The sequence below is a fragment of the Equus quagga genome, chromosome 13 (genome assembly GCF_021613505.1).
Source record: "Equus quagga isolate Etosha38 chromosome 13, UCLA_HA_Equagga_1.0, whole genome shotgun sequence".
Lineage (NCBI taxonomy): Eukaryota > Metazoa > Chordata > Mammalia > Perissodactyla > Equidae > Equus > Equus quagga.
The window spans coordinates 82302786-82372956 of NC_060279.1; the positions used below are offsets into that span (position 1 = coordinate 82302786).

The 70171-nt window shown below is 45.7% G+C and overlaps 5 protein-coding genes across 14 annotated transcripts in view; 4 read left to right on the forward strand and 1 right to left on the reverse strand.

The window, feature by feature from the left end:
• LOC124249893 (zinc finger protein 416-like) overlaps positions 1-1453 on the forward strand; it is a 12136-nt gene extending 10683 nt beyond the window's left edge. The window contains exon 4 of the mRNA XM_046681414.1: positions 1-1453. This exon is cut by the window's left edge and continues 2893 nt beyond it. The gene's annotated coding sequence lies outside the window, so the exon portion shown is untranslated.
• Positions 1454-9042: 7589 nt separating this feature from the next.
• On the forward strand, positions 9043-24193 carry ZNF550 (zinc finger protein 550). Of its 8 annotated transcripts, XR_006891488.1 has the most exons (7): positions 9043-9260; positions 11639-11765; positions 13997-14058; positions 16326-16476; positions 17788-19057; positions 19960-19996; positions 20604-20702. XR_006891488.1 is itself a non-coding variant. In XM_046681429.1 (5 exons), the coding sequence occupies exons 1-5, from the start codon at positions 9234-9236 to the stop codon at positions 18801-18803; spliced, it is 1383 nt and encodes a 460-aa protein (XP_046537385.1). In that variant the 5' UTR covers positions 9043-9233; the 3' UTR covers positions 18804-24193. The 8 variants fall into 8 exon arrangements, 4 of the variants coding, with proteins under 4 accessions (XP_046537385.1, XP_046537387.1, XP_046537388.1 ...); XR_006891485.1 differs by lacking the exon at positions 19960-19996 and having other exon boundaries at positions 17788-19548; positions 20604-24193; XR_006891487.1 differs by having other exon boundaries at positions 19960-24193.
• Positions 24194-34224: 10031 nt separating this feature from the next.
• On the forward strand, positions 34225-35172 carry LOC124249898 (vomeronasal type-1 receptor 1-like). The gene has a single exon (XM_046681434.1). The coding sequence runs from the start codon at positions 34225-34227 to the stop codon at positions 35170-35172; it is 948 nt and encodes a 315-aa protein (XP_046537390.1).
• Positions 35173-43655: 8483 nt separating this feature from the next.
• On the forward strand, positions 43656-52458 carry LOC124250254 (zinc finger protein 80-like). The gene is made up of 5 exons (XM_046682079.1): positions 43656-43849; positions 44597-44666; positions 44773-44899; positions 47275-47370; positions 51428-52458. Exons 1-5 carry the CDS (start codon positions 43656-43658, stop codon positions 52456-52458), a joined length of 1518 nt encoding a protein of 505 aa, XP_046538035.1.
• Positions 52459-58501: 6043 nt separating this feature from the next.
• LOC124249896 (zinc finger protein 773-like) overlaps positions 58502-70171 on the reverse strand; it is a 12369-nt gene continuing 699 nt past the window's right edge. Inside the window, exons 2-6 of one of the 3 annotated variants that reach the window (XM_046681428.1) lie at positions 69367-70171; positions 68764-68802; positions 66671-66797; positions 66116-66214; positions 58502-60535 (exon numbers count right to left, since the gene is read on the reverse strand). The exon at positions 69367-70171 is cut by the window's right edge and continues 249 nt beyond it. In XM_046681428.1, coding sequence (XP_046537384.1) covers positions 59442-60535; positions 66116-66214; positions 66671-66704 — 1227 coding nt within the window. In that variant the 5' untranslated portion in view covers positions 66705-66797; positions 68764-68802; positions 69367-70171 and the 3' untranslated portion in view covers positions 58502-59441. The remainder of the gene's footprint in view (positions 60536-66115; positions 66215-66670; positions 66798-68763; positions 68803-69366) is intronic. The other 2 variants (XM_046681426.1, XM_046681427.1) reach the window with 2 other exon arrangements.

Below are 70171 nucleotides of genomic sequence, written 5' to 3' on the forward strand. Positions count from 1 at the left end.
CAGGGACATGAGGACAGAGAATGGAGGGCCTGTTGTCCAGGAATGTGGCTTTTATGATCCAGCCAGTGGTCCTGTTGTCTGTTGTCCCAGATTGGAACAGCCTCCAGTGCTCGTGCCCTGATTCATGACTGTCCTTCCCCAGGAATAAGGAGAAATAGAGTGGAGACGGCTTAACAGTAGAGTGGAGTGGGTTAGTAAACCTTCTGGTTTCCAAAAAGAGTGAGAGATCTAGATTTTTTAATTTTGAACTATTTTTTAGAAACTTTATTGAGGCATAATTGACATTCAGTAATCTACACGTATTTAAGGTGTACAATTTGAAAAGATTTGTCTTACTTATAAACCCATAAAACCATCATAGTCACGGTAATGAGCACATGCGTGATTTTCCTTGTGCCCTTTTATAATCTTGTCCTTCCTAGGCCTACAGGAGTCCAATGATTTCCTTTCTTTAATAACAGATTAGTTTGCATTGCCTAGAATTTTACATGCATTGGATTATGAAGTGTTTACTCTTTTTTTCTGATATTTTTCACACTGCATAATTATTTTGAGATTCATCAATGTTGCTTGTATGAAGAGTTCACTCTTTATTGTTGAGTAGTGTTCTCTATGCATATGCCACTGTTGTTTATCCATTCATCTGTTAATGGGCAGCTGCATTGTTTCTAGTTTGCTGCTTTTAGAAATAAAGCTGCAGTGAACAGAGGCATCCAATTCTTTCTGTGGATATGTGTTTTATTTCTCTTGTGCCAATACTTCAGAGTATGTGAATGTTTCAATATTTGAGAAACTGCCACACTCTGATCTAAACTGGTTGTACCCATGTTCCCACCAATAGTACATGAGAGCTCCTGTCTCTCCACATTCTGCCAATACTTGGTATTCATTGGTCTTTTTAATTTTAGCTGTTTTAGTAGGGGTGTAATGGCATCTCACTGTGATTTTAAGTGCAGTTCTGTGATGCTTCATGACATTGGGCATTTTTTTGTGTGTTTGCCACTTGTATATCTTTTTTAATGACTTAATGCCATTTGCTTATTTTTCAATGGATGTTGGCTGATATTTTCCTTTTCATTAATAAATAAAAAGACATATGTATAACAAAGACATTTGTTGGAACTTCACTCATTCTTCAGCAGTGATATGTCATCTTTGCTAAATAGAAGTATTGTTTTTGAATACTATAAGAATATTTTCTCAATTTTTTGTGCTAATCACAGTATAAATTCAGTAAAATAAGCAAGGCTTGTTTTGTAGTGTTGGTCAGTTTCTGTGGTGTATATACTCGCATCCTGGCCAATTTTAAGTTGCCAAAATGATGTCACTAAACCTGGAGCTGGGAAGAGACATGCAATAGCACAGCATTGTATTCTGTTCCCACCACATGATGCAGTGGTCACGATAACCTCGGGAAGATATGTAAGAGTAAGACAGACTAAAATAATTTGGAAGTGACAACTTTTGAGTATTTACTACATTTACTTTAAAAATAGCTTCATGGAAGTATAATTGTCTTATAATAAATTGTGCATATTTAAAGTGTACAATTTGTGTTTTGATACATGCTTAAATCCCTGAAACCAAAAATTTCCTCTGTGCTTTTCAATCCATCCCTCCTAACATAAAATTGATAAAAGCACATCATCTGCCCTTTGTAATGGATATTTTCAAACATGTGCTTGAAAGGAATGTGTTATAAAGCTCCGTGGCCTCATCCCCAGTCCATTATCATTGATCAATTCATGGCCATTCTTGTTTCATCTGTCACCACACACATTACTGAATTGTTTTACTTAGAATCCCAACATCTTGTCATTCAAAGCCTAATCTCTTCAGAATGCATTTCCAAAACATAAGGACTCTTTCATAATCCTAATAACTTTTTCAAACAAAATATTTGAAGTGTCATAAAGTATATTGTCAGTGCTCAGGTTTTTTCGGTTTTCCCAAAAATATGATTATTCTTTAAGGCAATCAGACCCAAAATGAATCTCTATGACTTTTAGTAGATGTATCTGGTAAGTCTCTACTAACTTACAGATATCACTTCATTTTTAAATTCTTGGACCAGTCATTTGTTGAAGTTGCTTAGTCGTTTGTCCATCAGAATTTGCCATGTTCTGGATTTGGGTTTTTTTGCGTCTGTCTGAAGCTGTTTACCATGCTTGACCCTCCCATATTTCCTGTACACTGGATGGTAATGAGATGGATGATTGAGGTCTACTCCTGGTAGATAAATATGTAAGAGTGACACACCTGGAAACCCATGCAGTGTGACAGTGTGTTTTGCTAGAACACTGCAACTCAGCCTGGAAACAAAAGCATGTCAGTTACCATATGTTGCAGATGTCCCCAGGAGAGTGGGAGAGTGCATTTTCGTGTCTGGTAGTGTCACTGCAGCATATCCTAGAAACAAACATATCTCGAACCCTGTGCAACAGGTATGTGAAACTGACACCTCAACACAGCCTGTACACACATGTGCATTTACCACATCCACAACAGAAAACAAGTGTGACATACGTGGGACACCCAGCCAGCTTATGCAAAGCACACGAGGGACCTGTGAGACAGGTACAGGTACCGATACACCATAGGAGTTGTGGCCACATGAAAGCACCAATACCGCACAGAGATTTGTGAGACAGGCAGGTGATAAGGATGCCCCAGGGCCTGGTGTGTGGCTTGCATGCGCATACATGGAGACTGAATATGCACACAGACAATGGCCAGACCATGTATGAAAATAGAACTGTGACCCACATCCTCTGTAGTAATCAACCCACAATGCGCAGGACTTGGTGAGTAGTTGTTAGCTTCCTAAAATCTGCCCCCACTTCTGACTCAGGACCAACTAGAGCAAGCCAAATGTGTTCCCCTAGCCAATCACATAGGATGTGTTGCTGCTAGTTAGCCCGCCTCCAGCCTCCCCATGCTAACGGCCTCCGTCAGGGAGTTCCTGAAGCTGTCTCTTCTTTCATCATCAAATTTTCCCATATTGCTGTCTGCCTTTGAGTGTCTGCCAAAGCAAGCGACGGTGACTGTCTTGCTGTAGCAAACTGTGAATAAATAGCCTGTAGCTTTTGCTTGTGCTCATTTGTGATGGTTTTCATTTATTTCTGCAACATGCACACACATACAATCACACAGTCTCCATGTACTGAGTGTCACAATGTGGGGACTGTGTGGTTTGGAGAGAACCACTCTCCCCATCATTCTACAGGCTTGATGAAGCACTGATGGGGGTCAGAATAGGGTGCAGGTGCACACCTTGGCACAACCTGGAGGCTCACAGTTTGGATGATTGAATGTGAGTGCATGGGGACACGGGGTTGGGGGTAGAAGCCATCCAGAGGCCCAGCAGCAGACTTCACTCAGAAATTGCTTCCCCAGTTAGAGGCATCTCAGCTACAATTCCATTATGTCCAGAGGCCACGTGGCCCTCCCTCAGTAGGCCAACATAGAAATTCTTCAGGAGGCCTCAGTGATTCAGTGGTACTCTCTACAGCTTTCCCAGTGACTGAGCAATAGGTTCTAATCTCATGCAACAATCCAAGCCTACTGGCACCCTCTGACTCTTCAGGCATTGGTGACCTTAAAGAACATCACTGTGTCCTTCACCTGGGAGAAATAAGGGGATTTGGACCTGCCCCAGAGGACACTGTAGCAGGATATGATGGAGAACTGTGAACTCCTGGCGTTCCTTGGTAAGACCTCACCTCTCTGCCATGTGGACAACCCAAGGCTTCCTTCCTGTTTCCACCTTTTGCTCATGGGTGGCTGGTAAGCACCGCCTCTCGAGCCTTCCTGTGTCTACCCACAGCCCCTGCTGTTTTCTGTGTTCTAGTCTCACATCCTTTTGCCTGGTCTTCCTGTGTCTGCATCAGGAAACATCAGACAAGAAATATGCCTTCTGAACACAATCTTAACCCGAGGGCCCAGCAACTCTGTCCTCAGTTGGAGGTCCTTATTCCGTAATCCACAAGAGAGAGGCTGACTAGCTCAGCCTGGTTAAGGCAATTATCCCCAAAGCCCAGTTAGCAGGGCCGTGGGTGATGGGCTGTTCTCAGAAAAGCGGCTGAGTCAGGCAGACCTCCAGGTGGTATTTGCCATCAGCGCCTTCCGGGGATCTTCCTAAACAACACAACCTCGGTAAAAATGCTCCTGGTGTCTACATGATCTTCCCTGTTTCCTGAAGCCCAGGCCACACCCCTCTGCTGGAGAGTGCCCAGAAACGTCTTCACATGGCGTGGATGATCTCCCTGAGAAAGACGATCCTTTCTCCCTGCTCTTTTCTGCCTGAATGATTTCAAGAGGAAGTCTCTGTTCAGCACTTGGTCATTGATGCTGCCCTGGCTGTGGATAATTTCTCTTTTTAATGAGAGAACAGCTTTAGACTCACAGCATTCAGCAGGCAGTGTGAGCTCGCTGGGACTTGATTTTATTATTTCAATTTCATTGCTGTGTTTTGAGGGCAGTTCTCCATTTGCAGCCAATCAAACTGATTTTCCAATTTACCAGAGCAATGAACAATTCCCTTTTAGAATAAATCTATTTAAGGTAAATAAAAAGCAGATCCATTTAAATTGGAACCAGTAATATCAATGGCCACAGCTAATGTTTCCTGACACTGAGTACATGTTGGGTCTGTTCCAGGCACTGTTGATGGCCATTCATTTAAGACTCATGACATCTCTGTCCTCTCAATGTCAGGAAAATACAGCCAAATGCAGTAAGTTCCTCATCAAGCTCAACTTACTCACTTTAGAAGATGCCCCTCCCTTGTGAGATGCCATCCTTTCCCTTCTTTGGTGGTAAAAGTTCTTTCTTTTATGAAATGTGGGTGAGAGGAAATGATAGTTGATGTCTATGAGATGTTCTTTTTGGAGCAAATTTCTGTGTGGGCTTTCTAGTTTTAAAATTCTTTTTAGTGGTTCATGAAATGCTGACATCTGGGTATCACCAAATCATCCCCTTTCATAGGCTCTTCCCCCTATTAACTTCTCTCACTCATACCACCCCCCACACCTGCCTTCATGGCCCACTTCCGCTAAGGCTTCTGACTTCACACAGCAGCTGCACATCATTTCCTTCTTTGTGTAGCACCCAGGAGCCCAGCTCCTGAGGCCCACTGATGGTGTTGAATTCCAGCTCCGCTGCTTGTGAGCTGTGTGACCCTGTGCAAGTTAATGAACCTCTTTGCGTGTCCATTTCCTCCTTGGTAAAATGGATAACACGGTATCTACTGCTCAGGACTGTATTAGGATAAATTGGTTAATGTATGAAAAGTGCATAGGACAGCGCCTGGTGCTCCCTAACTATGGGCCTGTTGATGGTTATGATCCCTGCTGCAGTCATCATCATCATTGTCATCATCATCATCATTTTACCAGGACTTGGCCCCTTCCAGAGCAGTATTGCGTAGCTTTGTGATTATGCAGCACAGATGCCAGAGACGGCCAACCTGGGTCTCCAGCTTGGATCAACTGCTCATCAGTTCCCCGCCTTTCAGCAGTTACGTTGATCTCCCTGAGCCTCGGTTTCACCCTGTGGAAAATGGTGCCTGTCAGCCACCTGCTTCATAGGAGGCTGTGAGGAAAACTCAAAATAGAATCCTTTAGTGCAAGGCCTACAGGAAGAGATTCCTAACACTTTACTGTGAAGATACATACCACGTTTCTGAATAAGGAGACCAAAGTGTGTGTTCACAAGGGCAGCCAGAAGCTGAGTATATGTGTGCCACTGCAGGCTTCAGACTGCAAGGGCACCCCTGCCTCTGGACTTCTGTGGGAAGCTCCTCAGTGTGGCCTCCCTGCTTCTCTCTCACATCAAGTTCCAGTGTGGGTCAGCTTGGAGCTCTGGACCAGTTATTCAGGGACCCAGGTGCCTTCTAATGTCCCCATCTAGCTTTGTGTTTGCTCTGGCATCATCCAGGTTGCATAGGGGAAATGAAAGGGGAGGGCAGAAGTCACACCCATTTGCACACAAACATCACTTCCACTCACATTCCATTGACAGGAAGTAGGCGTTGGGCCACACCAGGGTGCTCAGGTCTGGGAAATGTGGTTCAGCTGTGTTCCTGAGGAGATGAGAAAATGGGCTTGCTTTACAATCCCATTGGACATTGGGAATATGAACCCCTCCTTCCAGAAGGTGTTTTCTAATTAACCTAATTTATTGGATCTGAAATATCCTGTGTACCAGCTACTTTTAAAAAATACTCAACCTACTCTTGAAAAATAGAGTGATAATCATTCCTGTGTCATTGGGTTACTTGAGGATGTAATGAGATAATGCAGAGAAGTGCATAGTGTTGTGCCTTATTCATAAGAAATGGCTCAGCAAAAGTAAACTATTAGTATTATCCATGTAGTAATATTAATCATAATGAAAAATAGTAATATCGTATGTTTTCTCATAGACTGTCTTCCCGACTCAGGAAAAAAGGGATATTTCTTCCCCTTGAAATTACTATCTCTTTTATACTCTGCATCCCATCCTTTCCCACATTCTCCATTCATTTATTCATCCTCCTCTTTGTCCTTCAGACTCTCAGAGGCATTTCCTTGTATTATGTCTCCATGGCCTTTGTGTACTCAAAATACTAACATGATATTTAGACTTGTCTATCTCACAGCTGACTGCAGAGGCAGCTGGAGGCTTCGCTGCCATGTGTGGCCTCTTCCCACTAGTCATCCTTCAGGCTGCTCAGCCAGCCAATAAGTGTCCGTGGCCAGCACCAAATCAGATCCTGAGTCTGTTCCAAGTGCTCCCCCATCTCCTCTACCCAATGTCTCCCCTTGAATGTCTCAAACGCACCCTGAGCTCATCATAACAGAAATTCAACATCTTGCCTATTACTCCATATTCCCAATTTCAGTGAATAGTCTTGCCATCCAAACAAGTTTGAAATCCAGATTCACCCTTTGGCCATAATACTCCACACAGTGCTGAGAAATTATGTCTGGATCACATAAGCCCGCTCTGATGTCTGGGTGTCTCTCTCCTGTGATTGGGTCATAATGTTACTAGTATTTTCTATCCAATATCAATCTGCCATGCATCTTTTATCTATTGTGTTAGCACTCAATGATGATCATTGGGTAGTTGATTATTTTATGAGCTGTTGAAACATTTGTATCCTACTTCTATTGCTATTTCTGCATTTATTAGCTAAAAATCCTTTATAAGGAAGAATTTTCCATAATCTCCTGTTACCTCAGAATACAGTCTGTACAGAAAAGAGAAGAAACAGCTTGATACCTTCATTCTATTTAGCAATTTTCAGAATAATTATTTGGATCACTAACCTCATCCTCAAACAATAAGCAAATGTTTATCTCAGGGATAAGACACCCCCTTTGCACACATGATCAGACCATGATCATGCCAGCCACTGTCATAGTAGGAAAAAGCATTTGGTAAATGGCTCTTCTTTTCAGATAAGTCTAAGATTCTAAAATGAATTGTATCTATCTTAGTCTTTTTGGGCTGCTATAAGAAAATACCATAGACTGGGTGGCTTATAAACATCACAAATTTATTTCTCACAGTTCCAGAGGCTGGAAGTCCAAGATCAGGTCTCTGGAAGATTCGATGTCTGGTGAGAACCCATTTCCTGGTTCACAGACAGCCTTCTCTCTGTGTCCTCACATGGTAGGAAGGGCAAAGGAACTTCCTGGGGCTTCTTTTATAAGGGCACTAATTCCATTCATAAGGGCTCTGGTATCTAATCACCTTCCAAAGGTCTCATCTCCTATTACTATCATATTAGGCATTAGATTTTCAACATATGAATTGAGGGGAAAACAAGCATTGGGACCATAGCAGTATCGATGTCAAGAAATTGAGTTAGAAATATTATATGGAAAAAAACAATGGGCCTTGCTGGGGTTGGAACATAAACACTGAGATGTATCTGTGCAGGAAGAATGTGTGTGTGTGTATGCAACGGGGCGGGGGGTGGGGGGGACAGGCAGAATGCCACATTGTCTACTTCCTTTTGGGCCTCCTGACATCCCTCATCCATTTCCCCCGTCATGACCCTGGCTGAACTCTTCTCTTCTGTGTCCCTTGATTGCACATACTGAAGCCTACAAAATTGACTCGGAAGCTTTGATCTACATATAGTTAAAGAGTAATAAGATAATATTTGTTGGTTGAAAATATTATTGAAACTATAAACTATTGAAAGCACGTATTTCGTGACTGAATGACATTGCAGTGTGTGCATTCAGGTTTTTCTTTGGGTTCCTGTTCTGCTGAATGGAGTCTATAACATATTTTCTCCCTTTTTTAAGTAATATATTTTTAAAAAATAGAAGGGCAGAATAAATATAAAGACACTTGGATAATATAAGCTTAAAATTATAATTTATGTCAGACTTTCCTCATTTATGTAAATTAAATCCACTGTATATATCCCACACAGAATTTTGAAGAACTTCACAAGTTTATTTAAAAATTTATAGAAAACAAAGTTTTCTCTATCGTTCCCCTGTTTCAGGGACATCCAATATCTTCCTCCCCAACATCTCAGTAACAGCCCTCTGTAACGTCTTTTCTCTCTTGACCCTGAGCCAACATACAAAACTCACAAAATTGGCTCTAAAGCTTCAATCTGCGTGTATTTGAAGAGCAACAAGGTGGTTATTAGTTCGCAGCTATGACTCCTACTTTGTATCTGAATGACATATCTTGTTACTCCCTCATATTGTGACTGGCACTTGCACCATTGGGAACGTCTGAAATAACAAGATGGAGAAAACACTGCTGAGAAATCTGGGCGCGTCCCCTTTAGGAACATCCGATGCCTCTCTTCCTCCGATGGAGCCTCTGCACTCCCTTTCGCAGGGCGCCTCTCCGGGCCTCTGCGCCCTCGGCTCCTGGAAGGAGCAGAGCGTCCCTTGCCTGGTGGGATGCAGAATAAAAACTACATTGCCCAGAAGGCTGTACTCCGCGGGACAGCTGTCTGTGCCCGACCGTTGTCGAACCGGAAAGGGGCGTGGCTGGCCCGTATTGACAGAGGCGGCGCGGGGATGGACGTTTGTTTGTGCCGGGGCGGGGGTCTGTCCACACCCGCGGTGAGCCCCGCGCCGCTTGTTTGGACGGAAGGCGGAAAGACTGAGAGGAGGACGCACCTCGGCCCCTTTGTAGGACTTGGGGGAGGGTCGGCTGAGCCCGCGGGACGCTCCCTGCCCCCGGCGCGGCCCTGCTCTCCCCACGGTCCAATGGCGCCGCCGCTGGACCCCGTGCAGGTTAGTGGACGGTGCCCCAGGCCCCTCGCCCGCTGGGACCCCACCCGCGTGGCCACGGCGCCCGACGTGCGGGATGGCGGCGTCCTGTGACCCTTCGCCTTGCCGTCTCCCGGCCGTCGTTTCTCTGAGCCTCAGGATTGGGGGCTGTCGGCTCCAGGGTCCGAATCCAGGTCAGGGGCTACCGGGGGACGGTCCCATTTCTTCAGCCAATAGAATGCTGTGTGGAAGGGAGAGATGTGGCTTCTGGAACCCACTCCGCCCCACGACCCCGCGCCGTGCGCGTGGAACGACCTGCAGGGAGGAGCGAGGGGGCAGAATCTGGAGACTTCCCTGTGGGTTCTGGCCGCGCCCCTTCCCGAGGCTGTGACTAGGAGCAAGTGCCCCTGCTGCCCTTAGCTTCTATTTTCTTGGTTATAAAATAGAAATATTAACGGTGCTTTTTCCTGAGTTGAGGGAACTGGAAAGTGTGTATGGGTTTGTGTCTCCCACTGCCCAGCACAGTCCAGGGAGCATCGCTCCGGCGCTGTTTCCAGAGATGTCTCCTGGGCCTGTGTTGATTTTACAGGTTCACCCAGCAGGAGTCTGACTCTCGGCCCTCCCTGGCCTCTGGCCTCTACAGGGATCCGGCTTGGGTTGGGGAGAGGCAGGAGCAGCGTTTTGGGATTGCTGCAATGTGAGGGCTGAAACGGTGGCGGGACAGTCTGGGAGCCATAAAGGCCAAGGAACTTATCTTTCAGTTTACAGCAGGTAGAACTGGCTTCCCACTGACAATAGTGAATCTATTTCCCTTTTTAAGACGTTCAGTTATACTAGAAAAGTGAGTCCATTCAAGTGGTCAGTGATGATCGTGTGCAGGAGTGTGGTAACTCTCCAGCAGTCATCCCGAGTAGCCTCATGGTAGCCCTGATCACTGTTGGGGATTGTCTTATTGGTTAATTTCCCGTCCAGGTGAAGGTCCCTCCCTCACTTTATTGCAGACTCACTCCAGTGTCCCCTCCTTAAAAAGGTCTCCGTTGCCCCATCTAAAGTGGTCTGTCATCTCTTTAATCTCCTTGCTCCATTTTCTTTCCTTTGGAATGTTCAGGGCCCTCTGACAATGTCTTGCTCATTTATTTAGTTGTTTGCGTAGGATCCCTTTCCAGTCCCAGAATGTGTCTCTTGCTGCTCTATGCCAAGACCTAGAATGGTCTGGGCTTGTAAAAGGCACTCAATAAATGGTTGAATGAATGGGCCTCCCCTTTAGGGGCTCTCATCACACTCATAATAAATACTCACACCCTCCCCTCACCCCCCACCCCCGGCCGCGGCCCACAGGGCTCCACTAGATCTGCGCCTGCCTCTCCCTCCATGCTTCTTCTGTTCTTCCCTTGCTCACTGCACCCAGCCATACTTCCAGAACTTGCCAAACTTCTTCCCATTTTGCAGGCTTTGCCCTCGCACTTCTCTTTGCCTGGGTCCCTGTCCTCAGGTCTCTGTAGGGCTGTCTCCGGGCCCCCTTACTGTGTGTCGGTCACCTCTTAGGATCATCTTTTCCGCTGTTTTAGCTCTAGCTAAGGTACCGCGGCCCCCACCTGCCCATCTTCTGGTAGCTCTGTGCCACCTTTTGCCAGATGTTCAAATCCTGCCTCTGCCCCTTAAATGTGAGATTGTGGGTGACTTTCTAGAGCTGCCTGAGCCCCAGGCTGCTGGCTGTGACATGGAGGTGATGATGGCATTTACCTCATGGACTGTGGGAGGATTTTTAGTAGAAGTCACAAATGACATTGAACACTTACTGGGACCAGGCGCCCCAGTACTTGCCATGGGAAGACTTTCTCTTTAGTTCTCAGAACTGCCTGGGGAAGTGGCAATGATCATTGTATTGATGTGGAATCGAGGCATAGAGAAACACTGTGATGTCCTCCCCATGGTACACAGCTGGCAAGAGGCAGATTCAGGAGTCCTGATTCAAACCCTGGGAGTCTGGCTCCACAGCAAGATCTTTAGTCACTTTACCTCAGTCTGTGAAGCCCTCAGCCCCGGGCGGGCACGCGGCGAGGACCAGGGAGGCTCAGCTGCTGCTGTTTTCATTGTTGGAGTTGTCATCATGATCATTTTCCCCATTGCTCTGACATCCCAGAGCACTTACCATCTGCTCCCACAGCCCTCACAGGAACACCACTGTCTCTTATCTCCAGTGGCCTCCCCCATGGGAGGCTTTTCTCTCAGCCACACAATTGCATTGTGTCCAAAGGCCACGTCCAAAACTGAACTCACCCCTCAGAAGGCCTTGGTGATTTGGGCCTGGGTCTCTCTGCACCTTCACCAGTGACTAAGTAACAGGCTTTTATCTCATCCAGCAGCACAAGGCCAACATCACTACCTGTTTGACTTTCCAGGTGTTGGTGACCTTCAAGGATGTGGCGGTGACCTTTACCCAGGAAGAGTGGGGACAGCTTGACCTGCATCAGAGGACCCTGTACCAGGAGGTGATGCTGGAGACCTGCAGGCTCCTGGTCTCACTGGGTAAGGGCTTACCTGTCACCCCTGTGGGGGACCTCAGCCTCCTTGATTCCTGGCTGGTCAAGGAGGTCACAGGAGCCACCGTCCCTCCTCCTCACAGCCCCTGCAGTTTTCTTGTCCCTTCTCCTGCCTGGTCTCCCTGTGTCTGCATCAGGGATCGTTGGGACAGAAACAAGGTCCTTCTGAACACAAACCCTCACCCAGCTCCCAGGACACTGGGGCCTCAGTCTGAGGTCCTTATTCTGGATTCCACAGAAGGGGAGCTGACTGACTCAACCAGTCTGGGTCAAGTGTCCCCACAGCCCAGTTGGCTGGGCCTTGGGTGATGGGCTGTTCTCAGAAGAAAGGGTGAGTCAGGCAGACCTCCAGGTGGCATTTGTCATCAGTGTGCCTCAGAGATCTTCCTGAACAACACCATCTTGGTAAAAAGGCCCCTGGTGTCTACGTGATCCTCACATGTTTCCTGTAGCCTGGGCCACAATCCTCCATTGGTATAGATGATTTTAGAGGGTGCACAGGGATGTCATCAAATGCCACAGGTGGACACTCTGAGAAAGCCGATCCTTTTCCCTTCTCTATCTGACATGCTGATTGTTGTCAAGAGAAAGTCTCAGATCAGCGCTGAGTCTTTCATGTCTCCCAGTGGTGGCTAATTTCTCTCTTCAGCAGAGGGAGCAGCCTCCAGCTCACAGCCCTGAGCAGGCCGCATGAGCTCACTGGGACGTTAATGGCATTATTTTGATTTCATTGTTGTGTTTTGATGGTAACCTTCTATTTGTGGGAAGTGAGAGTGACTTTCTCATTTACGAGAGCAAAACAGGGTTCCCTTTTAGAATAAAATACTTAGGAAAAATAAAATGTGGGTCAGTTTATGATGGCAGACTGTGCTCTGCAGACCCATCACTCTGAGTTCAGGTGGGAAAGCAGACATCAATTCTTAGATGAACTGTGATGAGTTGCAGAAAGAAAAAATAAGAGTATTTAGGAATATATAACCAGGGGTCATAATCTATTGTGGGTACTTTGAAAATGGCTCCTTAAGAAGTGACGCTGGAGCTGAGACTTGAAGGCTGAGTAAGAGCTAGCTGGGAGCAGCAGTGGAGGCGGAGTTCCAGATGGAGGGACCAGCAGAAGAGGCCCTGAGGTGACGGGGAGCTCTCCTCCTGGCAGAGCCAGAGGAACGTCTGATTCATGTTTTCTCCCGCCCCGTCTCTGAGCTCGGTGCCAGGCACGAAGCACACATAGGGAACGTTCCTGAGAGGTGTCTGCACGAATCCTGGGCTGTGGATCAGAGTCTGCCAGTTGAGACTTCTGTGGGTCCTGGTATTTCAGTCATTGGTCTTATATACAGAACTCTCCTATGTTTTACTCCCCCCATCCATTGAGATGTATTTGGCTGCCTCCAACAGAAGACCAGCTCAAACTGGCTTCCCCCAAAGGAACTTTACCACCTCACCTAATGAGAAGCCCCAAGGCAGTGGTGGATGTAGCAGTGCAGTTACATCATCAGTGATGTGAAGGTTCTCTCTGCTCTCTGTGGACCAGGCTTCTGCCTTTTCCTCAGCCTGGCTCCCTGGGGGATGTAGGATGCTGCTGCAGTGGCAGAGGCAGTAGGCCCCCTTGTTCAGTCCTCCCCTCCTGCATGAGAATAAAAGCTTTCTCTTCAGAATGAGAATCCAGCTCAGGTTACCTGCCTACCTCAGATTACCAGTGATCAAGGATGCCATTCACTGATTTATTTCCACCAACAGTTTTTGCTAGTAATTTCTCTCTGGGCATCAGTTCCCTGGGGTGATTTCAGAAATACTGATGCCGAGGCCTCACCCCAAGAAATTTTGTTTTATTGGGTTTAAGGTTGGAATCAGACATCCCTAGGTGGTTCTGAAGGATGTTTGAGAACCAGTGACTTAGATTAATTACAAAACACCTGGAAGGAGGGCCTCAACTTCCTGGCGTCCCAGGGCTGTGTGTGAAGTGGTATGCACCTGAACAGTGTTGGCTTCCACTGATAAAATTCAAGGGCAATGGTGTTGCACAGACAGCACTACACTCTGCAGCTGTTGCAGCCCGAGTGGGATTTGTGCCCTTGGTGTCCAGGTCACAAATCAGCATTTTCTTTTCTTTGGGAGCAGATTTATGCATGGTCTTGTTCCTGTCATGAAACCCCAGATGAATGAAAAGGTTTTTTTCTTCTCATCAAAACACTTGTGTCCTCTTTCTTTCTCCATCAACAGGGCATCCAGTTCCCACACCAGAGTTTTTCCCCCTGCTGGAGCACAGGCAGGAGCTATGGACGGTGAGGACAGGCCTCTCACGTAGCCCCTGCCCAGGTAGGAGCTTTCAGACCCTCAGGGGACCACTGCCTCAGAATTTGGGGACCTCCTTGTTGTGACCTCCTGGGGGCCTGGATGTTTCTCTCACACACTAGAGTGTGCACCAGCAGGTCAGCTCTGAACCACAGTTATTCAGGGACTCAGGTGCCTTCTATCGTCAACAGGTAGCTTTAAGATTGCTCTGGCATAAGGCAGCTGGCGGAGGGGAGACGAGAGAGGAAGGGACAGAGACACACCCGGGTGCACACATACTCACTTCCACATAGTCCACTGACACAAGCTAGGTGTTTGGCCCCACCTGGGACCTCAGGCCTGGGGATGTGGTTTAACTGTGTACCCAAGAAGGGCCCATGGGCTTGGCTTGTATTATCTCAGTCAGTCCTGCTGTACTCAGCCTACCTTCAGAAAATCAGAGAGAGAATAATTTCTGTGTGATTGGTTGTTTGAGGATGTAATGAGATAGCGCAGCAGACAGCTCAGTACAGTGCCTGGCCTATAGTAAGGGTCAACAGAAGTCAGCTTAGTCGTATCCACGTAATTATCTTAATTATAATGAAAGATAGTAATATCACATGTTTCCTTCTGGACTCAGAGGAGAGGGAGCCTTTCCTCCCCTTGAAATTACTCTCTACACTACACTCTGTATCCCACTCTTTCCTGCCATCTCCATCCATTCATCCATCCTCCTGTTTGTCCATCAGACACTCAAGGGCAGCTCCTTGCGCCGTATCTTCCTGCCCCTTCTGCCCTGAAAAACACCCACATGACGTTCGGCCTTTTCTGCCCACATCCATGCTGCTGAGTGTAGCTGGAGTCATCCACCCAGTGAGCTGGATCACTGCTGAGTCCCAGGCTCTCTTCTCTCTGGGTCCTTCTCGCTTCTCAGCCAGCCTGGGAGTGTCTTTGGGCAGCCCCACCGCCCACACTCTGTTCCAAATGCCATCCCCACTGCCCCCAATCCCATGGCTCCACTTAAGTGTCTCAGAGGCACCTCAAGCTCCTCAGCCTTAGAAGACACTTGTGACGCCCCCTCCTCCCATCCCCAGTTCAGAGAATGTTCTGCCATCCAAGCAGGCTAGAAGACTGGAAACCCCTCAGACGGCACCTCAGCACCCCTGCCTCCATCAGACCCAGCATCCATCCATCTCAAGGCCTTCCATTTGATATTCTCCACATTTCCTGAAACCATTACCTCCCCCACTTTCATTGGCTCATCACCAACACCCTAGTCCAAGCTCTCATCAAAAGATGAGATGATGCCAGATACTCCCACCAGGTCTTTCCACATCTCTTCTGTGCCTCTGCAGCCACTCAGACATGTTCCAAATCATCACCTCTTCCTCAGTCACTGTATCTCAGCATGAAATCAACTTCACGTTAAAAATAAAGGCTACGTACTTTTGCTTCTTGCTCCTGAACCCTTCGAGACTCATTCATGTCTGTCCCACACCTGTGGCTTCCCTTGTCATCTGTGGAAGACCTTTACCTCTGATCATTGCCAGTGCTGCCTCCTTCATTCCTTCGGCCCTCTGGGGAACTTGCTTCTTCACTTATTTTCTGCCTTGTCTGTATCTTCATCCTTTCTCTACTCAGCCTAAAAATGGGCTCCAGTTGCTTACACTTGGAAAAAGAAAACAAACACAAATGCTTTCTGTCAGTCATAGACCACAACTAGCGTTGACTCTACTTATAAAGCTGAGTTCCTTGAGGGAGTTGTCTCATTTTGGGAAAAGATGTATACACCTGAATTCCATACCTATTGTTTAAAATCTCCTAATTTTTTAATATAAGAAGTACAATGATGTGCACAAATCTTAAGGGTTCAGCTTAAATTTTTACATATGTATAAACTGAAATATTCTCCACCCCAGTCAAGATTTAGAATATTTCCAGGACCTGGGGCCAGCCCCGTGGCCTACTGGTTAAGTTTGGCATGCTCGGCTTCAGCGGGCTGGGTTCAGTTCCTGGGAGCAGACCTACACCACTCATCTGCAGCCATCATCATGCTGTGGCAGTGACCCACATACAACATAGAGGAGGACTGGCACACGTGTTAGCTCAGGGCGAATCTTCCTCAAGCAAAAAGAGGGAGATTGGCAACAGATGTTAGCTCAGCGCAAATCATCCTCAGAAAAAAAAAAAAATTTCCAGGGCCTTTCAGGCTCCTGGTGCCCCATCCTTTTATGGTGGGGAGGGGTGTCTTGAACAACAGAATTTATTTTTCTCACAGCTCTGGAGGCTGCAAGTCCAAGATCAAGGTGTCAGAAGCATTGGGTTCTACCAAGGCCTCTCAGCTTGGCTTCTACAACAAGATGGTTTCTTCTTGCTGATGTCATTGCGGTCATCCCAACTGCCCAGTGGAACGATGAGAATAATAACATGTTAGTCAGAGGTCTCCAGAGAATCAGAACCAATAAGATGTGTATATATGTAGAGATTTATTTTAAGGAATTGATTGTGAGGGCTAAGCGATTTTGAAGTCTGAAAGGCAGGCCAGTAAGCTGGGGCAGTTGATGTTGCTACCTTGAGTCTGAAGAAAGTCTAGAGGCAGAATTCCTTCCCTTCCAGGGGATCTCAGTCTTTTCTCTTGAGGCCATCAAATGACTGGATGAGGCCTACCCACATATGAAGGGTAATCTGCTTTGCTCAAAGTCCACAGATTTAAATGTTAATCACATCTAAAAAGGACCTCACAGCGACATCTAGAATGGTATTTGACCACACAGCTCAGCACAGTAGCATAGCCAAGTTGACATATAAAATTAACCATCACAAATGATAGGGATAATGAGGCACAATTTAGTAAACACTCAGGCTATATCAAGAATCATGTAGAGTGCTTTACAGGCATTTTCTCATTAAACCCTTGTGAGAGCCTGAGAAACTGAGCATCTCCCAGTCTCTCAAATGAGGAGTTATGACTTGAAGAAGAAGGTAATTCCCCCAGGATCAGCTCACCTGATAGAGGCAGGGCTGGAACCGATGCATTCTGGCTCCAGACCCTCATTCTGAACCATCACGCTGATGCCTCTCCACAGAGCAGAACCTTCTCTTGTACTGTTGGGCCCTGTGACCCTCATTCCCTCCTCCTCTGTGGTCTTCATCCCCTTCCTCTTACTGCAAACACCTCTTCAGTGTGGGCTTCCCCAGGCATCGGGTGCCCTTTCTTCCTTTAGTTCCTAAGCACTCTCCACTGGTGAATCTGTCCATGCTTACTCCTTATATTTCAGTCCAGCCCCATCCTCTCTTTTCCTCTTTCTGGCAAGTTTGACTTCTCCATCAGGACCCAGCTCATGGGACACCCATCTGGGAACGTGACCTCTTTTTCTTCACAGTCTTGTTGGGTGCTGCTTCCGTATGCTCTCATAGCACCAAGACATCAGTTCTTGGGGCAAATGCCCCCAGACAGTGTTATTAAAACTGCCCTCTCTCCCCTACTCTGGGCTGTGAGGAGGGGTCTCAACTCCACATCCATGTCCTCTGGTCCAGCCTGCCCTGCAGATTTTCCCTTTAATAGTATCAAAGTTAGAAGGACCACAAAAAGTAATTGGAAACCTAGGTTATGAAGATGTAAAAGCACAGCCAATGTCAGAGGTGCTATTTTCTTCCTCATTTGCCCCTGAGGTGTTGCTTTTGTTTCTCCTATATTTGCATCACTAAAAGTGCCCCTTCGTGTATTGGATTCTCTTCAGGTGACACAACAAAACTTCAGACCAGAGAGCCAAGCACATCTCAGCTGGTTTTGCCTGAGGGAGACTTGCTCCAGGGAAGCCTGACTGAGGGATCTTCAAGGGACTCCAGGTTGGGACAAGCCAGGGATGAGGAAGGGCTTCTGGAAATGCAGAAAGGTCAATGGAGGCCAGCAACAGAGCCCCACAAAGAGACCCATCCTGGGGAAATAAGCCTTGAAGATAGTCATTTGGGGACACATGATAGTCTGCATTCCAGGGTGTTACAGGAGAGAGTCCCTCAGGGAGATGTCCTCCATGAACGTGACCCACAGGGACCAGAAAAAGGCCCCACGATTCATGCTGGAAGTAACCTGTACAAATGCAAGCAATGTGGGAAAGGGTTTAACAGGAAGTGGTACCTTGTTCGACATCAGCGGGTTCACACTGGCATGAAGCCCTATGAATGCAATGCGTGTGGGAAGGCCTTTAGCCAGAGCTCAACCCTCATTCGGCACTACCTCATTCACACCGGGGAAAAACCATACCAGTGCATGGAGTGTGGGAAGGCCTTCAAACGCAGGTCCTACCTCCTGCAGCACCGTCCAATTCACACTGGGGAGAGGCCCTACGAGTGCAGTCAGTGTGGGAAGGCCTTCACCCACCGCTCTACTTTCATTCGGCACAGTAGGACCCACACTGGAGAAAAACCCTTTGAGTGCAAAGACTGTGAGAAATCATTTAGCAATAGGGCACACCTAATTCAACATTCCATCATCCACACTGGAGAGAAGCCCTATGAGTGCAGTGAGTGCAGAAAGGCCTTCAGATGCAGCTCAGAACTCATGCAGCACCAGCGGGTTCACACTGGGGAAAAGCCCTATGAGTGCACCCAGTGTGGCAAGGCCTTTCACCGGAGCACCTACCTCCTTCAGCACTCTGTCATCCACACTGGGGAGACACCGTACAAGTGCCTCGAGTGTGGGAAGGCCTTCAAACGCAGGTCACACCTCCTGCAGCACCAGCGGGTTCACAATTGAGAGCCTGCGAGCACCTGACTGTGGTAAGGCCTTCACCCACTGCTCGTCTTGTCTTGCAGAAGGGGATCCACACTGGAGGAGAAAACCCATTCCGTGCAAAGAATGTTGGAAAGGTTTTTTTGGTCAGCTCTTCAGACACATGAGTAGTCACATTGGAGAGAAGCCCTGTAATGCAGTGAATGTAAGAAGCCTTCAGCTGCTGCTCCGCCCTCCCTCGCCATCAAAGGATTTGTACCAGAGAGAAATGTGCGAAGGTGTGTCACCAGTGTGTCCATCTCTGTCAACATCAGAGAACATACAGGCAAGACATTCTGAATATAACTACTGAGGACAGTCTTTAGCCAGAAGAAAAAATCTTACTTGCCATCTGAGAATTCATAATGAAGAGGAACACGTAATTGTCATGGTTGTGAGAAAACCTTCCGTGACAGCTCTTATCATGTGGGGTCATACTGGGACTAGAAGTAGCTCGGGCTTTCCCGTACCTGTGAGAAAGCGTAGAGGAGGCTGGCCCAGCAGCTCCTGTGCACTTACCGCCACCTTCAGCCACAGGTCCCCCTTTGGTTTATGCTTAGAAAGCCATCTCAGGATTATTTCAGAAAGAAAAGTAAAAAGGAGAAGGAGGAGATGGAGACGGAGACTATAAACGGAAAGACAAATGCCTTCACAAACCCTTTCGGACTCCCTGCCGGGCCTCTTGCAGTGTCTCATCAGTTCTAATTTTCGGTGGGGGAATATTTGAGAGGTAAAGGATCTCAGCCCTTCTACTTGTTTCTTATATGTATTCACTGCTGTCTTGTCAGGGAGGCTGGACAGTGAGGGCAGCTCTACAAATGTTTGTGGGGAGCCTTTCTTCCAAACATCTCCACCCATGAGGAGCATAATTCTTTGTGGGAAACGTGAAGGCTTGAGTCATGAGATACTTGAACTTGTTAGATGTTAGAAAACTGAAATAACATCACCTAACACTTATCTTCTATTTTATATCTAAGGAGAGAAGTCACATACAGATTGCCATGTTAAAATGTGCACCCCTTACAACTGGTTAAGGCTTTGAGTTTTAGACGTAAACTCTGCTCGTGTGGTATTAAATGCCCAACATACTCTCACTTTTTCTTGATTCCATTCTACTTGTTTATTTCCTTTCTTTTCTCAGACAGCATGGTGATAATCTTGTACTTGTGAGGCCTCAGGTGAGTCCTAATTCTTTCCTCTTCCTGGTGTTTCCCAGGTTCTTTAATCCCGTGTGGAGGACTGGGCATTTCCACACCCCCTCTGCTGTTTTCTAGGGGTTGACTTACAACTAAAACCAGTAAAATGAAACACAGAGCTGAGGTAAATTCATGATAAACTCAGAAAAAAAAAGTCAGAGGATTCTCATTGTCTGATCTTATAAACGTTTGTGTAGAGTTTTGTTACAAAATAAAGTGCCAGGGATTTTAGCAGGAGACTCTGGATGTGTACATGCCAGTGTCCGGTTTGTCTGGTTTTCACACTTGCCACCATGGTCTTATTCTCTTGGTGCTGGCATTGGATGTGTTCATTTGAAATTCGTCCAGAGGGATTTTCTTTGAGACTAGTTGTGAAGTTACACAAGATAATCAGTATTAACTCAGGTGAAAAAATTTATTGTACAGAAAAATATACATTTCGTCACTAGAGTCTTCCTTGGAGCCTTTTAAAAGACCTCATACAAGCTTCACACTTGCAGAGTGGGTATGTGCCTTTTTTGTGGTGCATATACTGTGACTGCACTTCTTGATGAGTTAATAAGAACTCTATTTTTCTGTTTGTTTTCAGGATAGTGTGCAGTTTCCTGTTTTTTGGGAAAGAGAGTTGACTCATGAAGACCCCAGCCTCCTGCCTCCTCTCTCTCTCGAGGGTGGTATATTGTAGTTGTGGCTGTAATTGTGACTGAGCCACTGGGTTCAAGAGTTGGAGAAACTCCTCCAGAAACATCTTGGCTCTCATCAAAGGGTTCTTTCCATGCCTGGAACCCGGGCTCCAGTTTGTCCTAAAGCAGGAGTGATGTGTTTTCCGCTGGATGAAGGAAACCCCAGGGATTGTTCCCTCAACTCCGAGCTCTTTCCATCCAGTCTTCACTTACGTATTCAGTGTGGTGACCTACAATATATTTGCTGCTCTGGTCAGCAAATCTCGTGAGACCTCCATCCTTCATCTACGTGAACACTCACTGTGCTGTGGGCACACTGGGCAGGGAGGCACTCATGTGACTGACATGGGTCCTGCCCTTGAGCAGGGAGGGAGCTCACTGTCGAGTGTAGGTGAGCAGAGTACGCTGAACTCTAGAGAGACAGAAGGAAGCTGAGCACACGGCTTTGCTGGATTCTTAAATCACCTTGAAGATTCTGTCTCCAAAATCAGATTCTTCCCTATTCTTGAGAGCACTCAGGGTGCTGAACCTGAAGGGAGGGCAGTGAGTGACTGAAGTTAGGATGAGTAGCAGAGAGATGCAAAGGGAGAAGAAAGTTAAGGTGACATTTATTCAGTGCTCCAAGAAATAATTTTTGTCTGTCATATGTGGGTCTGGTACTTTAATAGATCTGTGAGATGCACATACACAAAACATAAAAGTGATTTTGCCCACAGAGAACTTACATTCTGACTGAAGGAAACAGCCAATTAACAATGGCCCTAAGTTATGAAGTTGCATAGTATGTCAGAAGGAGATGGATTCTATGGAAAAGTGAAAACAGCAGGTCCCGGGTGAGGAAAATCACAGCGGCAGGGATGAATTACAACATTACCAGACTTCACATTAGGACTGACGAGGATGCGGCTATTTTAGCACACACTGTAGAGGTGAGAGAAGACAGTTCATTTCCTCCTTTCTAACGTGTACGTATTTTCTTGTCATAGAGCACTAAAGAGTCCCTGTGAAGTAATGTTGAAGGACAGTGGAGATACCAATTTTTCTTTTGTCTCTGATCTTTGAGGAAATAACATGATATATAAGGCATGTGCTGTATAATTTTTTGGCAGACTTTTTAGATGTTTAAGGAAAATCCATTCTGTACTTTATTCAAAAAGAAATGCCAAGAATTGGTGATTTAGCATCAAATTATGTTTTATGCATCTTCTGAGTTGATTGTATGATAGATAGCATTTTCTATGAAGTGATGAAATACACGTATTGATTTTTCATTTTTATATTTTTCATATAGTTTGAAACTTACAGAAGTTGCAAGAATATTACAAGATATTCTTGTATAAATTTTACCCAGATTTAACAATTGTTTTGCACCTTTTCATTTATCATTCTCTCCCCCCACATACGTGTGTGTGTGTGTGTATTTCTAAGCAATTGGAGTTAAATTTCAAAATACTTTTCCTCTGTACTAGTGAATACTTCAGTGCATGTTTCCTAAGGGCACATTTTATATTATTGGAGTAGTATCATAATCAGGAAATTCAGCGTTGGTAATTACTATTCTTTCATCAACAGTCCATATTCAGATGTCATCATTCACGCTAATATTGTCCCTTAGTATTCCCATGGTTCCTGACCAAATCTAGAACTGCATATTGCATGTAGTTATCATCACCCCTTACACTCCTTTAATGAAGCAGTTCATCAGCCTTTCATGAAGGTCCTTGGACTTGACAGTTTTCACAAAGACAGCTCATTTATTTTGTAAAATCTGTTTCTTTGATGTTTCCTAATGATATTTTTCTTTTGCATTGTTTTACAATGAAATCATAGAAGTGACATTATGTCTTTCACAGCACATCATATCAGGAGGCACACGATGTCCATGTTTACCAATTATTAACTTTAGTGACTCCTGTAGGTTTGTGTTCTTGACTTCAAAATTACTGTTTCCCTTTATATTTAGTAAATAATTATTCAGAAAATATTCGAAACCGTGTCAATGTACCGATCCGCAGCAATACTTCCTCCCTTGGTTTAAGCCACCACTCATGATTTTCAGATTCCAACAGTCTTCCACATTTATTTGTTGTCATTCGACCTTGGAAGTAAGCTTTCCCAAAGAAATGTCTTTTCATTAATTTGTATCAGTGTGGGCCAACGGATCCTTAAGTGTTTAAGTGGGTTATAACCGACCACTGTCATTTATTTTGATGCTCAAATTTTCCTAGATTGACTCCATGAGAGTTCCTTCAAGCTGGCTTCTTTGTCCCCTTTCCATATCGCCATCACATTTTAGGCACTTCTTTGTGGTACAAAAGATACTCCAGTTTCATCTTGTAACTTTCCTTGCCCTGCCAGAAATCAGTCTTTTCTCCAAGTAGTTTTTCTTCTTTGTGGTAGAGAAAGGTATTGAGAAATCAAGAGCTGGGTATTGGAAGATACTTAAGGACACGGGTGAACCATTGCTTCCAGGCTGCTTCTGACTACACTGAATCTGCCTTCATAAACACTACCTGTGTCATGGCAAACTAAAAACCATTAACGTTTAGGAAATGATTTAAACTTTTTAAAAGTAAAATGTCTATTCAGAGGAATACACAGATATACTCAGGAGAATACGTAAGTACAATCTGATGACTGACAAATGCCTTTATCCATGAAACAACTTCCCAAACTATACAACGATTCCATGATGCCAGAAAATGCCCACTTGCCTGATTCAGTAAATCTCAGAGCTCATCACTTTTCTGATTTTTTTCAGTGCAGTTGTTTGCCTGTTGTCTCATTGGTATCTAAGTTTTACCTGCCCTGAGTTTTATAGAAGTATTTAATTGGAAATATTAAACATATCAAGATTTTTACTTTTTCTGGATTTTTAAAATAATTATCCAGGCATAACAAAATTATGCTCCTAGGATTTTTTAATATTAGTTTTAGCTTTACATTTATTCTTAGAGCAGCTCAAGTCTGTCGGTCTACGTGGTGTTTTCTATGAATCCAAATAAATGGGACTATTTGGTGCTAGTTACCATCCTAGGATATCACTTTGTGATATCCAGTGACTAAGAACACCCCACCCTCACAGAGCTTGTAGTGGAGCCAAAGTAGGGAATTATGTATACAATATGCAAAGATTACTTAATATACACATGCTGTATTCCTCAGTGAAGAAGTTCAAGGTCCCTTGTGAGTGTATAGTGTATGAAAACCATCAAATTTGTGAACGTAAGTAAAATGTCACCATTTTATACATAAGTAAAATATTTAGTGTTACACAGGGCCTTTTAATAGTTTTAATATTTTTTTCTAAACCTAGATGGATGAGGATGCATCTATCAGGGAAAATCATCTGGAATGGCCCATGTCGGGAATGCACATGCAGCCTTAGTGAACAAAGAAAACTCCCCAAAACTCTAGTGTTTGCAGTTGATTACTGTACATCAGACAAGAATTCTAACCTTTGTCCCAACAATAGTGCAGGTCAATGAAGGGCTTCAGTAACGTGTGAAACATCACCTTTCCTTTTTAGATGTCATTTAGTGCATATATAAGTAAATGTGTTTTATGTTAATAAATCTCCATTTGACTTCTAATTTTAGTTAAAATATTCTGGTTTAATGGTTCTAAAACCTAACATGTTTCCAATTTTCAACCATCAACTTTTGTTTTAAACAAAAGGCAAAATTTCAAAGGAACTTAAGCAGTCTTCACTTCCTCACATTTTAACAGGCGTTAAAATGGCTATAATCACCAAGACTAAAAATAACAAATGTTGGAGAGGGTGTGGAGAAAAGGGAACCCTCATACACTGCTGGTAGGAATGCAAACTGGTGCAGCCACTGTGGAAAACAGTATGGAGAGTCCTCCAAAAACTAAAAATAGAACTACCATATGACCCAGCTATCCCGCTACTGGGTATCTACCCAAACAACTTGAAATCAACAATCCAAAGTAACATATGCACCCCTATGTTTGTTGCAGCACTGTTCACAATAGCCTAGACATGGAAATAATCCAAGTGCCCATCAACCGATGAATGGATAAAGAAGTTGTGGTGTATATATACAATGGAATACTACTAAGCCATAAAAAAGACAAAATCATCCCATTTGCAATAACATGGAAGGACCTGGAGGGAATTATGCTAAGAGAAATAAGCCAGATTGAGAAAGAAACACCAGATGCTTTCACTCATATGTGGAATATGAACAAACATGTGGACAAAGAAAACAGTTCAGTGGTTACCAGGGGAAGGGGGATGGGGGGTTAGTACAGGGAGTGAAGGGGAGCACTTATGTGGTGACAGACAAGAAATATCGTCCAACTGAAATCTCACATAAACTATTATGAACTCAATTTAAAAAAAGAGAGAAAGGGTGATGTTTAATCAAGCTCTGAAAACTGGAACACGAGTGGCTATGGATGTTCCACTGATCCTTCCACAAAGAGGGGCCAGGTCTTAAAGGCCCTCTGTCAATTCAAAAACAGCATATTAAATAAATACAAAATAAATGAGAGGGAAAAAATCAGGTTGTATAGTCTTCCAACTTTTCTCTTCTTTTTCAAAGCTCTTTCGGCCATCCTTGGTCCTTTGCAAAGACATATAAATTTTAGAAGCCACTGTTAATTTCTATGAAAAAAAGTCTACCAGGATTTTGATATGGATTGCATTTTGTCTATAGACTGAATTTGAGAGAATAACATCTTAATATGATGTGTTCTTGTAACCGCAGGATTAGGAATAGAATTTGCAACCCCAAAATACACTTCTTTTGCATAAGGGCTATTTTGAGCTAATAATTTAAAAAAAAAAAAAAAAAAAAGCAGACAGGAAAAGTTTGAAAATCTAGTAGAAGTTACCCTTTTGTGAGGGAGATTTACATTTATAAGAGAAATCTCCGTTTGTAAAGGTGCCACTCTCTCTGTGCCAGGAAGAGGAGGGTGACTCTAAATCTCTAGAAACTCTTTAGAAACTCTTATCAATGAAGAAGGCAATGACTTAAACCTCCCTAACAACTTCACCCATGTTTACTGCACTTTTCCCCATAACCTCTCATAACTGACCTATCTTAACAACAAGATGCTGAAGCTGTTTTTCAGGGTCAATGAGTCAAAATTTTGATCTGCCAATTGAAACTCATCATGCCAGCACTTCCACATACCAGCAGGCTTTCTCTTATCACTTGAATCTAACCCCATACTTTGGATGGGGGAGATTGATTTGAGAGCCTGGCCTTCTGTCTCCTTACAGATCAATCTCACAATAAAGCTATATTCCTTTCTCAAAAGTTAATGCCTTAAAAAAAAAAAAAAGCTGATGCCATGATAATTGGCTTTTTTAATGCACATCAAGTAGAAGAAGGCCATCTTTGTGTGGCCCATCCATAAATGTGGTATATTTCTCCTTTTATTTAGGTCTGGAAGAGCCTAGCTCTAAGCCCAGATCCTATGTGTGATCTTTCAAGCTGTAGAGGAGGAAGATAAATCCTCTACTCTCTGGGTCCTTCTGGCTGGGCTACAAATTAAATTGACATGAGACAGAATGGCAGGAGAAAATCAAACAAAGTTTTATAACATATATACATGGGAGAAACCCAGGAAAACTTGGTAACTCTGCCAGAATGGCTGAAGCTGCCACCTTAAATAGCATCTTCAGCTAAAGACAAAGGAGGATGTTGGGGGTGGTAGGGAGTCAGCTACGGGAGATCACCAGAAAAGCACAGTAAACAAGAGTAAGGTTATCGTGCAGATTTAAGTCCTTGTCTTACACAGTGATAAGAGTTTCAAGAGATAAGGTCATAACCCTCTTCCTGTTAGAGAGAGGGAGACATCTTTACAAATGAAGATTTCCCTCACAAATGTAAATGTCTCTTACAAAGGGTAACTTCTACTTGGTTTTCAGAGCTTCTCCCTGTCTGCAGTTTCTTAAAAGTAACTAGCCCCAAACAATCTTGATGCCAAAGAGACACAGTTTGGGGTGGCCAATTCTAATCCCCTACAAGGCCCAACTACAGGTGATGAGAAACACTTTACCAGGCAGGCCTTAAGGGGGAAAGCTGCTCTTGCCACAGCAGACTTGGTGCACATTCAATGAATTTCAGGCTCTGGAGGGAGTTGCAGTCAGGGATCATTCCTCCTACCCCCTGCCATGCTGCCACACATGTCTGCTTTCCTAGCATAGACACCTCCATTCAGAGGCCTTCTTATAGGTGGGAAGACAGGTGGGACTCCACTGAGATACTGTTCAGGCACCTTTACTGAGTCCTCCTTATCAGGGGAGGTTTGAAGACACTTTCTCCACTCTGACTTAGTACTCAGCACTCCTAGCCCTTACCCCCTTCCTCCTCCTGTCCACTGGGTCCGTTAAACAGCAGGAGTCTTTTGTTCAGGGCTCCCTGCAGTGAGATTCCCCTGTCCTCACCTGACCCTCATCCACTGCAGTTCTGTGGGGAGAATGGGACACTAAGGAATCAAGCACCTCTTTCTCTTTTTGGACTCTTGTTTACACTCTCACAGTAAGTGAATAAAGGCTTACTTGTCACTTTTTGTTTTTCTCGGCGTCCTATTTGACCATCTTTAGGAGGTTATAAATCTTATTTATCTCTAAAGATTTATATATCCAATACTATTATAGACTGCAATGTTTCTTAAATTTTATTCCCATTTTTGGTTGTTCATTGCTATCACATAGAGTAGCATTTAATAGTTCTAGTAGTTTCATTTTATTTTTTGGCTTTTAGGTCTTTGTAGATCCCATAGGATTTTCTCCATAGACCTTCACGTCCTCTGTTAATAAATACAGTTTTACTTCTTTGTTTCTAAATTGGACATCTCTTTTTCTCGTCATTGCCCTGGCTAACACCTCTAGTGAAGTAGTCTCCTCTAAAAGGGATTGCTTTAGCAGCATCTCACAAATTTTGAAATACTGTGTATTTATTTTGAGTAAGATAGTTAATCGACCTGGACTGGAAAACTTCAGCCACATCTCTAGGGACTCCTGGGTGTCTGGCTTTAACTCTGTTGAGATAGTGCAGTGGGATTTATTATGTGTTGTTTAAAGTCCAAAAATCCCATGGGAACACCCAAGGCCAGATTGTTTACTGATGGTTTTCTAAACGTCATAATTGATTTGGCATCCTGATTTCACTGTTAAACGAAGGGCATAAAGTCCCTTCTGGGAATTCTGATTGGAGTTGTCCTTGATCTGAAGATGAATCATGTCCATATGCAAATCAGGATTCTGAAGATTTGTGCCTGGGTGACCTGCACTATCATGTTTTGCTACATCGTGTCCTGTACATTTAACTAGCAGCCTCACATTCCAATGCTCTGTGTAGACTGCTGAGTCTCTTCGGTTATCCAAACTGTTGAAATTTTTGCAGTCTGTGGTACAGATAGGATACTTCATATGAACTTAAAGTCTTTTTTAAATAGTTATGGGAAGGTGGTGTTGGGGAGAATGAAAAATGAGGAGAGGGAGTGCGCGAGGAACCACACAACAATATCACAGAAGCACTATTTATTGTCTTTTTCCATCAACAACAGAGTAAGTTCCAGGATTTCTATCAATACTCTGTGCACTGATATATTCCATATGCCTAGAAATGTGCCTAAAACACATAAACTCCACAATAAATATTTGTTAAAATGCTGGACAAATATCACAACACATATTTCCTGTCTATTTTTCCAATTCTGAATACACTTTCTAACTCTACCCACGCTTCTTTTCCTTCAAGTTCACTACCCACAGTGCTCTCAGGAATGGGGAGGAATCATATTTTGGAAACAAAGCCTTCAAACTAAGAATCCCCGACAGACATTTGATCAGCTCCCTTCTCTCTCTTATTAGAGAACACAGTATTCTTTTAGCATTCCAGTGGAATGTTATTGTTTCAAACATAGATTCTTCCCATCTGCTTCTGCCACTCCTGATGGATATCTCATTAAGCACTTTTCATAGCTTTCAGCGGTTTGCACAATCCCAAATGTTTTTCAGAGATAATCCCCGGTCCCCATGCAGACACTGTCACTGCACTTACAGGTGAAATGATGATCACTTCCCAACAGGGAGTTGAGATCATGGAACCCAAACCTTTATCTCAGGCTCATCTGTCCCATTTAGACACTTGCACAGGTGCTGCCACAGCAGTCCCTGTCCTGGGAGCAAAGCCACACTTGGTAAAGAGCTCTTCTTTTCAGGTAAGTTTCAGATTCTTAGAAAATATTTATCTCTGGAAATTCAGGATTCACTATTTTTTGAAAAATTGGCTTTCTGAGTTGAGGGGAAAAAAACCTTAAGTAGATGATAAAGATAGATAGACAGACAGCCAAAGAGATAAATCCAAACACATACAAACAGGAAATGCATTTGCTGAGGAAACCAGAGGCTTGTTGTTACTCTTGTCAACCTGCTTCAGGGCTGCCTGACATCTCCCCTCTCCCCTCAGTTACATTGTTTGGAAACTTTTGTCACTTGCTTCTCACTAAACACAGTGACCATAATAGTTCACTCTAAAGGCCCCAAGATTCAGCATATTTCAAGTAATAACAGAGAACATGAGCTCCTTTTCTGAGTAGACACCCCATGTCTGCGGGATATCAGTTCCTGGTGTGGGATGTGTTTTGTTTTGAGCAGGGGCAGGCTGTGCTACACGGCGACTTTAGCAATGTGTCTCTAAACTTCCCTCATAAGTGGAGGGTTGTTAACCACACCTCTCATTTAGACCAGTCTGTCACGTACAGAAATGAAAATATTGTGTAAAGATGAATATGGCAAAAAGACTGGGGGGGTATGGGAAAAAGAATAATTTAGGACTTTAAATCTCAAAACATAAACATTATCCAGACATTTAAACAAATTTTAAAGTGCCTCAGTTGTCACCTTCTCACACTAATCTGATGTCTGTCTACCCTCCAGGGGGCTGCGCTTCTCGACTCACACCTGTGTCTGCATCTGTATCGATCTAGCCACTCTCTCTCCTAGTTTTAGTGTGATTTCACCCCAAACACATGTCCCATTCATAAGACAATTCTTTTTCAAGCAAAAAAATAAAAATTCTGACCAGACACCCTGTAAGAAGAGCAGGTCCACCCTCCAATCTCTGGGAGCAGGAGCAGGAGGCCCTTAACTTACATCCTCCCTATGTCTCCCCAGAACCCTTATGGGCAAGGGAAATTGAGAGTCATTACTGCTTTGGAATCCCTGCGGGTCCCCAAGGGCTGGAGTGACCCACAGCCTCAGCGATGTCGTTGTTGTCAGGTTCTCTGTTTGCTGCAGGCATTTTAAATTCCCACAGTAGCTTCTACTGACACATTCTGTTGTTTCCCTTCATCTTGCAACTCCTCTTGAAGTTGATTCCTGGTTCTTTCCTTTATCCCTTCTCTTATTCTGCTTCACTGTCCTTATTTCATAACCTATGTTGATTACTCCAGTGACTCCCTGTATTTCCCATTTCAACCTTAAATACCTTATAAAATTACACTTTTCATGTGAGTATGTTTAATAAATCCATGTGTGATACAGGATTCACTTTGACACACTATCTCCCTCCTCCCTCGCATCCTCCTCAGTCCTCAGAACTGTATTGTCCATTGGTGAGGATCTTTCCACATTTTCATTTGTATGGACATAATCAGCAAGATCTCTGAGAATACCCCTCTGGTTGACCGCGGCTGCATGAATTCCGTCTGTGCATTCTCTTCCCAAACGTCCTGAGCCATGTCCACAGCACGCACACGCTCACTGCCAGTGGGGTCAGAGCTTCCCACTCCCCCTCAATGTCCCCACAGTCTGATATATGTGTTTATTCGGTTTTCCTCCCCAAAATGTTAATGACTTGAATTATGTATAGTATTTATTATGATGAAAGCAACTGCAGTAAGATTGAAAAAAAGTTATCTTGCTTCTTTTAATCCAAAATAAATTGCTCTGAAAAAAATACACCTTTTAGATTCTGAAAAAGAAAAAAATGCTATTGAGGTAAAGGGTGTGAGTCAAACTGGTTAAGTTTAAAGAAAGATATGATATTTCTGTGCACCTGAAAAATGTTTAAAATATATCCTAATTTCCTGGCTACCTTAATGAACTCCAACTCTTAAATCATACTTGAGTAATTATGTCTTATGACAGGTATGAAAAATGAAATTTTGTATCAGAGAAGTATGCTCCATAATAATATTTTGGCAAACTGATATATGTTAGAGTTGAAAATAATATAACATCCTTTTCAATTTCATTGGTATTTTTTCTGATCACTTGCAAAACAAAGATATTTTATAAGCACATGAATGAGTCTGTTGAGTACTGTCTGTTCATATCCATTGTCATCATTTGGTTTTGGTTTTAATACTGTAACTAGTATTGTTACTTAGGTTATTGCTATAGCTTCCTCTTACACGTCTTATCCAATTAAATACTTTTGTGTATTATTTAATATAATATCTACTAATCTTCTTATTTCATTATTAAAAATAAAAGTGCCATTGTTTTGGACCATGTACTGTGATGATTTCCCCAACCCCAAATTATAAAAATATACTCTAATATTTTTACCTCGGAGATTTGTCATTCCTTACATTTTAGATTCAGTATGTCATTTAGCTGTAATTGTGAAATGTTGAAATACCTCTGCTTCTACCTCCAAATAAGTTAATACCATATAATAAGTAGATAATTTTCCTAGAAGTTTATTACATTTATTAGGAAGAATACATGCATTCACATATGTGTGTGTTTGTTTATTATGCTTCTTGTTTTGTGCCATTGACTTCTCTACTTTTTGCATTTTCAGCATAAAGCTTTCCCTAGTACCCATTATCTTCATTCTCCTTTAGTTTTTTTTATTCTTATAATTACTTGAGAAATGTTAGAAATATTACCATTTAGACAGGAATCATGTTAAATAAGATATACCTACATTGTAATAATATCTTTATGAATATGATCTTGGGCTCTAGTTTCTCTCTATTAATTCTTTCTGATGCTCATATTTTAATTGAGTTTTAAATTTTGCTTCTATTTTTCCTTAAAATTACCTAATTGGGGTGTAATTTTGCCAAATTTTAATACATAGCTTTATTTTTTTTTTTAATATCAATACCAATGGATTTTACCAAGGAATGATTCTGGGTACGACTTTAACATATCTTTGCAGGTGTTTTGCCCTCTATATATCCCTTGGATTTTTTTAATTGGCATTTTTATAGAGATAATTGATGACTCACATGCAGTTGTCAGAAATAATATAGAGTTGGGGCCAGCCCCGTGGCCAAGTGGTTAAGTTCCCGTGCTCTGCTTCGGCAGCCCAGGGTTTCACCGGTTCAGATCTTGGGCATGGACATGGCGCCGTTCATCAGGTCATGCTGAGGCGGCATCCCACATGCCACAACTAGAAGGACCCACAACAACAATAAAATATATACAACTATATACTGGGGGGATTTGGGGAGAAAAAGCAGAAAGGAAAAAAAAGAAGATTGGCAACAATTGTTAGCTCAGGTGCCAATCTTTAAGAAAATAAAACAAAGAAATAATAGAGATTCTGCATACACTTTACTCAGTTTCCTCCAGTGGTAACATTTTGCATGACTGATAATATGCATGAATCTGATTCACTTTTCACTATTTTAACCTTATTTTATAGTTATAATTCACTATTATCTTATTTGACTACTTTCATTCAGTTGGGAGTGTGTGTGTGTACCCTTCTGTGTTTTAAAGCCATTAGAAGGCTTTCTCTTTGTCTGGATAGGCCACAAGCCAACACACAGAAAGGTCATTTTTTCTTTCATTTTGCCTTTCATTTTATGGATTTTTAAATTTCACTTTGATTTGATATAGTTTAAAATTATGTAAAATATTTAAATTTGTTAAAGTCAAAGCTATAACACGGGAAAATTTCATAAACTTTCATTTCTGTCCCTCTACCCCATTAACACTCTGTTCATTTATTTAAAATTTTCTACTTGCTTTAAAAATATAGCATACTTTGTACATTGTTCTAGACTACACCTTTTTCACTTAAGAATATATCCTGGAGAAAACTCCACAGAGTTTCTTCAGCTGTAATTCAACATATGTGCTCCTGAAATCCCCCAAGATACACAAAATCCAAAATAACAACACAGAGCTTATTGGGCCACTCAGAGATGTCATGAGTGAAACATTAAAAAGAAGATAGAAGCCTAGTAAATATGGCAACAGTTTTAAACATTTTAAATACTAAAGAAATAAGTAAATACTGTAATAAGTATGACACTTTGCCTTAAAAAGCTGAAATTTTCCTGTAGAAGTGGCAGTCAGAAGGATTACAGTTTATGAATGATTGTGAAGTTGGGGAAGGAGGGTTATGTAGAATCAGGCGGGTGGGGGGTGGGGGACATGGGTGAAGGGAGTCAAATGGTACAAACTTCCACTTGTAAAATAAATGTCATGGGAATGTAATGTACAGCATGGTGACTATACGCAATAATACTGTACTGCTTATTTGAAAGTAGTAAGAGTAAATCTTAAAAGTTCTCATCACAAGAAAAAAAATTTGTTAACTATGTGTAGTGATAGATGTTAACTAGACTCACTGTGGTTATTATTTCACAATAAATACAAATATGAATCATTATGTTGTACATCTGAAACTAATATAGTGTTGTATGTCAATCATACCTCAATTTTTTAAAATTACATAAATATAATCAGCTGGAAAGTTGCAACACCAGATGTGGATATAAGAGGCTATAAGACACAGCGAAGTGAGGTGCCTCGTATGTCTGAGTTGTGTCCTAGTATGTACCTGTGTGTTCCTGCATAGCTCGCATCAGAGTGCAGTTTACGGCATTCATCTAGTATTTCTTCCGGATGAAAAACACACGTAAGCAAACAAAATCTGCTTTATGCTCAAGGTGTTTCCCAATTTCTCAACCGTGTTGGAAAAAACTTTGACAACACACTGCTTGGCTCAGTGCACAGAGATCTCCCCTCTCCTCGTCTCTCTAGCTGTTGAGGCCTGTGTGCAGCTGTCCCTCATTCATCCACCCAGATCCTCAGAGATGGTTACGGCTATTTCTTTTGTTTGTTTCTTTTGCTCACTTGGCAGTTTTCTTTCTTTCTTCATTTTTGTTTTAACAGATTTTATTCTTATTAAAATATGTTCAGCATACAACATTGTGTAAATTTAAGGTGTACCACTTGTCAATTTGATATATTTATGTATTGTAATATGATTGTCATTTCAGTGATAATTCGCAACTGTATCACATTACATAATTATCCTTTCTTTTTAGTGATTTAAATAAGTTCTAGTCTCTTAGCAAATTTGACGGTTATCTGAGGCTATTTCTAATGCAGTTCTTCAGTGAACTGCCATTACAAAAAAAGTCTAAAATGTTAATACCTGCTTAAAGTGAGAAAATATGGTTTAGGTTAAGTGCTGAAAAGTACTCTCCATAGTGATGGCAAGACATTTATTTTGGGTTTTTTTCTCATTCTTCTGACTTCAGTTAAAATCAACACCCATAGATATTGATGCAATGGGTTCTGGCAAATTGGAATTGGGGATTATCTTCCTCACTCAGACTGCAGTTGGGATCCTTGGAAATTCATCCCTCCTTTGTCTTTACAGTTTTACTCTGCTCACTGGACACAAGGTGAGACCTACAGACCTGATTCTCAACCAATTGGTCTTCGCCAACTCCTTGGTCCTTTTCTCCAAAGGGATACCTCAAACTATGGTGGCTTTTGGATTAAAATATTTCCTGGATAATGCTGCATGTAAACTTGTCTTTTATTATCACAGAATGGGCACAGGAGTTTCCTTCAGTACTATCTGTCTTCTTAATGGTGTCCAGGCCATCAAGCTCAACCCTAGTATTTGTAGATGGATGAATCTCAAGCTAAGATCCCGAAATTTCATTGGCTTCTGCTGTTTCCTGTGCTGGATCCTGCATCTCTTGGTGAATTCATGTATGCCTATAATAGTGAACGGCCCATTAAAATGCAAAAACCTTAGTGTGGAAAACAATTGTGGATACTGTTCCTGGACAATGCCAGGGAGATTTAGCTCATTATATACTGTCATATATTTTTCCCCCGACTTTATGAGTTTGGTCTTCATGGTGTGGGCCAGTGGCTCCATGGTCTTCATCCTGCTCAGGCACAAAAAGCGAGTCCAACATATTCATAGCAACAGAGTCCCTCCCAGACTTTCCCATGAGGCCAGGGCCACATATGCTATCCTAATCCTGGTGAGTTCCTTTGTTACATTTTATTCAATCTATGCTATTTTGACTCTTTGGATGACACTGGTTACAAACCCAGGCCAGTGGATGGTAAACATCTCTGTGCTCATAGCCTCATGTTTTCCAGCATTCAGCCCTTTTGTGCTCATGATCACTGACACCAGAATCTCAGTTCTGCTTTGCCTGAAGGTCAAGAACAAATCGTTTTCCTCATCTAGTTACAGTGCCATGAATCTGTAATCTTTACGGCATTTAGTCATTCACTTTGACATTTGTTAACGTTTGGTTAACTATCATGTTCAAGGAAATTACAATGTCACAGCAAATAAGGCCAGTAATATTCCATGGATCTTACAATAGAGGTAAAAATGAACATCACGTACTTAAGTATACAAAGATTACTTACTCTAATGGTGTTAGGATCCTCAGAAGAGACGTTCAGGGAATTTTGAAATAGTGTAAAGGAAGGAAATTTCTAAGGTTAGGGAATTAGGGTAAATCTCTCACTTTGGGTCTTACGAAGATACATGGAAGGTTTTTAAAAAATATATTTTTGAAAATAATTGGGTCAAGTTCTTTCTGACAAAGGGAAAATCACATGGAAGGATCCTATGCAGCCTAAAGTAATTTGGAGGATCCTGAGTCTTTCTTCCTCCTCCCCTTCTTGACACAATAGTGTCCCTTTCCTCACAAGTCGCATCAAAGCTGTGATAGTCAGCCAGAGCTCAGCCCACAGGTGAAAGGCTCAAGGGAAAGATCAGGGAAATGAGGGGTGACATGAAGGAATAGAGTCAATTGTGGGAGGGGATCAGAGGTAAACATGGAATCAAGTGTTGACATCTTTTTTTGGGGGGGGGGAAGATTAGCCCTGAGCTAACTGCTGCCAATCCTCCTCTTTTTGCTGAGGAAGACTGGCCCTGAGCTAACATCCATGCCCATCTTCCTCTACTTTATATGTGGGACGCCTACCACAGTATGGCGTGCCAAGCGGTGCCATGTCTGTACCTGGGATTCGAACTGGCAAACACCAGGCCGCCGAGAAGTGGAATGTGCCAACTTAACTGCTGCACCACCGGGCTGGCCCCGACATTTCTTTTATCAATAGCTGTCCTTGGCCAACAACAGCCCAGTATATCACCCATGTGGGTGTCTTTAGCTTTGTATCTGGAAAAGGAAGCACAGTGGGATTATGAATGATGAAGCCATAAAGGGGGAAATCTAGGCAAAAAACTGTATCATCTCATAGGTTTAGGAATTATTGTGCTGCCTAGACACTAGTGCTGGGTCCCTGAGAAAGGAAAGGGCAGAAGGAGGACATGTCGGGGAGGAAGGCGAATACTCAGAATGTCTCACACTCTCTCTACTGACCTTCAGAACTCAGGCTCTTTTCTAATTCTCTTGTATGGCGACACTTCACAACTGATGACTGCACTTGGAGGTCTGCTCAACAATGAGACATTTGGCAATGGATCCCTGGCTCAGTCAGTGAAAACCACTTTTTTGTGGCCTTGAAGATCCTTTCCAAGCCTGGGAAAATCAGTTCTTTCCCACTCAGCATATTCCTAATGCTAGGAACTCAAGTCCCAAACAGGAAATGGAATCCTCATCTATAGAAGCAGTTGTCCTGATATGAGTTCATCCTGCTTGTCTGTGACTTCACCTTATAAAACGATCTCTCTATCTCCAGGAGACCTCTGTCTAGGATGGGATCCTGCTGCTTCCAAAAGTAAGATTTTCTTCCTTCCTTTACCTGGGATGGAGATTGTGTTCTCTACCCTGTGCTTTCTCTTGGACTTGCAAACATCCTTCGAGTGATCACAGGCTGCAAGTTAATAATCCACAAAATGCTTTCCTATTTAGAAGCACCCACACAGCCTTATATTACCGCACTAACAGCGACAACGATTTTGAGGTGCTTCCTGGTACTGTTTTAAAAGCTCTCTGTATTTTCATTCCCTTAATCCTCACTCTTACTTTGTGATTCTCTGAGAGCAGGGTACTTAAACTGTGTCATTTCAAAATCACCTAGAGAACTTGGTACGAATACAAGTGCTCCTACTTCAGTGAGGTAGGGGCTTCTGTGGTCCTATTTCTCCAGGGATTCTGATGCACCCCCAAAGTCTGAGAACACCTGCACTAGAAGGAAATGCCAAAATTAAGGACCTACCTAGTTAAGACGCAACCATTTGATATCTGGCAATCCTACCTAGGAGAAAAATAATAATGAGAGAAGAGTAAGCTGCCACTTAGCACAAATCTGTCCATCCAGCTGCCTGAGCAGAAGGAGTACCATGATGTAACGACTTGTTAAATTCAAAACATCCACACCTCAAGTCCGTAAGGATGAACTGTTTTCAGTTTGGCTATTTGGGATAATGAAGCAATCCAAATAAAAATAAGAGTGAAATAACCGCCATTTCGGCATCAATGTTACTATAAAAGAATTGGAGACTCCTTAGATAAATTGCCTATATGTTGTAAATAATATGAGAGATAAGGTGATTTACATGATGGAATTATTTACAGGTTTAAAAAATAACAAAATTTGTTACTCTGAAGCAAAGTAGTTTTAATTACATAAAATATGCTTTAAAAAGTTGTATGTCACACTCCATGTTAGTTACAATTATAGTGAAAAAGCATGACCCGATTTCATGAAGGGAGGTAAAAAAAGGAAACTAGCAAAATTGAAGAGAACTCTGCTAATTTGGTGTGATTTTAGTTGGATTTTTTTCTTTTTAAAGAATGACTCTTTTTATTGGGCATACATATTAATAATAAGGAAAAGATTGTCTTTTATATAGAAGTGCCATTTGGGAGAGTACTAACATTGCAATTTGTGTTTCATCTATTCTGATTTTACAAATTATTAAGTGTTTGCATCTTCCCTAATCCTTTTGCTATTACCAAAAAGCTTATTTTGCTAAGGATTTGAGATCCATCCCAGACATAAAGTCACACAGCAGAGAACATGGTGTCCCACGCTGACCAGGTACTGGCCAGGGGGACAGGCACACCCCCCCCACACACACACACACAAAAGAGGTTCACCATCACATTCTAACCTTCCTCTAAAATCGCAGAGCTTGGTCCATATCGGGACACATTTAAACAAGTTTTCCTGACCTCTTTTGCTCATCTTTTTATGGAAAAGAAACAACATCCCTGATACATTTCACATGATTAATATTTTAGGTCATGACCAAATGTGTTGGTTGCGTTTTACAGAAGCAGAACCTGGCACGGGTTCTGTGATTTACACGTGATTTACTGAGGGGAAATTATCAGGAGAAATCTAAGGTCTGCAAATGAGGCAAGAGAAGAGCTAAACAAGGATGTGGTCTCATGAGGAATCCACCTCACCATGATCCCACATGGAGCTCTGGAGTGTAAATGGCACCACACAGTGGTCCCACCTTGAAACAAAGGAGCGGTCCTTTTGTTACTCTAGGTCAGGCAGTCCTCAAGTATTCCCCAGCTAAACTGCTTTCTGTGTTTACTTTTTCTAAAACATTGGACTTACCTGCAATAGCAAGAATCCATATATGAGACATTTTACTTTGTGTTATTTCTGAACATTAATTTCTTATTCTGTTGGGGAGTCTGTATTGTACTGCTAGGGGCATTCTAAAAATCAGTCCATCAATGAATAAAAATACTGATATATTTTACAAAAAAAAAATCAGAGTTCTATATTGAAATGCCTACAGTCTGTCTCACTTGGATATTTGATAAATTCTAAAACAAAATCATGTTCAAAAGTGAGATCCTAATATTTCCTCCTAACCTCCTCTGCCGGTACCACCACCATCCCTTTCCCATCTCGGTTAATGACAAATCCATCCTTCCAGCTGGGACAAACACCTTGAGTCATCCTTGACTACTGTAGTGTGACAGACAGGCTGACTGGGAGTGGAGAAGCCAAGTTCTGACCTGAGGACATGGAGCTGTGTAACTACAATCAAGTGCAGCTTCTCAGTAACAAAGATGCTATACAATGAGAACACAAGGCACCTTCTTGGAGTGAATTTTTATTGAATAAATGTTCATGGATTGCATGAGGTAATTGGTAACATTGTGCATAATCTTGCTAGTAGACTAAAACTGGTGGGGAGTAGTTTGCTTTCCACAAATGGTTTTCAGAGATAACGTCAATTCCCCTGGTAGATACTATCACAGCAATTACAGCAAACAGATTGAGGTCAAGAAAACCCAAATGTCTATGTCAGGGTTTGGGTGGCCACTATCTACACATTCTCTGACTGGGACCGCTGCAGGCACTGTCCCAGAAGAAAATGAAATTTGGTAAATACCTTTCCTTTTCAAATAGATCACAGGTGTCACACTACTAAAAGAAATGGATTATGCCTTGGAACTTGGAGTAAGAAATACTGACATTGCAAAGATAGCATTGCTCGCTGGGTTGGACACGATACAATCAGTGACTATAAAAGCAGGAAAAATGTATTTTCTGAGGGAAAAAAATGACAGCACCTTGGCCACGTGATTCAAGGCCGCCTAATAGCATCTCCGCCTTCTTCGCCTCTAGGAAGTCTTTTCTCTATTGTCCCTGACCAATATTGAAGCCCACAGAGTTGACTGTCAAGCTTCAGTCTTGTCGACGAAAATAATCCATAACCAATCTATAAATGAAAATTTGGGAGAGTTTATTCTGAGCTGAAATCTGAGGACCATGGCCCGCGGCCTTTCTTCCTAAAGGAAGAAAGGGCACCAAAAAAGTGAGGTATACAGAGTGGTTATATACCCCCAAACTGGACGTTTCACATATGATTGAAATGTCCCTCCCACAATAGTCACAAGATTGCCCTGTCAGCACAGCACTTGATGGACACAGCAGGTAGTGGGTCTGCTATCTCAGAGGGCGTAGCAGGAGGCAAGTCTATTGCCTCGAGCTGGCCGGTCACAGGTGAGCGCAGCAATCAGTTTCTAGCCTAAGGAAAGACGCTTAATCCTTAAGATGCCAACATTGGGAGGGGGAGGGAAGTTGCACCTTTAGCTCAAGGGCCTTTGTTCTTGCCATAGGGAATATCTAAAGCAGATAGACAATGCATGCTCACCGGCCTCGGTCAGGCCCTTTTGGAAAGACAAGGTCAGGCCGGATTAGGTTTATACCAAATGGCTTCCTCATATTCTCCAATGTATCCTATTGCTTGCCATTTTTATTTGTCAGTCTCCCTGTAATGAAAGAGCAGCAAGATAATATTTATTAGGTCTAATCTTTGAGTGGACTCACCTTCCATCAGAGTGATATCATAGTCTGGTGCGTCCCTTTAGGATTTTAGCCTTTGGCCACATATGAAATAACACATCTAAGCACTTCTTAGTTGCGGAGGACATGAACCAGAAATGGGGTAGGGGCCGTTTAAGAAGCGAAGAAGCCTCGCCCTGCCCACAGAGCCTGATGACGTCACTTCCCAGAGGCCCTCACTCAGTCGCTGCGGGTCCTTCGCGGAGATTTCCGGAAGGGCGCCCCTGGAGGCGGCAGGCGGAGCTGCAGAGCCGCATTACCCAGCAGGCTCAGCGGAAAGAGGCGGTAGCCCTGGGCCAATGCGGGTGCAGGGCTGGGATCCCGCGGCGGCCGAGACTTCCGGCGGCGTCCTCGTGGGTGTCCAATTGGCTGCTCCTGGGTCAGCCCTCAGGGTCGCGGCTCCGCAGCCCTCGGCGGGTTCGAGGGCAGGGAGCAGGGAGGCTCTGGAAGAGGCATCGTGGCCCTCTTGCGAAGAGGCACGGCCGGCGGTGCGTGAGTCGGTTGAGGGATCAGCTGAACCCTTGGGACCCACTTCACAAGCCCCGGGACGTGCCCAGGGGCCCATGGAGGCTGCAGAGGCGCCGATGGCCCCGTTGCTGGTGAGTGGATGGCCGCTCAGGCCCCCTGGACCCCCAGCCACGCAGTCCCAGGGCCCCACAAAGAGGACACTGTTGTCCTGGGTCTCTTCGCTTCCCCTAACCGTGGCTTTGAGTCTGAGAGCCACAAAGCGTGGTGATTCCCCTAGTGCCCTGAATCCACGCGAGGGTTGATACAGAAGGGTTCCTAAGGCGGTGAATTAATGGATGCGGTAAAGAGGGGTGTCCCGGGCGCATACACCAATGCGTGCAAATACTGGGAGGTGAGGCGGAGCTGGATGGAATCTCAGGCCTCCATTTTGCTTGTGGGGAAGAGAGAGCCCTGAGACAGGAGTCAGTTCTGGAATGACACTCTGAGGTACTGGGCCTCTTTTGAGGTAGGTGGGAGCCGTGAAGGATTTGGAGGAGCGGAGGGAAGTGATCTGATCCGGATCTTAATAGGCTTCCTCTAGCTGGAGATTAGAGAGCAGACTAGAGGGTGAGAGGAGTCCAAGACAGCAGAGAGGCGGCTCCCTGTACCCTCACACAGTGCTTGGAACCCTCTGTTCCCCATGTTACCGTCAGCCACCCTCCCAGCCCAAGCGCGTGTCACGGGTGTGCCAAACGATGTCCAGAGCCCACCGCCTGCCACTGCCCAGCAGCTGGGTAGTCTTGGTTTCCTCACCTGTGAAGTGGGGTTAATCACAGCATCGTCTCTCTGGGGTCGTGGTGAGAGATGTGGGAACAGAGTGGGAAACACACTGAATACAGCACAGGGCACCCAGCGAATCCTCGGGAAATGCTACTTGTGGCCATCCATTTCTGTGATTTCTGGGGTCCAAGGAGGCCTTTGCCTTGGTCCTGTGCTGATGGCAGTGCGAACAAGAGAGAAATGGGGCTTCTCAGCGTCCCCCCGGTCCCTGCACTGTCTCAGTGAACCGGGCCTCAGGAAAGAGCTCTTGCAACAGTGTAGAGACTTCAGGGTACATTCTGGGCATATCCTTCCCAGGGCTGTGACCTTGAGCAAGTCTCCTCACTGCCCGCCGTTGTCTTCCATCTTTTGGGGTCTAGAATGGGAATGTTAACATTTCCCCCCCGACTTGAGGGGATCCGAGAGGGCATGTGTGTCCCCCAGTGTCCAGCACTGCCCAGGTAGCATCGCTCTGGACACTGTTCTGTGGTGATCTTAGGCGCTCAGCCAAGGGAGTCCTGCCCTGGGGTTTCCTCCATCTCAGGTCTGTATCCAGCCGAGGCCTGGGGGAGTAGGGAGAGCCTAAGGGCAGACACACAGTGGGAGCGGTACTTTTGGAATCGCTGCTCGGCTAAGATGAGAGGGCCCTTGGGCAGGCTGGGAGCCAAGGTCACTGGATTCATCTTTTCGGTTGCCATCTATTTATTACAAGCAAAGCCAGCTTGCCACTTAGAAGAGTAAATTCATTTTTCTGTTTAAGACACTTTCATATGAAAAGTAAGTGCATTAAAGATTGGGTGGTGGCAGTGTGCAGGAGTGGGGTGTGCATTTGGATATAAACACACAGCAGGCGCCAGGTTTCTAGCTTGTGACCCTGTTTCCTCTCGTCATAGCCCAGTCACCTGCAGGAGTTGTCTTATTTATTTGTGTGTCGTTCATGTGGCCATCTCCCTTCATTCCAGCCGTGTTCCCATGGCACCTCCTCAGGGAGGCCTTCCCTGGTTTCCTCTTCTAAAGTCTCCTCCAACCTCTCTAATCTCCTCCCTCTGTTTTCTTGACCTCAGAACCTTAAACCGTCCAACATTGTCTTGTCAGTTCCTCACTTCCATCTTGAGGATCTGCCTCCCCCTGCCACTGCCCCTGGGCTGTGAATTCCTGTTTGCTGCTCTGTTCCCAGACCTAGAACAGGGCCAGACCCATAACAGGGGCTCAGGAGCGGCTTGGAGAATGACTGAGGCTCCCCTGCGCGGGCTCTCATCACACCTAGAATTCGTTCAACCCGCATCCCTGCTGCAGCTGTCCCTCCAGCTCGTCCGTGCCTGCCCTGTGTCTTCCCTTCCTTCCTCCCTGGCTCACTGCCCTCCAGCCCCTCGGTCTTCCTTGAGCCAGACTCTTACCCATGTGTCAGCCTTTGCCCTTGCGTCCCTCTGCCCGGGGCACTGTCTCCAGAACTCCTCAGGGCGGCCCTGTGCATGCTTCAGGCCTCTGCTCAAATGCCGCCTCTTTGTAGAGGTACATGCTGGTCTTTCTAGTTCTCGTTAAAGCCCCCCGGCACCCCGCTGCATGGGAGCTGGTAGTTTTGTGCAGCGTTGAGTGCTGGGTTGAGATTTTCCGGGGTGCTCAAGGAGCAAGAGGACAAATAATCCTAAGGAAACAACAGTAAGAGCTGGCTGTCACTGGACCCTTGATTTGCTCAGAGGGACAGTTATGTTTTGTCTCCCTCAGTCCCCCCCTCCTCAGAGTCAAGTGCTGTTGTCATCCCTGCTTTACAGAAGAGGAACTTGAGGCTCAGAGACACTGAGTTACCTGCCCAATGTCACACAGCTCTTAAGTAGTTGAAACTCACACCTTGTCCATCAGCTACCAGAGCCTGTGTTCCCAATCACAGTGCGCTGGGGAGGCCTGAAAGTGACACCTCAGTTACACTTTGTAAGGTAAGCAGGGCTTTCTTCTGCGGATAAGCTTGGGAACAAAGAGGGCAAGGGGAGCCGTCCCAGGCAGAGGGAACCTTGTGGACAGGGGCAGTGAGGACAGAGTTGTTCAAGGAGGCATGAGAGGCCAAGGGTTCCCCCTACCTGCTGAGACATGTCTTGGGTTGGGGGAGAGTCCTGGTCGTTTGCCAGATGTTCACCCCACCCTCACACAGGACAGACATCCTGGCCAGTCAAAGGCTGCTGCCTATGCTCCCATGGCGACAGCTGCATCCCTCAGCCCCCTGCCTTCCTGGGTTCTTAAGGTGTCCAAACCTCAGGGACACTTGCTGTCAGGACTCCAGAAGGGACTCATTGTGGAATCTCCTGGGGATTCCACAAGGGCTGAGGACTCTCCAAGTCCTGCCACACTTAGGGCAGGTGGTGCCCCACTCAGTGCCTCTCCCATGAGGTAAGTGAGGACGGCTCCGATCCTCTGCCTGTGTCCATGGAAGTATGCTCGGGGGTGGCTGAAGTGGATTTAACAGCAACAGTTAGTAGAAGTGCTTCACCTCCTGGTCACTGTGATGTCACTGTGGTGATGGAGGAGTGTGAAGATCTCCACAGACCCTGGACCAGTGGGACCTGGCGTCAGATCCCACCTTCGCTGTGTAGACTGGGGACTCTCTGGGCTACTCACTAGAGCTCCTTGAGCCTCAGCTCGCTGACCGTGCCGTGGAGCTGATGATGGTGTTTACCCCGGTGGCTGTGGAAGGATGAAGAGAAGTAACAAAATATGCAGAGCACTGTCATGAGCCAGGGACGCTGTTTCCTTTATGAACATTTTCTCTTGAATTCTCACAACAACCTGAAGAAGTGAGAATTATTATTATAGTCATGGGGGAAATCGAGGCTTGGAGACATGAAGTGTCTTCCCTGAGGTCACACAGCAGGCAAGTGTCCATTCGAGAGATTGAATTCAAACCTGGGTGTCTGCTTCAGAACTGGGGACATTTAATCCCTTCACCTGGGCACGTGAAGCCCTCAGCCTGGGGCAGGTGCACGGGGAGGACCAGGGAGGCTCAGCTGCTGCTGCGCTGTTTTCACTGTTGGAATTATCATCTTGATCATTTTCCCTGTGCCTCTGACGTCCAAGAGCGCTTACTGTCTGCCCCCAAGGTCACTGTTGTCTGTCATTCTCCATTGTTTCCACCATCAGAGGTTTTTCTCTCAGCCACATCTGCCTCCTCCGTAAGCCCAGCACAGAGCTCGGCCCTCAGGAGGCTTTGGTGATTTGGACCTGGGTCTTTCTGCATCTTCACAGCGACTGAGTGACAGGCTCCGGTCCCATTCAACAGCACAAGGTGCATGATGCTGCTGTGTTTGACTTTCTAGGCACCAGTGACCTTCAAGGATGTGGTTGTGACCTTTACCCGGGAGGAGTGGGAATTACTGGACCTGGCTCAGAGGACCCTCTACTGGAAGGTGATGCTGGACACCTGCCGTCTCCTGGCCTCTCTGGGTAAGGGTTCTCCTCCCCTCCATGCACGGGACCTGCGGCCTGCTTCTTGCTTCCATCCTCTCTCAAGGCCTGGCTGGTGCAGAAGGCCTCTGCAGCCACCCGCCCTCCTCCCCACAGTCCCTGCCGTGTTCTGGACTCACCTCCTCCAGCCTGCTCTCCCTTTGTCTCCAGCAGGGACCATGGGCAAGACACACAGTCCCCCGCATGGAAGGAAAGGGGGGTGTCTGGCAGAACCCAGGAGCAAGATGTCCTGAGGAACTGCATTCCAGAACTGGGAGGAAGCGCCATTGTACCCAGCTTGGGGTCTCTTCTCCTGGCTTCTCCCTGTGGGTCTGCTTGTGTCAGTGTCTTTGCACAACAGCTTTTGGTGGGAGTGGGCACCTCAGTCCTTGCCCTCTGAGACTCTCAGACTTCTCATCTTCCTTTCCTTTTCTCTGCATGTTTAAGTCCTGCCTTCTCTGGGCAGGGGTCTGCATGGCAGGAAGCGACCACTTGAGCCCGCACTTCCCTCGACCTCTCACCCCGGTGCCCGGCACATGCTTAGCCTGGGCCCTTATTAAAGATTCCCATGAGAGGGAGCTGACTGGCCCAGCATGGTTGGATCAGGTGACCCCACAGCCCAGTTAGCAGGGTCATGGGTGTTGGACTGGTCCTCCAAGAAGGAGAGTCAGGCAGCCTCCCAGGGGGCGTTTGCCATCAGTGCTTCCCATCACCCTCATAAACAACACAATCTCAACGAAAAGACCCCTTTGGCCCCTGGCGTCTGTATGACCCTCCCTTCTTTCTTGCGGCCTGGGCCCCCCTTTCCACTGGGATGGCAGGTGATTTTAGAGGACACACAGAGGCATCACCAGATGCCTTTGATGGGCGCCCCGAGAAAGCCGTTTCCCTCCTGAGTCCTGTCAGAACAATGTCTCCGTTTATGCCTTTCAGCACAGCTGCTAATTTCTCCTTTCAACAGCAGGAGCAGCCTCGCCCTCTCACTGCCCTGCGCGGGCCACGTGAGCTCACTGGGACTACATAGCATCATTTTGATTTCATAGTCGTGTTTTGATGGGAACCTTTCTTTTGTAGCAAGGGAAAATTTTCCCCATTTTTTGGAATGATACAAGATTCCCTTTTTGAAGAAATTGATTTAAGAAAAATAAAAAGTGGTTTGGTTTAAAGAGAAGCTGTTAATAACAATTAGTCACAGCTCATGTCCCCTGAGCACTGACAGTGCGTCAGACCTGTTCCAGGCACTTGCCCAGCTCCTCTCATTGAATCCTGTGAGGTGTGGTGTTTTTCCAAAACCTGTTCTCTCCTCTCTGGGGACCTCCTGCCCAAAGGCAGCAATCAGATTTTGGAGCAAAAACTTTTATTATGACTATTTTAATTCACCTATGTATTATTCAGTGATATTATTATATTCCTGATCTTATTTCAGTAAAGTGCACAGTCTTAAGTATCTAGCCCAGTGCATGTTTTGCCCATATACCTGCTAGTACCCCCAATCGTCAGTGGTCTGAGGCAGACGGTGACTTAAGCCTGCCACTCACTCAGAAGCAGCAGCCTTAATTGAGGAGGGAAGAAAAGAGGAACGGGTTCTGCTGCCCACTCAGTGCTGCAGCCTCCTGGGGCCTGTGAGGGACCCAGATGAGGCCAAAGCAGGCCCCTGTACCAGGAGGAGGGGGCAGGAAAGCAGAGAACAGGGTTGGCCTCAGGAATGTGCCACCCCACCTCAATGCCCACTTTCTCCCAGCCCCACACGGGGCCTGTGAGCCCTTCTCTCCCCAGTGCTCAGCAGGCCAGGCTTTGGAGCCAGGAGGCCTGGTGTCGAATCTCAGCTCAGCTGCCTGTGGACTGTGCCTCAGGCCGCTGAAGATTGGGGGTACCCTTTGCAAGTTGAGGGAGACTGGGCCTCTCATTGCTCCCTGGACGCGAGAATCACCCAGGGAGCTTTGGGAACTCCTGATGCCCAGGCCTCCCCCCAGAGATCAGGTTTGAACTTGTCTGTGGGGAGAACCGGGCATCCCCTGGTGAGACACAGGGAGAGTGGGACCCACTGACTGAGATTAATTAGAAAACAGCTGTCGGGGGAGGGCTCCCTTTCCCAGGGCCCCACGGCTGCACGTGAAAGGGGTGTGCACCTGCACAGTGTGGGTCTGCAGGACGGAGGGTGCTGTGTAGACAGCCAGCACGACCCTCTTCAGCCTTTTCACCCAAGGATGGTGTTGGAGCCTGGGTTCCAGGTCATAGGTCAGCATTGTTTTTGCATGTGGGGAGCAGCCTCATTCTGACACCTTCCCTGTCCTGAATACACACTCTGCCTGGGGAGGGGGTGGGGTTCTGTTTCATCTTTACAAAATGCCTTTGTCCTGTATCTCCATGAACAGGGTCTCCTGCGCCCACACGAGAGCTGATCTCCCTGCCGGAGCCTGCGCAGGAGCCACAGGCGGTAGAAGGAGGCCTCTCCCAGAGCACCTCCTCAGGTGGGTGGCAGTGGGGTCGCTGCAGCCTGCAGAGCCAGAGGGGACCGCTGCCTCTGAAATCCCACGGAAGCTTCTTGTTGGGACCTCCCTAGGGACGCGAGTAAATGGCCCTGCCATCTGAGAAGCTGAGAGGGCCAGAAACAACCTTGAACAACCCCTTAGTACCTCTGTCTCCAGTAGACCCCTCATCCCGCCAGCCCCGAGTCCTGCCAGGTTACATCACCCATGCCCCCTGAGTCCAGCCCGCAAGGCCCTTCTGAGCTCCACCCCCAGCACCCTGGTCCCGCTCTCTCGTCATCTCTTCTCTGCTTGGTGCGAACACAGCCTGTGGTCTCCCCACATCTGCTTGTGCCTCTGCCCAGCTCTGTCTCCTGCAGCAGCTCCCCCAGCCACTCACCTACCTCCAGATCATCCCCGCTCCCCCCACCAGTGAGGTCTCGGCCTACAACCAAGTTCATGTTGGAAATAAAGACTGCTTGCTTCTTCTTGCTCCTCAACCCTTTCAGACTCCTCTGCATTGGATTCCTGCCTGCAGCCTCTCTTCTCACCTCTGCAGAAGAGGTCTCGCCCCAGCAGTGACCAGTTCCTGCACCAGGGTCTAGGTCACACTTTCTCCCGCCTTCTTGGGAACTCTCTTCTTCTCTTCTTTCTTTTTTTTTTTTTTTCTGCTTTATCTTCCCAAACCTCCCGTACATAGTTGTATATCTTAGGTGCAGGTCCTTCTAGTTGTGGGATGTGGGACGCTGCCTGACACGTGGTGCCATGTCCGCGCCCAGGATCCGAACCTTGGGCCGCCGCACTGGAGCGTGTGAACTTAACCATTTGGCCATGGAGCTAGCCCCTCTTATTTCTTTCCTTAGCTCTTGAATTGCCTCTGATTGGCATGACTCTCTGTACAACCAACTTCTTAGAGGAGATGGTTCATTCTTGGGAGAAATGTCTACACGGGCCTTCCAAACATCCCCTTTACTCATTATTTCTTTTCTTCTATTTTTTTTAACTGGAGTAATTTACACACATTAATGTGCATAAATCTTAAGGGTTTAGCTTGATGAATTTTTACACATGAATAAATCCAAGTAATCACCATTCATGTCAAGACACATACCCTTGGGGGCTCCTTGTAAGCCCTTCTAGTCAAGACTGCCTCCTCCAAAGGTAACCACCGATGCTCGAACACCATCAGTGAGTTCTCACGGTTCTTAGATGGGTGTACATGGACCCTCACAGTATGTGTTCTGCCTGTCTTCTGTTGATCATCAGTATGTGTGTGAGATTCATCCATGTGGTTGAAGACGGTTGGAGTTTGATACCTTCATGCTGTGTAATGTCTCATTCTGGTAATATATTGCAATTTATTTATCCATTCTTCTGTTGATGGACATCTGAGCTGTTTCCCGTTTTTGGGTGTTATGCACATCACTGCATGAGCAGTTCTGTTGGGCATATACCCAGGATGGGACTGGCTTGGACATAGGAGAGGTGTATATTAAGCTGTAAGAGAAACCACCAAACAATGTTCGGTGTGGTTGACTGTCCCATGCTCCTCCAGCTGTGTGTGAGTTCCATTGTTCCACATTCTCGTCAGTGCTTGGTGTCACGTCATGACTCTTTGTGGCACTTTAGAGGGGATTCTCAGGACCACAGCACTGAAACCGATGTGCGTCTTTCTTATCCCCATACCTCCAGCACAGAGATAACCATTTTCCAGAATTTGGATTTATTATTCATTACTTGTTCTGTGGGAAGTTATTAGAAAATCAATATCCTTGTAGATGTAGGGCTATTCAAATTTTCTATTTCTTCTTGTGTCAGTTTTGGTATGCTTTGTCTTTCAGTCAGTCCACTTCATCTAAATGGTCAATCCATTACTTTTTAAAATTGTTTTATCATACCTGTGTGTATGTATGTGTGTATACCTACACGATATATTGTATAGATTTTTTTTCAAACTTTATAAAAAGAGTATCCTATAATTATCTGGGACTGGCTTTTTCATTCAGTCTTACGTTACTAATGTTTATAATAGATATAGCTCTGGTTCACTCATGTTCTTCATTTGTACATATGCTTTTGTATGAATATACCACAAAGTATTCATTCTCTTGGACATTGACTTTTCCCCAGTTTTTCACTCTTAGAAACAGTGCTACCATGGGAATTCATATACATGTTTCCTCGTGCATATGTGCAGGAGTTTCTCTTGATAATGTTCCCAAGAGTGGAATTTTGGATAACTAGGTACTTAGAATATTAAGATGATATCCAGTTGTTTTCTGAAGGGGTTATAATAGTTTTCTCTTCCCCCAGCAGTGTCTGTGAGATTCCATTGACCCACATCCTCTCCGATAATTGATACTGACAGGAGCCTTTATTTTTGCCAATCAAATAGGGAGAAAGAGGATCTCACTGTAGTTGTGTTTTGCAGCCCTTCTTTACTCAGACAGTTGAGCAGATCTTCATTTGTTTAGTGCCCACACGTCTGTCTTCTTTCCTTAGTGCCAGTTCATGATTTTTTTGCCTATTTTTCTGTTAACATGGCTGCTCTTCTCTTTTTGATTTGTCAGATTTTTCATATATTCGTGATACTAATCTTTTACCCATTATATGGGCTGCAATTGTATTCTACTAGAGTTTAGCCTGTCTTTTAATTTTCTTTAAAGTATCTTTTGATTAAAGGAAGTTTATATTTTGTTTAGTCAGATCAATTTATCTTTTGTTTTATGATTTCTGCTTTTCATGTCTTGCTAGGAAATCTTTCCCTACACCAAGGTCAAGAAGATACTCATTTTTCATTGCTTATGAAAATATTTTAAAATTTGACTTCTTCCATCTAAGTTGTAATGAATCTGGAATTATCTTTTTGTATGGTGTGAAGTAGAAATGCAACAATTTTTTCCCCCTGAGGGAAACCAATTTTTTGCTCCATTTGTGATATGGTCCCTTCTTTTCCACTGATCTGCTATGCGCCCTCTGCTGTATAAGAAACCTCTATATATTCATGAGTCTGTTTCTGAGTACTCTTGTTTTCTATTGCCTGTTTTTCTATTTGTGCCAATACCACACTGTTTTGATGTCTGTAATTTCATTGTGACCCTACTACCTGGGCAGGGCAAGTCCCCTCTCCTTATTCTTTTTTCAGTGATATCCTCGGCCCCTTACTCTTCCATGTAAATTCTAGAATCCACTTGTCAAGTTTCAGGGAAAATCCTGTTCTCTGCAGTGGTAAGAACTTACAGATAGATTTAAGGAGAATTGATAACTTTGTTATTAATTTCTCCATTTGCATAGATTCTCTTTAATATCTTGTAGTAAATATTTCAGGTTTCTCTCTCTAGATCTTGTCTGTTTTATAGTCACCCAGCTGTTCCTCATGCATAGTCGATCTAATGTGTCCCCCCGGTCCTCCTCACCCTCAGCCTTGTAGGCCCTGTCCTGGGAGTGGCCGTGGCTGTGCTCACTGTCACGCCTCTGAACCCTGTCTGGGTCTCTGTCTACCCCTCACTATCCTCTCATGCCCTGCACTTCCCCAGGTGTCCAGATTCTCTCCAGACTCTGCCCCTTCGTCCACTCCACCTCCTTTGGCTTCATCGCCCTCTCACTTTATATATCTGATAACTCATCCTGCTTCTTTAGGACTCAGATCTCAAGACACCTCTTCTGGGAAGCCTCCCCTGATGTCTTTCTCTCTCTCATCGGGGCTGCGTTAGATGCCCCCTTTGCTGTGTCCTCATAGCACCACGTGATGTCCTTTCTTAGAACAAACACAGCACACACACTCTTACCATTTCTCTCCCCTCTAGACATTGAGGAAGGGCCTCCACTCTGCCTCTCTGGCCTCTGCCCCAGATTCTCCTCAAGGTTGTCCCTTTAAAGGAGTCAAGAATCCAAGGACCAGCAAAAAAAAAAAAAATACCAACCTGAGTTTGAGAGATGTGAAAACCCCACAAGTATCAGCAGCACCGCTGCCCCCTGGCTTTTCCCACGGGCTTGGTGGTTTTGTTTCTTCTATTTGGTGTCACTAATAGGCTTCTTTTGTGTATTGGATTTCCTTCAGGCGGCAAAGCAGAATTCAAGACCACTCAGCCCACTGCCTCTCAGCCAGCCCTGCTTGAGGGGTGCTCACTCCACAGGTCGTTGACTCAAGAAGACTCCAGGGTTTCCATGTTGGGGCAAGCCAGGGAACAGGAAGAGCCATCAGAAAAGCAGGAAGAGCACTTGAGGACAGGGTTGGTCCCGCTCAAGGAAACCCCCCTTGGAAAGATGAGCCCTGAATGTGATGATTTGGGAACAGGTGACAGTGTGTGCTCTAATGATTTCCAGGAGCTCGCCTCTCCAGGAGACACTCTGCATGAGTGTGAATCACATGGATCCAGGAAAGATCCCTTGATTCACAGAGGCAAGAACTCCTACAAATGCAAGGACTGTGGGAAAGGATTTACCAAGAATCGCCTCCTCCTTCGACATCAGCGGATTCACACTAAAGTAAAACTCTATAAATGCAGAAAGTGTGGAAAGGCCTTTCTCAAGAAGGCAGACCTCACTGAACACTACAGCATTCACATTGGGGAGAAGCCCTATGAGTGCATCGAGTGTGGGAGAGCCTTCAGCCGCAGGTCACACCTCACGGAGCACCAGCGGATTCACTCTGGAGAGAAGCCCTTTGAGTGCATGGAGTGTGGGAAGGCCTTCAGCCGCAGGTCACATCTCACAGAGCACCAGCGGATTCACAGTGGAGAGAAGCCCTATGTGTGCAGTGAATGCGGGAAGGCTTTCGCACACCCCTCTGATTTTATTCGGCATAATAGAACCCACACTGGGGAAAAACCCTTTGAGTGCAAAGAATGCGGGAAAGCCTTTTGTGACAGCTCTTCGGTAACTCGACACATGAAGTGTCACTCTAAGGAGAAGCCTTATGAGTGCACTGAGTGTGGAAAGACCTATAGCTACAGCTCAACCCTTACTACCCATCAAAAGATTCACAGGGGAGTGAAATCCTACAAGTGTAAGAGATGTGGGAAGGCCTTTTATCAGAAAGGAGGCCTCAGTCAACATCAAAGAACTCACATTGGGGACAGACCTTTTTAAAGTAACGACTGTGGCAAATTGTGTGGCCAGAGGAAAAATGTGACTTGGCAACTGAGAGTTCATACCTAAGAGAACCATGTCCTCCCTCCCATGCACAGTCCATGCTGTGACTGTGGCGTTACCTTTACCTTTAGCTGAGCCCTTGCACTGCGGAGGCTGGAGGCCACTCTCTCCCAAAACACAACTTAGTTCTCAGCAGAGTGACCTTCTTTTCACATGTGAGAGCTTTTGGCTATCACGTGGCCCACTCAGAGACCTGGGCCTCAGTTTATCCCAAAACAGGAGTGATGTGCATCCCAGTGGATGAAGGACCCCCTTCCCTCATGGTCCTTGTCTCCCCATCCCATTCTCTGTGTTCAGAGGGGCCTGCTGTGCTCCTGCTGGGATGATGGGCAGGAGTCGTGAGAACCCCATCCTTCATCCCCATTACCCGCACAGTATCCTGAGTTGTGGAGATACGTGGATGACTAAGACGTGGGCCTTGCTATCCAGAATGGGAAGCACACATGATAATGCAGAGGTATGGGGCAGCACCTCTGCTGCAGCGACCATAATGTGTCTGTGGTTGCCGTGCGGCGTGATGAAGAGCAGGCTACAACTTAGGCATGGAGGACAGATGTGCACTGGGGGCCATGGTCTGGTGACTAAGAGCTTGGACTCTGCAGAACATTGGGATTCGGATGCTTCTGAGCTGTGCCCTTCATCAGCTGCGTGACCTTGGTCATGTTTCCCCACAGGCCTCTCTTCTTGTCTATAGTGGTGAGAAGATGTACATTAAACTATAAAGCATCAAAAGAGGAGCAGACGGCATACACAGGATGATACCATGAAGACCCACGAGGGAAGGAGGAGCCCCAGCCACATTCATAGATGGAGAAGAGCATTCAGGATAGAGGGAACAGCATGTGCCAGGACCCTGAGGCAGGCAAGAGCTAGGCCTGTTGGAGGAAAGAGCTGAAGGCCAGTGTGTCTGAAGGAGATATGTGGTGGGCAGTGAAATGAAGGGAGCAGGGCCAGATGCACAGGGCTTTGTAGGCCATGCTGAGAAATGTGAATTTTATTCTAACTGCTCTCAGAGACTGAAGAGGGATTCAGCAGGACAGTGGAATGATCTTACTTGTCTATTACTCTCCGTTTGGCTGCTATGCAGAGAATGGACTGAAGAGGGTCAAGAACTGATGTGGGAGAGAGGATGGAGTCCATTGTGTGTTCCAGGAATGCGTTGACAGTGGAGTGGCCCGGGATGGTGGCATTGGAGATGGTGGGGAGAGGATGACCTGGGACATGTTAGGAGGCAAAGCCAACAGGATCTGTGAATAATCGGGATGAAGGGAATGACTTTCCCCCCTCAATCCTCAAGAGAGAGCCCTTTGCATCTGTGGGAATGTGACACGTGGCCTGTCACTGCATTCCAGTTTCTCGATTGGCACCTGGTGAGTGTGTTGATTGAGGGAGTGAAAGCTGAAGGCTCCTTTTCTTGGATGTGGAAAAGGCAGGGCTCCTCCTGCCCCCAGGATGTTTACATGGGCAGTTGACTTTTCCGTGGCCTTATTTCTCTGACCCAGAAGGGGCCCTGACCCTGCCCAGCCTAGATGGCTTTGGGCAGGAGGCCGTGTAGGACAGCAATGAGACCTGCATCACTGCAGGCCCCGTTCTCAGCTGGCTCCTTACCGGTGGTCATGGTTCAGGGCAACTCAGGGACCTTTTGAGTTCTCGATTTCCTTCTCTGTAAACTGGGCGATCTAATGACCATTGGAAGCCTCAGCTTCATTATCTATGAAACAAGAGAGTGTTGACTGACCCACCTCACCAGGTTGTTGTACAGGTTAAAGGATAGTGCTGTAAAATGCCTGTCATGGTGTTGGGTAGGTAGATATGCTTACGTGTCAGCTATTGTTAAACTGATTGTCACTTATATGTTACCCCTTTGTGCCATCCTATTCCTTCCTCATCGGGAGATGTGCTGATGGAATTTGCTGGTAAAAATAACTGCAGGTCCTGATGACATCTCAGCTGATTTTCGGCCTTAAGAAGCTTACTCATGGGTTCTGGTGACCTTCAGCTTTAAGGTCTTGTTCCCCACCAGCCAAAGCCGGGGCATTCTTCTCCACTCCCTGGTTTCTTTCCCATTGGTGGAGATGGGGTGGCTGAGGATACCATGGAATGTTAGTTGTACTTTGAATGGAAATTCAAAACCTGCACTTAAAATTTATTGATGAAAATTCAATCCCTTGTGAAGGGAATTTTGAGCCATCAGAAAGTATTAACTGTTAATTTATTCCATACTTATTTAATGTAATAGTTGATATATTTGGGTTTAAATATGTCATCTTGTGGATTTCTTTGCCTCACCTGTTCTTTTTCTGGTCCTTTAAAAGTAAACTTTCTATTAATTTCTTACAATCCAGATTTACCTTTTTCTAGTTTGCATAGCATATACTCTGATTCTGTTTGCTGTTTAAGCTAAAATCTACAAACACTTAACTTAAAACAGTACAGCACAGAGCTATAAATACTTTTTCCTTCTTCCCAAGCAATATAAGGAATTAGAAGATTAATCAATATGTTGTATCTCAGTATATGTGTTGAGACTATGCATGTTAATTCCACCATTCTAACTCCACAAGGAAATATTATTCATGTTTAATGCAATAATCAGTTATATCAATCCACATACGCATTCCCTTCTTGGGTTCCTCATTCCTTCTATCATTGCAAATATTTCATCTAGGATCTCTTTCCAAAGTCCTTAAATAGAACATTTAGGATTTCATTTTATGTGTTAATCTTCCATTAGATTTCTCATTTGGGCTTGAAATGCCTTACTTCATACTCTTTCTTGAAAGACAGTTTTGAAATTTATAGAAATTTAGGTTGGCAGGGTTTTATTCTTCAGATCCTTGAGTAGGTCCTTCCACTGTGTTCCAGAACCATAATGATATTGGGAGTGAATGGCAACAAGTAACTTATTTTGTTGTGTAGCTTTCTGGTCTTAGGTCAGGAACAGAAATACACTAAGATGGAGGCATGGGGTTTGGGATTATCACCCAAGGGTAATGGTGAATGTGTAGGAGGCATAATAAAATGTATATCTGATGGATTAAATTAGAATCTGGGTAAATGCTCTCCAATCCAATTCTCTCTTTATGGACACCCAGCTTTGCTTACATGGGTCAAGCTCCCTTAAATGAGCTTTGGGCACAGAATATAGGCAGAAGTGATTGTGGAATTCTGTCTTCGTTGTGCTTCCTCAGTTGTGCTGCTCGGTGGGGTATCTCTTTGGCCTTGGTGATCTGAGTTTCCATACTTGCCCAGGATTTAGTGCTCTCTTAGGAGCTGCAGGTTCACGCTAGGGACTAATGGCCTGTGGGGTGGGGCCTTGTACGTGCATTTTTAACAAATTCCCAGGTGATGCTGATGCTACTGGTTTGGGAACCACTGAATTAGAGCACCATTTAAAGTGAGTATACTTAGACACTGGCAAGCAAGTTATCATCTTTTTATAATCTATTTTTAAATCTTTTTATTATGTTTTTTAAATACAGTATTATTAACCACAGTCATGCTGTACATTACATCCCCAGGACTCATTTATTTTATTTTACATATATTATGTTTTTTACTTATGTTTTTTCCCTGAGGATCTGAGAGGTTGGAGAGGCTTGCCTAAGGCTGCCTCCTATTGGCAGAGGTCTCCTGTTGGGAGATCTCTCTGGATGGGGCTTTGCCCAACGTAGCCACAGAAATCTGGGCGTGGTCCCTGTACTTACAACCATAGAGTATTATTTCCCATTCTCCCTCGAGGTGCTGTTTGGCCGTTGCCGGAGAGAATGGGAAAGGCCCACCCAAACGTAACTGGATGACCTACAGAAACTACACTACCCAGAAGGCTGTGCGTGTCCGATGGCGGCGGGCGCTCGTCCAATGACGAGCTAGGGGAGGGACGTCTCCTGGGGCCCACGAGGGTGGAGCGGGACGTACGATGACATCATAGCGGCTGTGGTGGGTCTGTCCGCGCAGGTGGTGGAGACTGGGGCGTTGGGCTGGGGCGGCTTCCCGGGTTGCTCCTGGGACCCAGTGAAGGAGGAGACGAGAATAGGACTGCCCTCAGCGCCTTTGCACGAACCGCGACCGCCGCCTGGCCGCGCACTTTTTGGGCCCCGCGCCTGCTCTGCTTCCGCTGGGAGGTGGCAGCCTGGGCCTGTGTGTCTTTCACCTGAGGGAAACCGAGCCGAGTGCGGGTCAGCCAAGGTCACGCCGGGCGAGATGGGGAGTCGGCTAAGGTCGAGGGACCCACCCGGGTCCCCGCGCAGTGCACAGGGTCCGATGGCGGTCACATTGCTGGTCCGGGCGCCGGTAGGTGGACTGGCTTCAGGCCGCTAAGCCGCTGGGACCCGCGCCGTAATGGTCCTAGGGCCCGGATGTAGAGGAGGCTGTTACCCTCGGGCTTTTCGCCTTCCCGTCTCCCTGCGCTTGAGTTTGGGGTCTCCAAAGGTGAGTCACTTCTGGCCTATGGTCCTTAATCAAGACCAGGAATTATACGGAGCGCTTCCTATTTGTGAAACCCAGTAGGATGAGGTAAGGAAAGGCTTCCAGGCACAAGACCCAGCACGTGCATACGCTAGGATGTGGCACGGAACGGGAGTGTTCGTGAAACTGCAGATCTCTGCTGTCTGTTGCGCCGAGAGAGCAGGTGGGCAGAAATCAGTGCTGGAATGGCACGTGAGGTGCTGGGCCTTTATTCTGAGGGTGGTGGGAGCCATAGAATGTTTAGAGCTGAGGAGGGAGGCACTCTAACTCAGGTCTTTACAGGCTCCCTCTGGCGCAGAGGGGAAAACAGACTGTGGGGGTGAGGGTTGTTTGTTTCCCTGGTTTTCAACTAGCCATATTTTCCTCTGATAAAACCCAATAATTCATCTTTTATTTTTACCTATTTTCTGAATTTGATTTGCTGTATAAGGATTTTTTCACCTGTGTTAGCTAGGAGTATAGTTCTGTAGTTTTTTTCTTGTGCTAAGTTTTTACATAAGTTATGTCGGCCACTTAAAATGAGTTGGAAAACGTTTGATCCTCTATTTTCTGAAAGGACGTCTTATTGTATTACTTATTCTGTAAATGTTTCCTAGAACTCACCGGTGAAACTGCTTAGGCCTTTAGTATCTCTCAGCAATGTATGATAGTTCCTTTCACTTCTTGAACATATTACATTTATTTCTAAATACCTCGTATTTTGATGCTTTTGTAAAGGATTTTTTTTTCCAATTTCCAAACATTCATTGCTAGTATATAGAAACAAATAATTTTTGTATATTAGCCTTTTTTATACTGGGACTTTACTAAGTTCAATCATTAGATGTAGGAGCTTTTTAATGAATCATTTAGAATTTTCAACATAATGTTGTATGTGAATAGACAGTTTGGGTTCTATCTTTACAATTTTTAGACTTTTTTTCCTTATGTCACAAACACATCTCTAGTGCAATGTTAAATACTTTGAGTTCTTTATCTGATTTTAAATCTACAAAGATTTCACAAGACTGGATATTTAAAAGGCTTCACAAGCCTCCAACAGCACACTCAGATAAGGCTTTTATTTACCAGCAAAGATAAAGTACCATAAGAGAAAAAGAATACAATCCCAAATGCACAATCAATAAAAGAAAAAAATGGATAAATTGGACTTCATGAAGATTAAGAAATTCTACTCTAAGAAAGATATTAAGAACTGAAAAAAAGAGACAGCCCCGATGGCCTAGTGGTTAAAGTTTGGTGCTCACCGCTTCAGCGGCCTGGGTGTACTTCCCAGTCATGGACCCACACCAGCAATCTGTCAGTTGCCATGCTGTGGCAGCAGCTCACAAAGAACTAGAACAACTTACAACTAGGATATACAACCATGTACTGGGGCTTTGGGGAGGGAGTAAAGAAAAAGACTATATATATATATATATTTTTTTTTTTTTAATGAAAAAAAAAAAGCCATAGACTGTGAGAAAATACTGGTAAAGCATATATCAAATGAGGAACTTCTATCCAGAATATATTAAAAAATCATAAAACAATTCTTTTAATAACAGGCAAAAATATGCACAGATAATTCACTGAAGAAGATACATGGATAGCAAGTAAACAGGGAAAAATGCTCAACACTGACCATTAGAGAATGCAAATTAAAACTATAATGAACTACCACTATGCATCTACTAGAATGGCTAAAATGAATAGCCCACATCTTACACACAACAGTCAACAAGGATGTGAAAAAACTGAAAATCTAATATACTCCAAGAGGAAATGTGAAATGGCATAACCACTTAGAACACAATCTGGCAGTTTCTTAAAAAGTTAAATATTTGGACCAGCTTCCAGCATGACAGTGTGAGATGCTCTGTGGGCCTGCTGCCCATTAAAACTGGTGAAAATTATAAAACACAATTTAAAGTCTCTGGAAATGGTCCTAAGGGTATACAGCAGATGAAGAAACATTTATTCAAGAAAACCTAATATTCAGTAAAAACAGCAAGCACCAGTCGCACTTGAACCAAGACCACTCCCTCTCTCCTCCCTCCAAACTCAGACAGATGAAAACATCACTCCAGCCTGATACAGCCAAGAACACAGGGCTCTCTCTCCCTAGAGGTCCCAGGCAGAGCGCTATCTTCTGAGGAGGGGCAGGATGTCAGCAACTCTCATCCTGCAGCCAGTGTGCATATTTGGATGAATGATGTTCACTTGCTGGCTCCCTCATAAAGGCTACTCACAGAGCTTCTCTGTTTTAAGTTAGGCTGACTAGGAGACAGCCCATGCTCTGCACTCCTAAGGCCTTCCTCCAGTCTGAACTTTATGGTGCTGAACAAGGTGAAGCCTTTGGCTGAAGCCCTTCTTCATGGTCACTGTATTCTTATGGCCTATCTGAGTTGTGAAGTTTCTGTTGATGGATCAGAGCAGACCTTTGGTTAAAGGCTTTTCTACATTAGCTGCCTTCAAGACTTTTCTCCGCTGTGAACTTTCTGGTGTTGAATGAGGTTGAAACGCTGGCTAAACGATTTTCCACAATCACTGCACTCATAAGGCATTTCTCCAGTGTGAATTCTCCGATGTTTAACAAGGCTGGAGCTGTGGCGAAAAAATTTCCCACATTCCCTGCACTCATAAGGTCTTGCTCCAGTGTGAACCCTCTTGTGTTTAACGAGGCTAGAATTCTCGCTAAAGAATCTTCCACATTCATTGCACTTAAAAGGCTTTTCTCCAGTGTGAACTTTTCGGTGTTGCATGAGGCTAGAGCTTTGGCTAAAAAATTTCCCACATTCACTGCACTCATAAGGCCTTTCTCCAGTGTGAACTCTCCAATGATTAATAAGGCTTGACTTGTGGCTATAGAATTTCCCACATTCACTGCACTTATAAGGTCTTTCTCCAGTGTGAACTCTCTGATGTTTCATGAGGCTTGAGTTAAAGCTAAAGAATTTCCCACATTCACTGCACTCATAAGGCCTTACTCCAGTGTGGATTCTGTGATGCTGAACAAGTGTGGAATTATGCCTGAAGGCTTTTCCACATTCACTGCACGTAAAAGGCTTTTCTCCAGTGTGAACTCTGCGGTGTTGAATGAGGTCGGCATTGCGGCTAAAGGATTTTCCACATTCACTACACCCATAAGGCCTTTCACCAGTGTGAACTATTTGGTGTATAAAAAGGTTAGATTTATGGCTAAATAGTTTCCCACATTCACTGCATTCATAAGGCTTTTCTCCAGTGTGTAGTCTCTGGTGCTGAACAAGTAAGTATTTCTGACCAAAGGCTTTCCCACATTCGCCGCATTTGTAATGCCTTTTAACAGGGTGAAAGGCCTCCTCGCTTTCAGTGCTCCTGTGTGACTCCCCTCCGCTGTGAGCCAGCTGATGCCTGAGAAGACCAGAGGTAGTTGGGGAGTCCTTCTCACCCTCCTCTGTCTCTTTTCTTAAGAGTTTCTCTCCACAGTGCAGCTTCTGGTATTGGTGAAGCTTTGCTCTGAGGACTCCTACATAAACACTCTGCTCAGAAGGTGCCTCCTCAACCTCTGCTCCATGCCAACAACCTGAAAGCAGAGAAATGCTGATAAAGTGTAGGTAGACTTCAGCAAGAGGGGGAAGCACCCTCACAAATGTGTCTGACACACCCAGTAATGAGTCCCTGGCATTGCTGGCAGAATGAGGGACCTGAGGTCAGGGTGAGGAAGGGTTCACTGTGTGGTGCTGGACCTGGCAAGCTCACAGATCAGTGGGGGGCTCAGGAGCAGCAAGAACATAGGATGGAGTGCAGCTCAGGGAGGAGAGGCAGGGTCTCCAACACATTCCTCTGCAAATGACTGTCAGCAGGGCCTTAGCTGCTGGTGACAGAGGAACACAGTGCAGAGGGGTGTATCCAGGCCCAGAAAAAATGGCTGGTATTTGAGGACTATTTAAGGATATGCCCATCTCATGACACATTCAGTGAAAGCCTGTATCACAACCTTCCATGTTCTCCTGCTGCCTCAACATCCCCATAAACAGGCTGTGAACTATGCAACCAGGTGCACCAGTGTGATAGGGTGGAGCCCTGCCACAAGTTCTCCCTCCTGCCCTCCTGACTCACACCTAGTGCCATTCAAATTCACTAATGAAATCCCCTCAAACCTTTTCTTGTGTACCCTACCCTGACTCCCAATAAAAGCATTTACCCACAGGTCCTCTCAACTTTTCCCCTGCTTGGTTGAGCCTGCTTCCTTCCAGGTGACCCACTCCTGGCATGCAATGACTCTCTTTGTGTCTCTGGGACCTGTAAGTATAATAAACAGGCCTCGCCTCTGTCTCTTGTGGTGACTGTACCTAACTGACCAGCTCATTAAAAAAAGAAAAAAAATGAGGGGCTGGCCTGGTGGCATAGCAGTTAAGTTTGTGTGCTCCACTTCAGCAACCTGGGGCTCACCAGTTCAGATCCCTAATGTGGACCTTCACACCGCTTATCAAGCCATGCTGTGGCAAGTGTCCCACGTATAAAATAGAGCATGATGGGCACAGATGTTACTTCACGGCCAATCTTCCTCAGCAAAAAGAAGAGGTTTGGCTGCAAATGTTAGCTGAGGGCTGATCTTCCTCAAAAAAAAGAAAAAGATTGGCATCATGAATAGGATAGTTTAGTCACCAGCAAGGGTGGACACAGGAGATGCCCCTTAAACTGCCTGGCTTATGAACTGGCTGTCCCTGTTCGGTTCTACCATCTGGGAAGGCTCAGTGTCACGTTGGCACTCGCGTGTGCTGCTCTGACTGCTTTGGGTTGTCTCTCTTAGGCACTGCCAAGGCGTTCCCTCCTTGATTGTGGATTTCATCCTCCAGATTACCCCAAGACTCCACTTCTGGCCAGCCCTGACTCGACAAGATGGGGAGAAAGGTTATCCCAGCACTCCCTGACTAAGGGACAGGCTGGCATAATTAGCTAAAAATATTATGAAGGTTCTGCTGAGAATGGACGAGTGACCTCCCTGCAGCCAGTAAAGCAACACTGGGTCTCAGGTGCAGGCTGTTAGCTGATTTGTCAACAGATGAGGGCTGGGTAACCTTTGGGAGGTCACTCCTGTGAACTAGTGGCACCACGACTGGGAGCTTCCTCATGTTCATGTTCCTCCTCAGTCCTAACCTGGGGTGCTGCATCCCCCTCAAGAGAAGTCCACCACGGCACCCTGTGAGGGTCGATGTGCTGGCAACTCCTTCTCCACTACATGTCTTGTTGCTGTCGCTCTTTGTCTCCTGATCCTATGGGTATCCTGGGTCCCATCCCCAGAGATCAGTGGCTCAAGATCTTATGGCCCTGGATCTCAGCAGGAACATTTAATTTCAGCATCTCCCAATAACCAGAGGAGGTTAGCCAATTGTTCAAGAAAGATAAAACATCAATGCAGCATTTCAGGGCTCCACTTAGTGGTGCTGCCTATCAACATGCCAACTACTGCTCAGCTCCCCAGGTCTAGGAGCAATCCCCCAAGGGGATCGGGCCACCATAGCTCCCCTAAAGGGACCCCGACCCAGCTGAGGTCACTCTAGAGAGGGAGGCTGCTGCCTATGAGATGGGCTACAAGAAGGAAGAATTCAGGGTCTTTCCAGACCCAGAGGGTCAAGAACATGGGAGTTCACAAAGAGTTAAAAACTGAAATTCATGATTTCATGAGACCAGAAATCCAAATTATTCGTAAAGATTTCATTCAAAGAGATGGGGAAATGGGAGCTTTACTGAGCGTGCGTAGTACAGGCTTGCAGCTCCTGCTCACGGCCCCAGAGATGAGGCAGCTGCCAGCATTACTAAAGAGCCTAAGATACTTAATTTACTTAAAGCCCCTCTGGCTCTCCAAGTTCAATTCTCACATATTTTGGGGCTGAAGGCACCCAAGGAGGAAAGAGTGCATCCCAAATACCAGGGCAGGCATGACAGAGGCCAAAACTTTTGATAAGATTGTAAAAGCCTCGGACAAGGAACCGGGAACCTCTACCACCCCTAGGGATTCAGAAGCCCTGCCGTTACTGACCTGGATTTTCATGGCCCTGAGATGCCCAGTGGAAAACTATCAAGGAAGCACAAATGTTCCTCTGCAAAAACTGGATTGGTTCAATGGATCATTCAGTTCTTTGGACATTCAGACATTCAAGGAAAACTCTGAACATGTTTCTAATCTAGAGGAAACCCCTTTGTCACAGATTCCAGGAGTAGTTCTTGCAGGCACCCTTCTCAGTACAGGGCAGCGTTGCTTGTCAGCATGTCCCACACCAAACAGGAGGCCCTGGATGGAACTGATCTCCTGACGTGCCATGAGAGCTCTGCCCACCCTGACTCAAATTCTCACATCGCAGCTGCCTCCTGCTGCTCAGGCATCCCCCTCACCCCAGCATTCAGCCTGCTCCTTCTTTCCCTATTTGGTGACACCCTCTACTGCCTCCAGGTGATTCAACTCGTGCCACTTACTGACAACTGAGAGACCCCAGTGTGCCTCATGAACCAATTACTAGGCAAGCCATCCCCAAATTACAACTAAAGGAGATAATATTAAAAGATCCTCGCCCATTACCCACAGGTCTGGTGGCTGAGGGAACCACTCCTCCTAGTCCATCCAAGGAGGCCTCCAGCTCCGAAACCAGCAAAGCCAAGGCCTCTCCAATGGAATTCAGCCAGTCTCCAGGCCTTGTCGCACCACCCAGGGACAGTCACCCATATACAACTCTAGTAGTTGACTGGAACTCTAAAAACAAACATTTCCTATCTTTACTGGATACAGGAGCCCACGTTACCATCATTCCAGGCAGCCCATTCAAATTTAGAGATACCCCTTTTAAATGACAGGGTAATGCCGGTAAAACTATTCATGGCAAACAAATTGGAATAGATGTCAATATTGCAACAACCTATATTGAACAGCTGCCCATCAGTAACCCATAATGCTTTGAGTTTTCCTCCTACAGACAGAGATGCCATTGCAGGCCATGGACAATGCTGCGACAAGTCTAAGTTCCTGGCCCTGCTGGTCAGAACTACAAAGTGAGAACCTGTGGGGCTGCCCCTGCTGGTGGTGACGGTAATAAACATGCCACGATATCACCTGAAACAAGGTACTACTGGCCTTCAGCCAGTTGTTCCAGATCTACTACAAGACAGGGCGATTATTCCCACTCTTTCTTTCAGTAGTCCTATGTGGAGGGGCTTAAAGGCTTCTACCAACAGTGCACTTAACCATGGATTACTGAAACCTGAGCTCAAGTTCCCCCATCAAGGCTCTAGTACCTAACATAATCAGAGTAACTGAAGATATCCAAAGGGCACCCAGTGACATGCAGATCTGGCCAATATATTTTATTCATTGCCTATTACCGATCAGCCATAGTCCTGGTTCCCCTTTACATCTAAAGGAACCCGACACATTTACCGAGTTGTCCGTGAGTAATTTAAACAGCCCGGCCACTGCCCACAATTTGTACTGCCAGGACTTGGATAGGGCCCCCCAAGCCCTCGTTCGCTTACACCACCCACCTTCATTCCCAGCCGACTCACCGGGATGGCTGCACATTACAATCGAGTCACCCCCAGGCTTACTGCTTGTGCCCAGGAGCCAGCCACACTCGGCCATCCCCCAGGTGAGGGCCTTCACCCTCCTTACGATAGCCACCTCATGGGCACATTATGCCTTAAATAACAGCACCTTTGGATTCTACTGTGGCCCAAACTCATGGACACAGCCTCTTACATACTTTTCCCTGCCAACTCCCAATGAAACTGTACCCCAGTGGGCAGTGGTTACACTGAGGGTCCCCACAGTTCTCTATCCACCAGTACCTCCCCTTTTCTATCAACCCAAGGAGGCCAGTAAAACGGGCAATATTTGTTCCCATCTTAATAGGACTTGCCATAGCTGTAGGAGCCGCCAGCAATGGTGCCAGTACAGCAGCCATTGTCAAACAAGGTCAAATCCTGACTGCCAACCAGCACCTTTTGGCAGCCCTCTCAGAGCACAGACAAAGGCTGCACCTGTGCAACAAGCCCATGAGCATCTAAGCCCAAATGGTCATGGATAACAGACAGGCTCTTGACTGTTTACCAGCCAGGAAAGGAAGCGTCCGTGCCATCCAGGGTGCTTCCTGCTGTACATACATTAATTCTGCAGCTACAGGCCAAGCTATGAGGATGAGGCCAAGAGGTAAAAATCCCTCATAGCATAACAAAAACCTTCCACCAGATTCCCTGAACCCCAGAGGTGCCTGTCCTGTTCTCTTGGCTTTCCCCTACTAAATGCAGTGCCTGGCTGTCGCCTGACCCCATCAAATGCATAGTAGGACTCCTCTTAGTTGTCACCTTTGTCAAAGCTTGCCTTCGGTGGCTAGACCAAGCTATTCCAGTCACCTTTAACATCCACTACCCAGGTGGCAAATGTTATCCATCTCAATTAGTATTGTTAATGGTCTTGAGGCACCACAGGGTCAAGTATATTATAACCTTTAAACCTTCCTATCTTCCTGCTGCCTCAACATCCCCACAAACAGGCTGTGAGCACCCCACCCAGATGACCAGGTGCACCAGTGTGAAGGCTGGCCCCTGCCACGCTTTCCCCTTCCTGCCCTCCCATGACTGTGACCTAGTGATGTTCAAACGTTCCAGTGAAATCCCCTCATGCCTATTCTTCTGTTCTCCCCACTGACCCCCAAAAAAGCACCTGCCCCCAGGCCCCCACACTCTCTCTGCTTCCCCCCCGCCTGGTTGAGCCCACTCCCTAGGAGCTCCCACATCACCCTCCTCTCAGTGTACAGTGACTGTCTCTGTGGACCTGTTGACCATAATAAACTTTGGTTTTTTTCCTGAGCTTCTCCTGTGTTTCCTCTTGTGACTGCACCTCACGGACCATGTCATAAAAGAATACAAAAGAAGGCCACTGTTGGAGAGGGCTGCAGAGGGAACAGTGGGGAGGCCAGGGGAGATGTGGAGGGCAGGGAGGTGGGGGATAGCCCTGGGTCAGCAAGCAGAGCAGACAGGATAGGTGGGTGACTGGGAAAGGAAAGCTGGAAACCAGCTGTGGCCCCCAAACCTCAGGGCCCACTAGCAAGACTCTTGGTGTGATCTGAACCCAACCCTGAGTTCACATCTCTCCTCTCCTCCCTCCAAGTACCTCTTGGCATTGCTGCAGTCATGACTCCACAGGCAGGCACAAAGGGCTCTCCCCACCGCTCCCACTGGGTAACTTCATGGGTCCTGGAAGATGCAAGTCCTAAGGGAGAGACAAGACAAGTGGGTCAAAGTGACCCACCCCACAACAGACCACAGGAAAGAAAACTAAATATGACAGCAAGAACCTTGGAGGAGAGTCTTGCAGAAACAATCCAGTCAAGCAGTGGCCATGTTGGTGGCTCAATTCCTGGCAGAGGCAGATCCCATATGTCAGCCAGAGGAAGAGGGCAGAAGCCGGGGCACAGAACTGCCACGGATCTTCACGGCATCGCCAGGCCAGGGAGAGGCCAACACGGTGTCATGCATTAGGCTTTGGGGCAGCTTGGGGAGAGGAAGGGCAGTGCACACAGCCCAGGCTCTCACAGCACCTACTCCAGGACACTGAAAAGGAAGCAGGGCCCGCGGCCCAGCTTTGGGAAGGACACACCTGCCCCTGGAAAAAAGGGGAAGAGCAAAGCCCAGCCCAGGATGCTGGAGAGGGTTGTGAGGACCTTACCCAGAGAGGCCATCAGTGCAAAGTTCTCCAGCATCACATTGTGGTATAGGAGTCTCTGGCCTTCATCAAGGAACCCCCACTCCTCCCAGGAGAAGTACACAGCCACATCCTCAAAGGTCACGTGACCCTGCCAAGATGGAGACAGTTAAGTTTATGTACAGCCTCCTTTCCCAGGACTCTAGGCATCCCCCCAAACATCCACCCTCCTCCCTGACTCCACACCTCAGAGCAGATACCAGGCCCTGGTGCCACTGAAGCCTGTTCTCTCCTTGTTGTCCCTTTAATCACTGTGTTCAGCCCTCAGCAACAAGAGGCAGTGGGCAGAGAGATGTCATCTAACCTCTGGGCCTGGCATGCAGAGCCTCACCCTTCTGCCAGACAATTCACCTGGGGTCCCCCTGATTATGCATCCCAAACACAATAAAATTTGGGTCGCCATTCTCCCTTCAGCACCAGTACAAGAGCCTGGGGCCATCTGTTGACCTCCCTTCCCAACATGCACCTCACTATTTGTACAACACTTCCCTTCACATCCCCGACCCCTCACTGCCACCACCACCCCCTACACCATATCACATATCTCCCTGGCCTCACCACATGCCAACGAGCACATGATATCCAGAGGGTGCTTGGCAAATGGGGTCGGAATCCCATCGTGTCCCAGACTTCCAACGGCCCTGACTGCCAGGGGCAACGCACAGGCCTGTTTTGAAGGCCTCCCTACCTGGCCCTTATCCTTGCTTCATCCTCAGCCACCCAGAACCACAAGGATTTCAGACACCCTCAGCCCTCTTCGAGTTCTGTGTTGCGAAGGTGTCCCCTCACCAGTCTCAGCTTCCTCTGATCCAGGCCCACCTGTGTCTGACACCAGGCCTACTGAGTCTCCCAGAGGATCCCATTTGACCTTGAGCTAATCCCCAGGTCCCAGCAAGGGTCAGAACAACAGCCTGGAGAGCCCAGAGTTGGGGGATAAGCAGTGGCGCCAGCTTTACTGTCATCTCACTGCTTTGTCTCCACATCCATCTCATGTCCAGTCCTCATGGAAACTGGCTGCTAGCCAGATCCTCCTCACTCCTACACCCCCTCCCCATGGCCACTGTTCTCCCTCATGTATCTTTGTGAAGCCCACCACCTCCATGCAGGTGTCTAGCAAGAGACCCAGTCCTTGGCCCACACTCCCTTCCCTCGTTACCTCCTAGGACCTGAAGATGCCCCCTGCCAAATCTTATTCACAGTTCCATCCTGGTCCACACACTATCCGTATTGTGGGTGTCTCCAGTCTGAAGCCTACACCTGAACTCCACACTTGTCTAGGTGCCCACTTGACAAATCCACTCAACAGTCTCTGGAACATCTCAGTTCAACATGGCCAAAACCTGACTCCTAATATTCCCACTGAAAATGCTCTTACCACCAAGTTTGACATGGTGGTACTTCCCTCCTAGCTCCTAAGATCAGAGTCACCCCGACTCCTCCATTTCTCTCTCGTCCTCCACATCAGAAAGTCTGCTCGGAGCTACTTAAAAAACAGACATGGACTCCAACACATCTCCCACTTCCACAGCCACCAATCTGGTCCAGCTACCACCAACACGCACCTGCCTATCGCAGTAACCGCCTCCCTGTTCTCCCTGCAACCCAGCAATCTGCTCTCTACTCTGCAGCAGAAAAAGCTTAAGTCTGGGTTGGATCACTTCCCTCCTCTGCTCCAAACCTTCCATGGCTCCCACCACCCTCAGAATAGAGGCCAGCTCCTCAGGCTACCATTCTAGCCTTAACTCCTGCTTCCTGCTGTTTCCATCAGACATAATGGAGACCTAAGGTTGCCTGAGCAGGCCCAGCTCAATCTCACCTCTAGTATTTTCTAATGTTGATCACTGTGAATGTACTATCTTCTAAATGCCATGCCACTGATTGCCAAAAATGGGAACCAAGCCATATAATCCCTGATCTGGACTCAGAGCCCCGACCTTGGGTGATCACCTTCCAGGGATCTGAGATGAAAAGGTAGGGAGAGTAGCAGACAGAGTCCCAGGACATCACAATCCTAGAGCCCATGAAGAGGGTGAGGATCTGGGACCCCCTCCACTTACCTCTGCATGGTATGGAAGTGATTCCGCAGCCACAGGAATCTGTGGGAAAGCAAGGCCGTGAGAAGCAGGCAACCCAAAGGCTCATCCAAGCCCCTCACACTATCTGGGCCTGTGTCCTCAGTGATACCTCTTACCAGCTGCATGACCTTGGATGAGTACTCAACCTCCTCTGTGCCTCAGTGTTGTCATCTGTAAAATGGGGATAATAATGGTGCCCACCCACTGGGGCTATTGTTTGTATCAAACTCATTCCTATGTGCCAAGTACTAAGTATCACCCCTTACTGTCCCCATAATTAACACTTTTGTCAACATTTTCAGTGCAAATGAACTGGTAGGTATTGAAAACGTGGATTTTTTTTTTACGTGCCTTTTAACTAAGAGAATGTGATATTTAAGACATTTGATTTTAATAAAATGTTTAGCAGTATATTAAAATTTCAACCAATTATTAAGTGATTACATCAACTTAACTTGTTAAATCCACGTTATTTTAATTGCCTGTGTGTATACATACGTACATTTGTGTGTGTATATATGTATATGCAAATACATATATATATATACTTTTATTAATTAGTACTTAAGTATTTCATAAACTCACAAGTTAATAAACTGGGAGCTTGGGCCTGAGGAACCCGAGCAGATCTTAGTCCTGTTGGCAATGTGGCTGCCTGCTGTACTATTCTGAAGGCAGTCTTGCTGGAGGCCTTTCCATTGCAGCAGTTGCTCATCCCTCCTGCCCTGAAGGCTGCGGGAACTTAGGCACCAAGGGGGTTCTCCACTAGCCTGGCTGAGCTTTCCTTTTCTCCACAAAGCGTAGACATGTGGGCCTGCTGAGCCTGGAGTGGGAAATCTACACCACGGAACATCTCAGTCTCCATCCCAGCCCTGGATCCTTACACCCTATAACCCTCCACTCCTGCACACACCAGCTAGAACCATTTTGGACCACAGGAATCCAGCCTTCCGGAGGCAGCCCCACCCTGCAGGCCCATCTGAAATAAAAACTTTAAGATTCTCCTCCTAAATATGAGCCCGACCTTGCCCTGGTCCAGGCCACTACCCACCATCCCTTGGATACCTCCAGCCCTCTCCGGAGAAATCCAGATGTGAGTGAGCAGACTACTCACTTGCTCACTCACTCACTCCTCTAGGTTATCTCAGGATTACCATGTCCAAAATCCCATTCCTAATCTTTTCCCTGAAACCTGCTCCCTGTGTCCACTTCCCCATCTCCATCCTTCCAGATAGTAAGGAAACAACAGACAAAAATGCAAATCGAAAAAAACGGGATGGTCCTTCATTCCCTACTTTCTCTCACAGCTACATCTGATGCAGCAGGAAATCCTGTCTGTTCAGTTTTTACAACCCATCAGAGATCTGATCATTCCTCCCCTCCCCACCGC

Bases quoted from the DNA above. Each gene is read 5' to 3' on its own strand.
- LOC124250254 (XM_046682079.1), top strand. From the start codon at position 43,656: ATGGCGACAGCTGCATCCCTCAGCCCCCTGCCTTCCTGGGTTCTTAAG. The intron at 44,667-44,772 runs GTGATTTGGACC...TTGACTTTCTAG, and splicing joins TCGGCCCTCAGGAGGCTTTG to GCACCAGTGACCTTCAAGGA. The intron at 44,900-47,274 runs GTAAGGGTTCTC...CTCCATGAACAG, and splicing joins CCGTCTCCTGGCCTCTCTGG to GGTCTCCTGCGCCCACACGA.
- ZNF550 (XM_046681429.1), top strand. From the start codon at position 9,234: ATGGCGCCGCCGCTGGACCCCGTGCAG. The intron at 11,766-13,996 runs GTAAGGGCTTAC...CTCCATCAACAG, and splicing joins CAGGCTCCTGGTCTCACTGG to GGCATCCAGTTCCCACACCA. The intron at 14,059-16,325 runs GTGAGGACAGGC...TTTTTCTCACAG, and splicing joins ACAGGCAGGAGCTATGGACG to CTCTGGAGGCTGCAAGTCCA.
- LOC124249898 (XM_046681434.1), top strand. From the start codon at position 34,225: ATGGGTTCTGGCAAATTGGAATTGGGGATTATCTTCCTCACTCAGACT.